At 35.7% G+C, this 71,565-nt stretch overlaps 6 protein-coding genes, 2 non-coding genes and 2 pseudogenes across 9 annotated transcripts; 8 read left to right on the plus strand and 2 right to left on the minus strand.

The window, feature by feature from the left end:
- The first annotated feature begins 1,406 nt into the window (after positions 1-1,406).
- Positions 1,407-3,660, plus strand: LOC111465086 (F-box protein PP2-A12-like). Its single transcript, XM_023109371.1, has 3 exons — positions 1,407-2,047; positions 2,130-2,248; positions 3,030-3,660. Exons 1-3 carry the CDS (start codon positions 1,721-1,723, stop codon positions 3,448-3,450), a joined length of 867 nt encoding a protein of 288 aa, XP_022965139.1. The 5' UTR covers positions 1,407-1,720; the 3' UTR covers positions 3,451-3,660.
- A 3,355-nt stretch (positions 3,661-7,015) lies between these two features.
- On the plus strand, positions 7,016-12,224 carry LOC111465025 (lysophospholipid acyltransferase 1-like). Its single transcript, XM_023109277.1, has 8 exons — positions 7,016-7,445; positions 9,839-9,894; positions 9,988-10,205; positions 10,300-10,708; positions 11,370-11,455; positions 11,568-11,631; positions 11,726-11,844; positions 11,917-12,224. The coding sequence occupies exons 1-8, from the start codon at positions 7,144-7,146 to the stop codon at positions 12,052-12,054; spliced, it is 1,392 nt and encodes a 463-aa protein (XP_022965045.1). The 5' UTR covers positions 7,016-7,143; the 3' UTR covers positions 12,055-12,224.
- A 2,857-nt stretch (positions 12,225-15,081) lies between these two features.
- Positions 15,082-20,077, plus strand: LOC111500178 (annotated as a pseudogene).
- Positions 20,078-24,565: 4,488 nt separating this feature from the next.
- Positions 24,566-25,298, plus strand: LOC111465128 (ethylene-responsive transcription factor ERF027-like). The gene has a single exon (XM_023109433.1). It carries the CDS (start codon positions 24,780-24,782, stop codon positions 25,281-25,283), a length of 504 nt encoding a protein of 167 aa, XP_022965201.1. The 5' UTR covers positions 24,566-24,779; the 3' UTR covers positions 25,284-25,298.
- Positions 25,299-34,065: 8,767 nt separating this feature from the next.
- LOC111500179 lies at positions 34,066-38,715 on the minus strand (annotated as a pseudogene).
- Positions 38,716-45,696: 6,981 nt separating this feature from the next.
- Positions 45,697-45,768, plus strand: TRNAG-UCC. The gene has a single exon. It is a non-coding gene; the product is annotated as a tRNA-Gly (tRNA).
- A 168-nt stretch (positions 45,769-45,936) lies between these two features.
- Positions 45,937-46,008, plus strand: TRNAG-UCC. Its single transcript has one exon. It is a non-coding gene; the product is annotated as a tRNA-Gly (tRNA).
- A 964-nt stretch (positions 46,009-46,972) lies between these two features.
- LOC111465028 lies at positions 46,973-50,270 on the minus strand. Of its 2 annotated transcripts, XM_023109281.1 has the most exons (5): positions 49,999-50,270; positions 49,101-49,914; positions 48,622-48,788; positions 48,366-48,368; positions 46,973-47,541 (listed from the first exon to the last, which is right to left on the minus strand). In XM_023109281.1, the coding sequence occupies exons 1-5, from the start codon at positions 50,178-50,180 to the stop codon at positions 47,334-47,336; spliced, it is 1,374 nt and encodes a 457-aa protein (XP_022965049.1). In that variant the 5' UTR covers positions 50,181-50,270; the 3' UTR covers positions 46,973-47,333. The 2 variants fall into 2 exon arrangements, with proteins under 2 accessions (XP_022965049.1, XP_022965050.1); XM_023109282.1 differs by lacking the exon at positions 48,366-48,368 and having other exon boundaries at positions 49,999-50,268.
- Positions 50,271-53,613: 3,343 nt separating this feature from the next.
- Positions 53,614-60,253, plus strand: LOC111500289 (probable protein phosphatase 2C 6). The gene is made up of 5 exons (XM_023152013.1): positions 53,614-54,058; positions 55,808-56,194; positions 58,437-58,554; positions 58,681-58,904; positions 59,569-60,253. The coding sequence occupies exons 1-5, from the start codon at positions 53,741-53,743 to the stop codon at positions 60,064-60,066; spliced, it is 1,545 nt and encodes a 514-aa protein (XP_023007781.1). The 5' UTR covers positions 53,614-53,740; the 3' UTR covers positions 60,067-60,253.
- A 7,548-nt stretch (positions 60,254-67,801) lies between these two features.
- LOC111500180 (scarecrow-like protein 18) lies at positions 67,802-70,037 on the plus strand. The gene is made up of 2 exons (XM_023151835.1): positions 67,802-68,418; positions 69,027-70,037. The coding sequence occupies exons 1-2, from the start codon at positions 67,802-67,804 to the stop codon at positions 69,499-69,501; spliced, it is 1,092 nt and encodes a 363-aa protein (XP_023007603.1). The 3' UTR covers positions 69,502-70,037.
- Positions 70,038-71,565: the final 1,528 nt, after the last annotated feature.

A 71,565-nucleotide genomic window follows, 5' to 3' on the forward strand; every position in this document is an offset into this window, starting at 1 on the left:
TATGACGTGTCGATATATGCATATGTGGCTGTAGTAGGTGGGTATAAACAAGCACACACGTGTACATTTTTCAAACATTCCATAATCGACTGGCCTTGTTGTCAATTCCAGAATTTAATTAATTAATTAATTAATTTATTTATTTATTTATTTTTGACGGTGCAAACCAAGAATGTTATAATAAATGGTCCTAGATGGGCCTTATTGAAAAGTGCTGTTGACGACGACATGTCGTAAGTGGCCTCCTTTTGTCGTATCCGCATGTCTGTCAAGTGTATTATGTTGGACTAATTCTATCTCCCATCAATTATAAAATATTCAATTTATCATTAATTTCGGATTTTTTTTCTTATTTTAATTTATTTAAATAACAAGATGAAATCTAAATTAACGGTAGTTGTCGGCCGTGGATCTCTAACATGATGACATCACAATCATTGTCACGATCGAAAATGAAATCTATTTTTGCAATAAATATGGAAATTAATTCTAAATTCTTCTAAGAATTAATTTTTTTAATTAATTTAGAATATGAATAATATTTTAATTTCTAATAATGTTATTTAGTTAGAGTTATTAAAAAAAAAAGAAATAATAATAATAATAATTGATTCTCGTTATTGAAAATATATTTTACATTGACCGAATATTGAAATGGAAAAATATGTTTGATAATATAAAATAAAATAAAATAACCAAAAGAATGCTCCATTAATGAATGGCTTTATCTTTGGGAATATTTATAAATATGATTTTTTTAAAAAAATTAATTACAAATATAATATTCTCTTTTTATATATATTTCTTGATAAATTTAGAAAATATTTCACCGTTACTGAAAAATAGAACGACCAAAATTAAAATTAATCTTTTATGCACAGTTACCTTATAATTAACTTTTTATTAAAAATTATATTATAATATTAAAATTAAAATTTTTAGAAATAATATTTATAAAACATTATATTATTTTACATGTTTTTAATAAAAACTATATTAAAAATTAGATTATTTTTTTAAAAAAATAAAAACTCGTGAGAAATTATTCAATAATAGTAATAGTAAGGAAACTGAGGAATGAATTTTGTAGTATTCTCGAGAAATTCTTCAATTTTTTTTCGAAGTGAATGAAGTTCAGATATTAAGAAATATCGAGAAAAGTATATGGATCTTGTTCTATCTCTGTTGGTTGAGTTAAAAAAAAAAAAAAAAAAAAAAGGAAAAAGAGGAGTTTGAAGAATCGATCCTTCCCTTAGTTATAAAAAAGGGGTTGGGGGTTGGGGCGGGAGATGGATCCACGTCATAGATTTTGGAGCAAATTGTTTGTAATTAGAGATTATAGAAATGGAAAATAAGATGAGAGTGAATAATAAGGATCCTTATCCTGATTAAAGCGGAACCAATGGACGCAAATAGCGGCAAGGAGAAGCAGCCATGGATTTTAGATATATAAATATTTGAGGTTTTGGAGCAAAAAAGATTCGATTCCGCCTTCAAATTCCTCCGCCCACTTCGATTTTTAATCCCCAAACCCCAAATATCTACAATAATCATCATTCCTCGCTGTTTTCCTTCACTTTCTCACTAAACAAACACCCGCTTGATTCTTGTTTTCTCAAAAAACCGACGAATCCAAGCAACCCATCTCCTTAATTCTCTCTTTTTTTCGTATTCAATCAACCCCTTTTGATTTTTCTCTCATGATCTTCTTCCTTCTCTAATGGGTCTTAATTTCTCTTCGTTTTTTTGCCTCCGTAATGGCTCTCACCCACCGTCGCCACCGCCGTATCCCGGCCTCGGGGACTTGCCGGAGAACTGCGTGGCGGATGTTTTGGGGCATTTGAGTCCGGTGGAGATTTGTAGACTTGCGAGGTTGAATCGGGCCTTTCGTGGGGCTTCCTGGGCTGATTTCGTTTGGGATTCCAAATTGCCGTCTAATTATAGGGTTCTTGTTCAACGATTGTTTGGTGATTTTGTTCAGATTATGAGTAAAAGAGAGATTTATACGAAGCTTTGTCAACAGAATCCATTGGATGGTGGAAATAAGGTAAACTTAATTTCGAAATTAGGGCTTTGATTTCGTTGGTTTCTCTTCTGCATTGTTGATTTTGTTTTCGCTCTCGTTTCAGAAAGTTTGGCTGGATAAACATTCTGGTGGTGTTTGTTTATCGATTTCTTCCATGGATTTGAGGATTACTGGGATTGATGATCGGAGGTATTGGAATCGCATCTCCACTGAAGAATCGAGGTCAGTCAGATTCATTGGAATGAATATTTTGAATCAATCTATGCTTGTTCTTATCATTATTGTTTGAGTTTTTGCTTGCTGAATTCATGGAACATGGTTGAATGGATCTTGTTGTTCTATATTAACAGAATTATTCCAAGTTTGGTAAGAACAATGATTTGTTTTGGATATAAGTTCTTCCCTGGATTCATGTGGGAAATATGTCTGCCTCCAAAACGTATAGTTGGGGAGGAGAACCAAACATTCATTATAAGGGTGTAGAAACCTCTCCGTAGTAGTAGCGTTTTAAAAACCTTGAAGGGAAAGCCCGAAAAGGACAATATCTGCTAGCGATGCGATGGGCTTGGGCAAGCTGAGCCTTGAAGGAGGGTGGACACGAGGTAGTGTGCCAGCGATGACGTTGGGGCCCGAAGGAGGGTGGATTGTGAGAACCCATATCGGTTGGGGAGGAGAATAAAACATTATTTATAAAAGCGGGGAAACCTCTCCCTAATAGACGCGTTTTAAAAACGTTGTGGGCAAGCTTATCAAAGCGCTATAGTTATGGAATGCTTATCAAAGCGTTTTGCACATAAATTGTGTCGAAAAACAATCTTTTATGCGTATTGGTATCGGTTTCAGTTGTGTTCTTGATCAACTCATTGATATTTGAAGATCTTTTGAGGCTGATGGAACTGAAAGGATGTATATAAGTTAGTGTAATCAGTGAACTCTGTGATTTTGTCGTCTGCATCGTTGAGAGGGAACGAACTGATATCGATTTTTTCATTTTCTTGCTTAGATTCCACACTGTTGCATATCTTCAGCAAGTATGGTGGTTTGAAGTTGGTGGAGAGGTCGACTTTCCGTTTCCACCGGGAAGTTACAGTCTATACTTCAGGTTACAATTGGGTCGGACATCGAAGAGGTTTGGGCGTCGAATCTGTAACCTCGAGCACGTTCATGGTTGGAACATAAAGCCTGTGCAATTCCAGCTTTGGACTTCAGATGGTCAGCATGCTAAAACTCGATGCTATTTAGTGGAATCTGGGAAATGGACTCTGTATCGTGCAGGTAACTTCAATGTCGATGCTCGAAATGAATCGACAAGGGTCAAATTCTCTATGACTCAGATCGACTGCACGCACACGAAAGGCGGGCTGTGTTTAGATGCAGTGATGATCTGCCCGGTCGAGTACGAACAGATATCCCAGTGTCGTTGACTCGTTCGGTCTGCATTTTGTTGTAGTTAGAAAATGTGTAAAAAAACATAGGTGAGTAAGAGAGAAGAAGATTATATTTTTGATGATAGCTTCTCAAATGATGATTGGCTTTGTTTTTTGGTAAGCCTATAGTAGTTTGGGTTGGAAACGAGGGAATATTTATCGTTTTTGTTCGATAATTGTTTGATATTTTAATTTTAGATTCGATGATGATTTCACTTCATTTTCATTCTTTCGATTTATCACTGTCAGTTTGCTTATGGTTTTGACTTTAACGATTGGCTTAGACATGAGGTTTGTGCTCGTTACGAGATTTAACCCAATACCTTGTGGTACGAGCTATCGATAGCTATGTACCAATTTTGTCATTTTACTTTGTCACTGATAGTTTGTTTAGAGTTCTAATTTCAACGGTTGGTAATTAAACACGAGGTTTGTGTTCGTCACGAGATTTAACCTAACATCTTATGGTACGAGCTGACATCGGTCCTGTACCAGTTTTGTCACTTTGTCTAAAATCAAAGTGGAATGTCATTTCAGACATTTTTGTAGATGTGAATTGGATGGCAATAGATATGTGCATAACTAGTAGCGATGTTGCATGGTACTAAAGTTTCTAGCTACATTTTGTTCTTTTTTTTATTTTTACCTTTAACTTTAATTATTTTATTAAAAGAAATATCGTACACAGACCTCTATTTGTGATTCATAATCTTGAAAATTTAACACATTCCAATAATAATCATAACCACATCCAAATGAGAGCGCTTTGAGGATAGTAACATGTTACCATGTCATACGAGAATGTCATAACCATAATATCAGTGTGTATGACCCATATAACTAGATATTTAAGAACATGTGGTTGATGATGACGTTACCTTTTTTTTATTTGTTTATTTATTTATTTTAAAGAAATTGATTCTTTATTGTGTGGCTTTCATTGTAATGAATGTGGAATATCAGTCCACTCTAAAACATCTCAACATCCAAAATTGTTTATTTATATTCAAACCTTTTTAAAAGTTTCTATTTTATCGAAATTTATGATTCACATGAGATCATATCATATAGATGCTCATATTGTCCGAGAGAGAATTGAACCATCTCCAACTTCTCAACCCAAATAAGAAACGTTTGGTTGAATTATACTTTTATGGTTGGGATTGGGTTAACCCAACCAACCCGAAAATAGGGTTTCAACTTAACCCTATACTACCCTACTTTTAACGATTATTATGGAGATTAAAAATATTTAACCTGATCTTCGTTATTTAAAATATACTACTAACAAAATCCTAAAAAAACAGAATGGATTACCGCTCTATAAAATATATTCTATAACTAACTTTATATCTTAATTCAAATTTCATATACTCTGTCGGAAAGTTGAAGAGTGTATATAATTTCATAATAGTAACTAATGTTAGTAATGCAGTGTGACTTGTTAATATTTCATATTTGAGATAGATTATTTAGATTTTTTAAATAATTTAAAAAAACAACTCGACAACCCGACCTAATCCAAAAATAGAGTGTTGGGTTGCTCGAGTTACCAATCTGATGAATCAAAATTTTGGATTGATCTAACCCAACCCAACCCAATCCAATCCACGTTGCTGTTAAATTTAAATTCATTGAGGAATAAGTTACATCATCAATGGTTTGGTTCAGCAAGTTGCTGTTGGTTAGCAAGAGGTTGAAGAACCAACGAACCATTTCCGGTTCGGTTTGGTTTGGTTGGGGTTCAATGGTTCGGTTTACATGGTTTGGTTAATTTCAATTTAAAATAAACTACCAAAAAATACAACCCCAAGAACTTTATTAGCTCAGCAGACCTATTTACCAGAAAGAAGGCCCAATCCTAAGCCCAATAACTTACAAGACCTAATCAGTGTGAGGGTTGACTCGGTCTAAAGTCAACAATTTTGGTCAACTTTTGGACCAACCTATAATTTCCGATTGATTGGATTGATGACCTGATAAACCCGAAGAGAGTTCAAGCCCAACCCAACCCAATCCTCTATTTTCAGGTTGGGTTGGATGGGTTGTCTAGTTCTTGTTTTAAAAATTATTTTAAAAAAATCATACCCGTAAAAAAATGACAACTCATGAACTAATCCAAAATTTTCAATTTCAAAAAAATCAGCTCAATCCAAATCGAAAAAAAAAAAATCTTTATGGTTTAGATTGATTAGTCTGAGATGATCGGACTATCAAACTATATAAATACCTCTAATTTAGAGAGAATACTTCTGAATATATTATTTGATATTAAATTGGCTACCAACATTAATTAATATATATATTTTTTTTTTTGAGTAAATAATAGACTAATATTATTAATAATGGTCTTTGATCGTTATCCCCTAGACCAAAATTTTCATTATTAAATAATGTATTCTATTCATATTAAAATATCGTTATTGATATATTAATGTAGTTCTTCCTTCCAAGTTTTCATTATTATTATAAATCATGAATAAATTTAATATGTATTAGTTAATTTATCGTTTATTACTTTTAATAAGCTCTATGCGAGATTAGATATACATAATAATAACTATAAATATCGAGAAATCAAGAAATCTATAGATCGTGCTAAACCGACAAGTTCGAGATCTTCATGCACGCATATGAATGGTTGCTACAAGCTCATATCACGAACATGTGGTAAAATCCGTATACTCTTAGGACATATTGTTAAACTTAGTTTAGCTGAACATATTGATTACTACTAAATTTTATCTAAAAAATATTTAGTTTAAGTAAAAGTCTTGTTGACCTTAAATGGCTTCAATAAGGTTAAAAATAGCTTCGAGAGAATGTAAGAAACGATACAAAAGATGTATATCAAGTTGTATAAGTAGACAAGTCGAACTGTTAAGCCGTCAAGCTAAGGTGCTATCTGAGAGTACTGGACCAAGTCGACAACTGAGTCGCGGCTTGAGAATTGGCTTTCATATACTCCACACGTGTGCGGAGTGCAACTGACCGACTCGGGTTGGCACGTGGGTTTTGGAGCGCACACATTTTCTTTGGGTCGTGGGCCATGCACGATGACACATTTTGGGCCGTTCGTTTTTGGATTGCTGGATCCAACATTGGTGTGGGGCCATATGACCTGAATTTCAAGCTCATGGATTCATCTTCTCAACCTGACTTTCTAAACTACGAATCTAGTGTTATAGTGAGGCTCTATTATTCAAGTTCCTAAATCAACACTTAATGAACTACTCATCTAATTATTATATATGGAAAAGAGTGAATTCAAGAGAGTAAGAAATCAACTTAAAATGATAAGGAATCAACTCAAGAGAATAAGACTCAAAATTTGCCTCGATTTTGAAGGCGTAGAATCAAGCAACTAGTTCTTAAACAGAAGATTCAAATGGCTACATAAAATGGGATGATCAAGACAAACTGCAAATCTAAATATAGTAAATACACGCGATAGGATTGCATATGTTTACAAAAATATTATATTTGTTGTAATTTCGCAAAAAGAAAAAAAAAAAAAAAACGAGTTAATTTTTGAAAAGTGGAAACTAAATGGGCACAAAATTCACGGTGATGGAGCCATATGATCGGAAGGCACGTACAAGAAGGCGGCGTAGTTGAGATTTTGCACTGTAAATCAAAGAAAACACTTCGTTAACTCCGAAACAGACCAAATCCAGAGCAACGCCTTCGATGGGCCTGGAGATGGAATCCTTAGCCGCCTCAATCGGCGTCTCGGTCCCAGTTCTCCGGTTCCTTCTCTGTTTCGTCGCCACCATTCCGGTCAGCTTTCTATGGCGGCTTATTCCAGGTCGTTCCACCAAGCACCTCTATTCCGCCCTCTCCGGTGTGCTTCTCTCTTGTCTCTCATTTGGGTTCTCTTCCAACCTCCATTTATTGGTCCCCATGTTCCTGGGTTATGCTTCGATGCTCCTCTTCCGTCGCCATTGCGGCTTAATTACCTTCTTGCTCGGCTTTGGTTATCTCATTGGATGGTAAGCGATTATTGGGCGTTTCTTTTGTTATTCGATTCAATTGGGTTTGTTATTCGACTTATTGATAGGGTTCTTGAATTCAACAATCTGATTGTAATTTCTATTGTTTTTCATTCTTCGAATTATTGTTGTCTCACTTTAATTTGTGTTGAATCTGGTGGAAATTGAACTTGGGATAATGTTCTGTTCTTGTAATTCTGTCATGCAGCTCAGATTGTGTTTGTCTTCTGGGCTTTGGTTGACTATGATTTTGACTTGTAGGAAGATGTAACATAAGTTTGAGCTCGGTACTCGGTTTTTTATCGAACGGGTTGTTCGATGTAAGCAGGAAAATTATAGTCCTTGTAGAATTAATTGTTTGGAAATTAAGAACGTTTGTGCTGGAGATGACTTGTAACAGCCCAAGCCTACCGCTGACAGATATTGTCCTTTTTAGGCTTTCCCTTTTGGGTTTTCCCTCATGGTTTTTAGAATGCGTCTACTAGGGAGAGGTTTCCACACTCTTATAAAGGAGTTCTCCTCCCCGACCGATATGGGATCTCACGTTGCTACAACTGTGCTAAGTTCCTTTAGTCTTTTAGTTTTCGTGAGCTTAAATTTTAGGTAGGAATTCGTTTGGTCTTTTTGTGTTGGTATAGTTATGGCACTGATAAAGCTAAATTCTTGGCCCTGAATTTGCTTTTCATGTTTGCTGGGGATAATCTGATAGCTAGAATGGTAAGTCGATGCTTATTAAGATAAAGTCGTTACGACGGATTAGGATTGTTGACTCTTCGAAGAGATTTGTAAGCATGGAAAGGATTACAAGCAGAAATAGAGTTTATGACTTTGTTGAAAGTCATAGTTAAAACACAATTTTGAAACAATTATAATGTTTCCTTAGCTGAAAAGCTCCTCCTCTTTTCGAAAGTCTGGCTACATTATATGTTTTCGGGATCGATAGAGGCATCGCTACTCAATTTCCTTTGAGGGGATGAAATGGACTTCCACCGTTGTTTCTTTGGACGAGGCCTTTGAGGAGGAACCGTGCTTAGAAATGTCTATGTTGTCAAACTTCTTGGAACTATGATACAACATTTTCTTCCTTGATTATTGTGTACATAAATTTCGGCCATCGAGTTTTCAATGCTTGAAGTGTTTATACCCAAAGCATCATCCTTTTTGAGTATTCTAAAAATGATATTGCTTCTAGGGAGGAAAACGAAATATTCTTTATAAGGGTGTGGTAACTTCTTCTTAGCAGACGTGTTTTAAAAATCTTAAAGGGAAGGCCCAAAGAGAACAATATCTGCTAGCGGTGAGCTTGGGCCGTTACTAATAGTATCAGAGACAGACACCGAGCAATGTGCCAGTAAAGACGCTGGGCCCCAAAGGGGGGTGGATTGGGGGGTCCCACATCAATTGGGGAAGGGAACGAGTGCCGGTGAAGACACTGGGCTCCGAAGTGGGGTAGATTGTGAGATCCCATATCGGTTGGGGAGGAGAATGAAACATTCTTTATAAGGATATGGAAACCTCTCTCTAGTAAACGCGTTTTAAAAACCTCGAGGTGAAGCTCGAAAGGGAAGACCCAAATAGTACAATATTTACTAGTGGTGGGCTTAGACCGTTACTAATGTATCAGAGCTAGACACCGAGCAATGTGCCAGTAAGGACGCTGGCCCCAAAGGGGGTGGATTGTGGGGTCCCACATCAATTGAAGAAGGCAACGAGTGCCAACAAGGACACTGGGCTCCGAAGTGGGGTGGATTGTGAGATCCTACATCGGTTGGGGAGGAGAACGAAACATTCTTTATAAGGATGTGGAGACCTCTCCCTAGTAGGATGTGTTTTAAAAACCTTGAGGGGAAGCCCGAAAGGGAAAACCCAAAGAAGACAATATCTGCTAGTGGTGGGCTTGGGCCGTTACAATCAGATTCTTACGAATGTTGCTAATCCATTTAGCATAGCCCTTATCTCCAAATGAAACTTGAACACAACTGAAATGAGGAGGAGTTGAACTTAAAAGCTAGTTACAGGGGAAGAAGTCCATAGGAGGTTAGAGAAAGCAGCGAGAGCCGAATGATCGGCCACGACAGTTGCCGGGCGAGCAGCAGAACATGCACAAAATGCAGGATTGTTGGTTTTTTTATTTGATATACTTATAATCTAATTTTACCATCACCATTCTGCAAATTTTTTTGAAGATTTGTCTCGGAATCTGTTAGCGTGTTTTGTAAAGAAAATGATCCTAGATATCATATCTAATGTTGAGTTATCTCCCTTGAGGCACTAAAAATCTAGCATTTGATTATTGATTGTGTTTCAAATCCATTTGCATCATAAAGATCTTTCAGATTCTTGAGATTGTGCTTTTGATTCCAGAATTCTTGACTATTTGTAAACATGTGTAGCCATGTATATTACATGAGTGGGGACGCTTGGAAGGAAGGAGGTATTGATGCAACTGGTAAGATCACTCGATCGACTCCACGTCTTCTTTTTTTTTCATTACAATTCAAGCGTGTCGTTACTGTGACATTCTTTCCACTATATTGTTCAGGGGCCTTGATGGTGTTGACACTGAAAGTCATTTCATGTTCGATAAACTATAATGATGGGTTGTTAAAAGAAGGTTTAAGTGAGGCTCAAAAGAAAAATCGATTGATTAAGTTACCATCGTTAATCGAGTACGTTGGTTACTGCCTCTGCTGTGGCAGCCACTTTGCTGGTCCTGTTTTTGAAATGAAGGATTATCTTGAGTGGACTGATGGAAATGGGGTATGTCCTTTCTTCTTCTGCTTTGATCGTTTTACCCCCGAACTTCCGGAACGATGTTCTTATGTCGAATTTTGTCATCTTGGTTCTTTTTCAGATTTGGAAGCATGATGAACAAAACCCATCTCCATCACCATATTGTGCAACAATTAGAGCTCTTTTCCAAGCTGCTTTTTGTATGGGCTTGTATTTATACCTCGTACCGCAGTTTCCATTGTCCCGTTTTATCGATCCTGTCTACCATGATTGGCCATTCTGGAAGCGTCTCGGGTACCAATATATGGCAGGCTTCACGGCACGCTGGAAATATTACTTCATCTGGTCAATTTCAGAGGCCTCCATCATTATTTCTGGCTTAGGTTTCAGTGGTTGGACGAAATCTTCTCCGCCTAAACCGCGCTGGGACCGTGCAAAGAACGTTGACATTCTTGGTCTCGAGTTTGTGAAGAGTGCAGTTGAAATTCCTCTTAAATGGAATATTCAAATCAGCACGTGGCTTCGTCATTGTGAGTTTGTTTCCAGCTCGAGGTTTACACATCTACACTGTTTCGTTAGCTTTAATCTGAGATTCCACATCGGTTGGGGAGGAAAACGAAACACCCTTTATAAGGGTGTGGAAACCTCTCTTTAGTAGACGCGTTTTAAAAACCTTGAGGGGAAACTCGAAAGAGAAAATCCAAATAACACAATATCTGCTAGCGGTGGGCTTGGGGCGTTATAAATAGTATTAGAGCCAGACACTGGGCGATGTGCCAGCGAGGAGGCTGAACCCCGAAGAAGGGTGGACACGAGGCAGTGTGCTAGCAAGGACGTTGGGCCCCGAAGGGGGGTGGACTGGGTGGTCCCACATCGATTGGAGAAGGGTACGAGTGCTAGCGAGGATGTTGGGCCCTGAAGGGGGTGGATCATGAGGTCCCACATCTATTGGAGAAAGAAATGAGTGCCAGCGAGGACGCTGGGGCTCGAAGGGGGTGAATTGTGAGACCTCACATCGGTTGGGGAGGAGAACGAAACATTCTTTACAAGGGTGTAAAAACCTTTCCCTAGGAGATGTGTTTTCCCAGGGAAAGCCTAAAGAGGATAATATCTATTAGCGGTGGGCTTGAGCCGTTACATTTAAGCATTTCACTTGTAAAATGATCTCATTGCTGTTTCTTGCTGGTGTAGATGTTTATGAAAGGCTTGTTCAAAAGGGGAGGAAACCTGGGTTCTTTCAGCTGCTGGCTACGCAAACAGTCAGTGCTGTTTGGCATGTGAGTATCATGAAAGACATTACTGCTTTTAATCTTGTACTCATTCAAAATCTCTGGTTATTTTTGTGTTCCGACATCGACTTGCTTTTCTGATCACCCGAAAAAAATATAGGGTCTGTATCCTGGATACATCATCTTCTTTGTCCAGTCCGCTGTGATGATTGCTGGTTCGAGAGGTATGCAATGGCCAAACTGTTAATATACTGTCCCGTCTTCAATTATGTAACTCTTTTCGTTGTTTCCTTGACCTCGGTACGACCGATCGAGCAGTTATCTACAGATGGCAACAAGCTATTCCTCCATCCATGGCTTTCCTCAAAAGTATACTCGGATTTCTGAACTTTACTTACACAGTTTTGGTTCTGAACTACTCCTGTGTTGGGTTCATGGTACGTCTCTTTCGCTTGTTTGCTCGCTCTCGTCGTGCTTATAAGCTTCTGATGCTATAATGTTTTGGGCAGGTCTTGAGCTTGCACGAGACACTTGCCTCGTATGGAAGCGTGTACTACATTGGAACCGTCATTCCCATCACGCTCATCGTACTTGGTTCGATTATTAAACCCGCACCAGCTAGATCGAAAGCTAGAAAAGATCAGTAAGGTAAGACAGCTTGATCCTTTTCATGGGTTTCTGAATAACTTTAGAATGAGTGTGGGAGAACATTTGTTGAATGATTGTGTGATGGATTCTTTTGAGTTGAAGCCATTGAGAAGGATAATTTTGAGTTGTTTGTTGAGTTATTGTGGAAAATGCTTGCCTTGATGCTTAATTCATTAGTAAGGTAAAAAATACATTTAGTCTCTTAGACGACTTCAACTTTAGTTTGGCACGACTTAGACTCGTTCGTTAAAGGAATGATGTTACGTACGAAATGGGTATGTGTTTCAAGGGATCATAAATGAATCAACTAATTAAGATTCGTTCACAAGAAATAAGACATAAGAAATAGATAAAAATATCTTCATCCCTACTAATTTGGTAATCTGCAATGTTTCGTTCCTTAAAATTATAACCAAAATTTTCAACGTATCATTAGCGTATTAACTCATCATTTACGTATCATTATGTTTATTCGGTTTGGTTGATCTTCAGGTTATGAGCTCTCCAAGTTGTTAATAATGGTAATGAATCAATATTTATTTTCTTTTTATTTAAAAACCAGCATGATAAACAACCTTAATATCTCCAAATATACTTTATTAACCACCACAATATTTGTTAAATAAGGTAAGGTCGTTGATTATGTTTTAGTTACTAATAGCGGTTTGTATGAAATTTTCTTTTGTTTTTATGGACATTTTTTTTATGACAAAGTAATAAAGAAACAACTAAATGGATTACATCGAAAATAACAAAATGGTGCGCGTGTCAAATTTTTAGAAAGCAGATTTTGTATTGGTTCAAGATTTACATTTATTTTTGTCGAGTCAACTGGAATTGTTGAAAAATAGGGATACAATCTAACCCAATCCTACTTTAAAGGTTATTACAAAAATCAAGAATATTTGACGTTTTTAACTATGTTGGTGATGATTGTGACCCGTGAATATTTGATATTTGAATTTTATGACATTTTAGTTATTAAGGTTACATAAATAAATAAGATTTTTTATAAAAATAATCTTAGCTTAAACCATCTAACCTAACCCAACTTGAAAATAGAGAGTTGGGTTTTGTGAAATATATTCATATTTCTCGAGTTACAAACTTAATAAACTCAAAATTTCGGGTTAATCCAAAAGATATTTTTAATTCAACGAGTGTACATCAAGGTATTTTCAATTTTTACTTTAAAATTGTAAAAAATAAAAAATAAAAAAAATCTATTTTTTTCCTTTTATTATTTTATTTTTTATTTTTTTATATTTTTATTGGTGATTACTAGTATCTAAACTACATTTTTAGGGATTGATGTAGTTCTTTAATATTTATATATTTTTTTTTAAAAGCCAAGACACCCTTGTATCCTTGATGACAATATCACAGATCATGACACATGTATATGATAGTTGTATTTAATTTCATAAATTTTACGTTAACCTTGATATTTTTTATATTTACTTTGGTTTATTTTATATTTCTTTTGTATTGTTTTAATTTTTTTTAAACGGATTAGTCTATGACATTATTTTATAATGTTTTAAATGATTATTTTGTATAAAAAAAATATTATAACAAACCATGTTTGGATGGTATGATCAAAGCAGTATGAAATAATATTGATATATATATTTTAATTTATGTTTTACTATCAAACACAATTTAGAAACAATGTGTAACGATAATGTGTGTGTATGTATATATATATCGCGTTGTTGCTGGCGACTCGCAAAAATTCTGACGAGCACCGAAATTCTTGCACCTCACTCAGACACACGCCCTCCCAACCCCCATGGAATGCCATACGCCCTCAGCCACGCTCTCACAAATTACATGCAAGAGAGAAATACAAAGAGAAAATGAGAGAGAAAGAACTGGAAGTTTCAGGCGAGACCAAACCCACGAACCTGACGCCAAGAACGAACGAACCATGCTGCAAAAGTGACGATGGACGACATAATGCAAACATAAGGTGAGTGTTTTGCGCTTCTTGCTTCCGGTAATGTTGCTCCCTCTTCACTCACAAGATCTGAAATTTGGGAGTTTAGAAACTAAAAAGGTGTTAAAATATATCACTATCGTAGGTCAAGGATTTAAGATTTTAGAAATAAATTTAGAAAAATGATATAGAGATTTTAGGAATGAATTTAGAAAAATGATTTAGATATTTTAGGAAAAGGTTGAATTTTTATTTTATTATTAATAGAGTGTGAGAGTGTTTCCCACAAATAGTTGTGTTCAACCATTTGGTATCAGAGCGAGGTTAGTGTAGGTTATCTAATCTCTTGGAATTCTTAGTATGCTCTGTGGTTGCAGCTTTGTCTAATCTTCCACATCAGAAACGATTTCTTGAGATTAATAGTGGGTGAGTTTCTTTTGTGTCTTGAGTAGTCTGTGACTCTGCAAGTCTTGTGTCAAAAGAGCTTGTTTGGTATTACTGAGGTATAGCCAACACGATGGGTGATTTCCAAATTGTTGGAGGAATCAAGAAACTCAACAACAACAACTACAACACGTGGGCAACATGCATGATGTCCTATTTACAAGGACATGATCTTTGGGAGATCGTTGGTGGGTGCGAAACTACGCCGCTAGAAGATGATTCTAACGGCACATTACGCAAATGGAGAATCAAAGCAGGAAAAGCAATGTTTGCCTTGAAGACCACAATCGGAGAAGAGATGTTAGAGCATATTTGGGATGACAGGACACCGAAAGAAGCATAGGACATGTTCATGATATTGTTCTCAAAGAAGAATGATACGAGGTTACAACTGCTGGAGAATGAGTTGTTGTCAATTTCACAACGTGACATGACAATTGCTCAGTACTTCCACAAGGTCAAGTTAATCTGTTGAGAGATTACTCAACTATACCCGAAGTCTGCCATTATAGAATCTCGAATGAAGAGGATTATAATCCACGGATTGCGACCAAAATATAGAAGCTTTATTATTGCTGTACAAAGATGGCCCACTCAACCATCACTTGTAGAGTTCAAAAATTTGTTAGTCAGCCAAGAAGCCATGGCTAAACAAATAGGAGGCATTACATCGAAGGGTGAAGAAGAAGTACTCTACACAAGTGAAAGCCGGAGCAATAATAGGCCGTCTACAAAACGCGGATACAATGGTGACAAAACAAGAAGTCACCAAGGAATTGTACAACTAGGGAGAGCTTATAAGAACGGTAACAATAACTCTCAAGGGAAAAGATTTGAGGGCATTTACTACAATTGCGGGAAGAAGGGCCACATGTCCAAAGATTGTTGGTCTAAGAAAAAATCTGTCGAAAGCAATGTGACATCCTCCAACATGGAGATGGAGGAGGAATGGGATGCAGAGGTACTCTATGCTATAGAAGAAGATGAGCTAGCACTCATGGTGATGATGGGAGACCATATCGATTATGAGAATGATTGGATCATTGATTTAGGATACTCAAACCACATGATTGATGATCAAAGTGGTGCAGTGGAAGAGGGGTGGCCCTTAGAGAAGAGTATTACCAAGCCTTGAGCAAATTGAAGAAATTCTTTTGACGGAAGAGCAAACTGAAGAGATTCTTCCACAGAAGACGGGGAGGAAACTGTACACATTTGCTTCAGTGCTAATGTGGCTGAAGATTCAAGTGACACTAGTCTTGGTGAGTAATTGGTGAGTAAGAAGTGACTCAACCAAGCGAACCTAGTAAGAAATAATGAGCACCTCAACCACTAAGACAATTAGAAATGATCCAAAAGCCAAGTCTAGAGTATGTCAACACAACTATTGTAGAAGATGAAGTTAATATAAGCTAGAGATATATGAGGATGTATCACAAAACTCGGTTTGGCAGAAAGCGATTGAGGAAGAAATTATAGCCGTGGAGCAAAATCAAACTTGAGAACTAGTGCCAAGATCAAGAGATGTTAAATCTATCTTTTGCAAGTGGATTTACAAAATAAACTGTACCCCGAATGGATCAATTGTGAGATACAAAACTCAGACTGTAGATCCAGGGTTCTCTCAACAATATGAACTAGACTATGATGAAACGTTTAGTCTAGTGGCAAAGATCATTATCGTACAAGTTTCTCCAGTACTTACGGTAAATAAAGATTGAAAATTATGGTAGATGGATATGAATAATGCTTTATTGCATGGAGAGTTAAACAGAGAGTTCTACATGGACTAACTGGAGAAATTCGAAAATGAAGTTGGAGTCATTGATCAATATATGTAAAATCCGAAGAAGCCTCATTTGGATGCGGCTCGACGAACCTTGAGATATGTCAAAGGTACAATCAATTACGATCGTTTATACAAAAGAAGCGAAGACTAGAAGCTAGCTGGATATAGTGATGTCGACTATGCAGGAGACCACGATACCCGAAGATCAATCACTGGGTATGTGTTCAAGCTTGGTTTGAGAACAATTTTTTGGTGTAACAAAAGACAACTAACAATATCATTGTCAACTAGAGAAGCAGAGTATAGAGCAGCAGCTGGAGCAGCTCAGGAAAATACATGGTTAAAACTTTTGATGGAAGATTGGCACCAGAAAATTGAGTATCTAATACTTCATTACAACAATCAATCTGTGATTCGCCTAGCAGAAAATTCGGTGTTTCATGCTAGAACAAAACATGTAGAGGTACACTATCATTTCATTAGAGAGAAAGTCTTGAAGGAACAAATGGAGATGCAGCAGATCAAGACAGATGATCAAGTGACAGACTTGTTTACAAAAGGGCTGAATACTGCTAAACATGAGAGTTTTCGCTGTCAGCTCAACATGGTGCAACGAATGAGGACTAGTGCTGAGGGGAGTCTTAAAATATCATCACTAACCCAATAGGGTTAAGCCTAACCATTGTATGAGTAATTATATTTATGGTTTAGGATTTTAGAAAAATAATTTAGGGATTTTAGAATAAATTTAGGAAAATGATTTAGGTATTTTAGGAAAAGGTTGAGAAATTTTAAGAATAGATTGCCCTCTAGTATAAATACCCCTCCATCCTACTTAGTTTATCATCCCAAGAAATCACAATCATTACAAAGTAGTAGTTTCTACCGAGTGTCTTGTAAATCTCTTCTCGATTGGTCTTAATAAAGTGTGCGAGTGTTTCCCATAGAGAGTTGTGTTCAACAAATGGATCTATATGTATAAGTACTCACGAGTACTTGGGACGTTGTGAGAGTGGAAGTTGCACCAGAACAAAGTCATAGCTGTTGATATATCAAAGAGGAAGACGTCGGGTTATCGCAAGCGAAGGAGAGAGAAAATAGAAAAAGAATCACAAAAGTCGGGTTAGGAAGATGAGATCTGATGCATCCAGATCCGCTAGAAGCCCACAAGAAAATTTAGAGCTAGAAAGAATTAGGGTTGTTACACAATGAAAACATGAACTTTAATTTTTACCGAGGCAACTAAGTGAATATTCAAAATAATTGAGAATAAATTCAAAGGACGAAAGCAAGAAAATTTGGAGCTAGGTAGAACTTTGGTTAAGATCAACCTACTAAGAGGCCTTACTATCAGCTTCGTCGGAAAACTTGTCTTATGTATAATGACACATGTCTAGTAGCCCTTGCATGTGTTATCTTTGTTTATATGATATTATGATGTTATGATAATGCGATTCGATATGATATTATGATGATGTGATTCGATATGATATTATGATGTATTATGATGACACTATGATGCTATGATGATGTGAGTTGATATGTCATTATGATGTATTATGATGATGTTATGTGCTATATGTATATGTTCTATGTAATGACATATGATGCTATGATATGTATGTATGTGATATCCATTACACTATTTTGTAAATGAAATGAATTACTATGTACGTCATATTATGTATTGCCATGAAAAGTTATGTGATGGATCATAGGATGGCTGCCATGTATACATGATGCATATATGTACGATGTCATGGATGAAAGGAAAAATGGATGATGTTAATGTTATTGTATGAATGAAAATCATGGAGACCTCATGCATATATGTATGTCATCTGTATCGGGATACTTCCCCGTTATGTTCGCCATGATATCACGCGGGCATTTCTTTTTCTGCGATGTTTGGTGACACGTTAATGCGTTGTGTCCGACCAAGTCTAGCCCAAAGGGTACGTATATGAGCCTACTTGATGGGTCCATGTGCATGTACATGGCGTGTGTTGGGAAGTACTGCACATCCAACCCTGCCCGAAACTGGAAAGAGCCTAAGTTCATATTACGATTTTAAAGGGTAGGTTCCAATCATGTTATGTGCGTGATTATATAAATAGATAAGATATGCATTTTGATGTATGGTATAAAATGATGTAAAATTAGGTAGAATATGACGTGGACAAGAAACAACTTCATGACGGAAAGAAGAAGTGAGAATCTAGATAAGATATGCATTTTGATCATGTTTGCCATGGTGAAAAATCTTGAGAAAAACTAAGTTTAATTGATTCAATCCATCATCTAGGTCTATTTCACCACTTTGAGGATGAAATGAATAAAATTCTAGAGGACATGCAAAAGCCTCACAATCTTGACGACGATGATCTTTATGTTACTGCTCTTAGATTTCAAGTGCTTAGATAACAAGGTTATTATATTTCATGTGGTAAGTATCTCAATTAAAATTTTTAAAGAATTATATTGTTTAAAAAAACGAACTTTAATTTTACTTTTCATACATTTTAAACAGAGATATTCAACAAGTTTACGAATGAAAAGGGAGATTTCAAAGAATCAACCGTGAAGGACGAAAGTGGAATATTAAGCTTGTATGAAGCGTCACATTTGAGAATGAACCTTCATAATTACTAAGCTTGAAGCAAGACCATGAGTTCTACCTCTTGGTTTGGAGAAGAAGCTAAGTATGCTTTGAAGTGGCCGATCTATAAAGCTATGCCAAGGTTCATGATTAGGAACCATATATCTCTCTATCAAACAATCCATTCAAAAACAATACTTTCCTTACGTTTGTAAAGTTGGATTACAACTCTCTCCAAAAACTTTACCAGAAAAAAAAATATCTTTCGAAATGGAATATATACATAGGTGGTGGAAAAATTTGAAGTTGGTGGAGGAATTATGTTTTTCTCGAGATAGAGTGGTAGAGTGCTTTATTTGGGCATTGGGATTACATTATGCACCAAATTACTCCAACATGAGAAGATATGTAGCCAAAATTATTGGTTTGATATTCATGGTTGATGATATGTATGATGCGTATGCTACCTTGGATGAGCTTGAGCTATTCACCAATGCAATCCAAAGGTTTAGCCCTTCCCCTCTTTGTTTAAACTAATCTAATAATGCCTTTTAAATCAATTGCATTGTGTTTTAGGTGGGATGTCAATTGCATTGAGAATCTCCCAAATTACATGAAAGACTTCCCACCTAAAACACAATGCAATTGAATATGCAAAACAAGGATACCATCTTTTTACTTCAATTGCCTTCCTTGCTTTGGGAAATGTTGCTTCAAAACAGGCTGCTCTATGGGATCAACCTGAACCTACGCTTCTTATAGCTTCGGGGGTCATTGGAAGGCTCATGAATGACATAGCTTCCCACAAGATACTCACACACAAATAACAATGAATTTCTAATGCCAAATGGTTGAACAACATTAGTCAAATATCACTAAATTTGATACTCAGTTCGAACAAGAGAGAGGTCATGTGGCATCTGCATGAATGAATATGAAGCATCAGAAGAAGAGGCCGTAGCTGAACAAGAAAAGCAAGTTGTAAAAGCATGGAAAGATATCATAGAAGACTACACCGAACCCGCAAAGCTTATTCCTAATGTAATCCTCGACTGCGTGTTGAATTTTGCTCGACTTTCGGACCTCTTTTATAAGGAGGAAGATGGTTACACATTTGCTGATGGAGTGACCAAACAGTTTATTATCATGATGCTTATCAACCCGTGCCAATATGATCAATCTACCGTTCTTCGATGTTTTTATCTCAAATATATTTATAGTTGTGTGATGCATGTAGCAATGGTATTGTAGAAGTGCATTTGAAAGTATTTTACACCATAGTGCTTCTACATACTCTTGTTGGATGTATTTTTATAAACTCTGGTGTTAGTTTTAATTTTTGTATTTGGTTAAATTATAAATTTTTTCGCGATATTTGAGATAACGGTGTTTGTTCATTTTTATTGTACATATTCAAGCCTACAAAAAAAAGTAATGTTATCATTTTGAGCTATTTCCGTAAGTCTATTTCCAAAAGGATAACATATCGATCTATATGTTATAGAAAATCAAAGTACATTTATAATCTTAGATTTTAGTTTTCTTTTATTCTAATTTCATTGTAATTATTTAAATTTTAATTAGAAATTAAATACCGAGAACAATTTACCTATAATTATAAGTCATGTCATGATCCATAGCCATTTTTAAAAAATCTATTAAAACCGGCTAAAAGTATAGATGAACAAAATTAAAAAAAATAAAAGAAAGAAATATTGAAATGAATAAATTAAAAAAAAAAGAGAGAGAGAGAGAGGAGGAAATACATACAGAAATAAAAAGAATGATCTAAAATTGTTACGCAAAATTTTAATGTCACATAAAGTCTAATACTCGACTATGGTAAAATTTAGGGAAATAATTTTGAAAAAGTTTTAATTTAAAATTGATATTATTAGCTCACTTGGATTTCAAATGACAAATCAAACTTTCATTAAAGATAAATGAGTAACATCAACGTAACCCAATAAATTAAGTGACCTCACTATCGGTATAGTTAGAAGTTTGTGTTATGTATGATGACACGTGTCTAGTTGCTTCATACATGTCGTTTGTCTGTTGTTATGTGTGGGGAATAGGAGAGATTGGGATGTCAATATTACTTGTAGCAATGCCTCAGTTTTGTAAACAGTTGAGATTTCAAGTTAGATCTGGTGGAAATCGTTTACAGCCACATGTATTAGACAACTATTGGTGTGATACTATTTGAAACTTGATATTGAAACAATGAAGAGCTCGGTGTACTCGGACGAGGTAGGAAAACATGAACTATTGGAACAAGAGTTAGTCCAAGTCACCAACGAGATCCAAAAGATCAAGACAAGAATGTGCACGACTTAGAGTAGATAGAAGATTTACACAAATGCAAGGCGTAGAAACTTGGAGTTTGAGGTAGGTAATAAGATATTTTTTAATGTATTCCTAATGAAAAATGTTTTAAGGATCGAACAAAAGTGGAAGCTGAGCCCATGCTTCATCAAACCCTTCGACATTCTAGACCAGATCGATAGCTGACATACAAATTAGGCCTCTTATAATAAACTTTCGACTCTTTTTTTTTTTTTTATGAAAGATTCGTAATGTATGTCCTAGAACACTAACATATAACATTTCAATATTTATTTTCTAACCTGTTTCCAGAGATTTATAACGAAATTGATGAAATTTTGACGAAAAGAGAATTTTGAAATTGACTTATCCGAAAGATCTCTTTCCGACAACGATTCTTCTTCTACCAACTAGATCTATGTGACGTTGAGATCGGGAGGTATTTTGTAATTGATTGCCTCCACATTTGGAGGGAAAAAAATTCTTATACTAAAGGAACTTTACCCTTAAAAAAAGAAAAGACTATTTTGGTTTCATATTTTGAGATTTGTATCGGTACAAACTCACTATTAGTAGATATTGTGGTGTTTGAGCTTTTAAAACACATTTGCTAGAGAGAGGTTGTTCTGATACCAACTATAACACAAGTCCACCAGTAGCCGACATTGTCCTCTTTGGATTTTTCTCTTTTGGACTTCCCCTCAAGATTTTTAAAATGCATGTGCCAAAGACAAGTTTCTACATCCGAGGGTTTCGTTCTCCCCTATCCAATGTGGGATCTCACATTTTTTTGTCGATTAAATTTAGTCCCTGTACTTTTACAAATCTTAAATTTAATCGTTATACTAAAAAAAAAAATTTAATGATAGCCACGAGAAAGACGCGTTCAGAACTCGAGTAGAGCATAGTAAGAAAATAGAAGCTAATTAACCCAGAATACCTTTGCTTGTCTAGAAGATGAAGCAAGTACATAGATGTGGAAGAACAATGGCCATTACTTAGTTTCTATTTTAATCTAATACTCGGGTTCTAGAGAGTTAAGTTGGATTGGGTTGGTTTGAATTATTCAGGTGGTTTATTCAATAAAAGTAAAAAGTTTCTGAAATGTCAAGTTTTATGTTCGTGTGAAAAATCTTAAAAGTTTTGTAATGTCAAAATGTCGAGTAATTAAATGACGTGATAATAGACAAGTAAGATAGTATGACTTGGTCCCAAGGAAGAGAGAAAAATGTTTGTAGCTATAAGATATCAAAAATAATATAGGTTTTGAATCCTAGCTTGAATTCTTAGTCTGAAGCGTTACATGCTCTCGGTCTCACCTCCATTGATTTTGGGCTCTGTGTCAATTTGTCCCTTGTCTCTTTGAATTATCATACTTTGAAACTCATACTTCATCGATGTTAAAGATTGTTGAAACTCATACCTCATCGATGTTAAGGATTGTTGAGAATGAGTCCCCACATTGGCTAGTTTAAAGAATGATCGTCGGTTTATAAGTAAAGAAAATATCTCTAATGGTATGTGACTTTTTGGAGAAACCCAAAGCAAAACCATTAGAGTTTATGTTCAAAGTGGATAATATCAAATGATTTTGGAGAGTCGTGATTCCTAACATGGTATCAGAGTCATGCCCTTGACTTAGCCATGTCGATAGCGTTCTCAAATGTTCAACAAAGAAGTTGTAGCTTCGAAAGAGTAGTCAATAGTGACTTATGTGTCGAACAAATGGTATACTTTGATTTGTATACTTTGTTCGAGGACTCCACTATAGGCCTTCGGAGAGACTCAAAGTCGACAATATCATACTATTGTAAAGAGCCATGATTTCTAACCGTCGACTATTCCTTTTCCTCGTCTCTTCCATTTGAACGGATCTCTAGCCAGGGTTACTACCATTTTGCTCTAGATCTACCCTCTTCATAGATCAAAATTAGGGTATCCGATGAAGATTCAGCTGTTCGAAGGTTGTCATAAATGTGAGTCGAAGCTCGCTAGGGAGATTAATGTCTGTATAGATCTGATCGTGTGGGCAGCAAACCTGGGCGGTGTTTGGGCATCAAAGAGAAAGAAAGATTGGCCCTGCTGTGAAGTGACTTATCGTGTCGCTAACCAGGCCCTCACCATGCGCCAAACCAAACCCTGAACATCAATCTACCGTACAAAACACTTTGTAGAGAAGCTCCTGGTCTTGACCGAAGTTGACAGTCGTGGTAGCCCTGATTAAAATAATAATAAAAAAATTAAAATTATGAATTGGACACTTCCAACTTTTAAAAAGTTTAATTTTCTAGAAACAATATTAAAAAAATACTCGTATAAACTTTTAAAAGTTTTATCGATACTCTTAAACATTTTTAAAAAGTTCGTAAATACTCTTATCATTAGTACATGAACGAAATCTTTACATGGATGTCTTGCCTTTATTTGAAAAAATGATGTGGCACACTATTTTGAAAAATACTCAATAAGTGACCCCACTATAAGGGTCATAGTATATGCAATCTCATGCAAATATGCTCTAAAGACCTATCTCTATCTCATTTCATAATATGAGTGGCCTACCGTCAAGACTACTATGGATGTGTAGTACTTCCCTACACATGTTCTACTCGTGCGAGTGCTAATCTCCAGGCAGCTCGCACACCCCTTGGACCATCTCTGGTCAAGATAGCTGTCTATAGCAACGTTCGGAGGTTAACGGACCCCTAATGTCATGCTCATCATGAAAACTCTTATCATCATATTGTGCACGTCCACACCCATTATCTCTCTGTGGCGATACTCGCATATTGTGCGAGTCGCTAGAATTTTCGCCAGTAGGTCTGTGTAGATTTTTTTTTTCTCGAATCCTTACAATATTAGCCCTCAAAACACATGAATAGATTGACAACATGTAAATTGATTGGGTTAAGGTTAATTGTAAATAAAGTTTGGCTTGTTTTAAAAGCTTGGATCCATTAAATATGGTACCTCTCTTTATCCTACACAAATAGGACATGCCACCTTGTGTAATTGTTGTGGTTTTCCTTTTTGGTAGTGTTTTTAAGAAATGAAAAGCATGTGTGATATTATTAGTAAGCTCACTTATGACTGTCATTGGAATTAATTGGGTGATTGCGTTGGGTGAAGCGTGTGATCTTATGAGGACAAACCCTAAATCCAACTGGTTCATTCCAATCTCCTTGTTTCTTTCCCCCCACGAACTCCCCACGCTTTCACTTTTCCTCTTTGTATCACATTCATATAAATTCTCTCTTTTTCTCTTTATTCCCAACTTCACTTCTCTCCCTCTCCCTCTTTAAAGTTCTACAAGAAAAAAAAACAAACCCTTTGATCCTCTCTCTCTCTCTCTCTTAGTCTCTCTCTCTCCCATAAACCTCTCTCTAGCTCTCTCTTAGTCTCTCTCTCTCTCTCTCTATCTCTCTCTCTCTCTCTCAATCTATAAGTCTATAGGAGGCTGACCCAAATATGCCTATACAAAGTGTAGGCCAATAGACCCAACCCCTTTACCCATCAGTATCTACTACTGCCCACTTAACTCCTACAATCATAGACACCTATCTGGTGCCGGTGCTTTCCTTAATTTTGACCAAATATCATACCTTTTCTTTATTTGACATCTTTCATGGCCTCTACCTCCTCCAATAGACATGGAAACTACAAGGGAGTCCGCTGCCGGAGTGGCAAATGGGTGTCGGAGATTCGTGAGCCACGTAAGACTACTCGAATATGGCTCGGCACGTATCCGACGTCGGAGATGGCAGCTGCTGCCTACGACGTGGCTGCGCTGGCTCTCAAGGGTAGCAATGCTGTTCTCAACTTCCCGGACTCGATTCGCTCCTACCCAATTCCGGCTTCCAAATCCCCAGCTGATATTCGTCTCGCTGCTGCCGCTGCAGCCGCGACAAAAAAGGTTGATCAAGGAGAAAGTAATAACCATAGCTGCCACCAGTCTCCACCTTCCGATGAGTTCGTTGATGAAGAGGCACTGTTCGGAATGCCCAATTTGCTGCATGACATGGCGGTGGGAATGCTGTTGCCGCCGCCGCGAATGAGTGGCTCGCCGTCATCACATGACTGCTACTCATGGAACTCCACCGGAGATGAAAATCTTTGGAGCTACCATTAGAGGAAAAACGAAACAAAAATTAACCCTTAAAAAGTTTTCTATAAATTCGAACATATTTAATCACATCATAATTTCACAAAATTTTGCTCATCAAACGACAAAACCTTAAAAGTTAGAATAATATTGAACATGTTTTTGCTTCATCCAGAAGTTGTTTGGAACAATAGACAGTAAACCTTAAATGAGCTGAGTTGGAAAAGAGAGAGATTTTAAGTAAGATTCTCCATTTTTTTCTGTCTCTTTATGATGAGATAAGAGTAAGAGAGTGTGTGTGGCAATGGAGATTTTGATTGGTAGACAAGTTTTTGTGTTAAAATATGTTTTTGTTTGTACTATGGATCTATGAACTGTCAGTTGTCGGTAATAATTTGGTTAGTTGATATGTCAGAGACCTTTTGATGTTCTTTATTATTAGAATTCAGTGTTGTGTTCCTCATTACCATTTCTTATTCATCAAAGTTTCTTTTTTTATTTTTTCTTTTTCTTTTTCCATTTTTTTCTAATAAATGGGTCAACTAGTACTAAACTTATACTTACCGTTGATATATGAACGAGAATTATTTCAAAATTTACATTAATACCCTTACAAAATGCCATTCTCATTAGTTTATGAATGATCAAACCGTTATATACACTTCATCATTTTTTTCGTCTATTTTTTTCTCTTTATTGTGCTTCAATCTATGATATAATACTTCTTTTTTTTTTTTTTATCTGGTTCAATATTCTCTCGAATCACTAAACTACCGCATTTAGTCAAATTATATAGTCTATATCAAGATAGTTGAGTGCGAGTTACTATGTTGATTGAATTTAATATACAAAAAAAAAATTCATCATAGTTTTGAGGACCACACATAGAAGGGAAAAGAAAGAAGCTAGGTTCATGAGTATTAATATAATTTTTTTAGGGTTTACCAATTGTAAAAATATTTAGAAAAAGAATTAGTTCAAGCAATGAATGAAGTTTGTTTAAAATTCATGAGCATTTTTTTAAAAAAGTACTCATTATTTCGATAGAAAAATTACCATTTCTATTATTTACCATTTCTGTTTAGAGAGCGTTGTATCTTAAAATATGACATGACCCATTGAAAAACGTGCAATACACTTTATAAGAAGAAATGATGCAACCTTTTTGAAGCAAAGTTTGAAATTGAAGGCACCTGAGCTTAGAAAATCTGTTCTTTCTGTTTCTATAGAGTATTGAATTAAGGAGACACCGAAGGCCCAAAAATGTGTAAGGTTATATTTTCAAATATATATCTATAACCTTAAAGGTCGAAATCATATAGTTTAAATAAACATAAAAAAGCAAACCAAATACACAAAATTAATTGTGCTCTTAGATTTTCATCAAAATTAAATTTACACTCCATCATTATCTCTAGATAAAACTCACGAATAGTATAATTGAACTAAAAACTCATCCTGTTAACAAATTTTCACTACGAGCTTAACAATATAAGGATGATGAATCAAACTTCTGACCTTTGATCGAAGACAGAAAATGTGATCAGTTGGTCTGTGTTCAAATTAGCTTATACCAATTATTCTCTCGACTTTGAAGTGAGACATTTCAATTGTGTCCTTGAATTTAAAAAGTATTTCTTTTTTCCATTCTTAGATTTTTCAAATCGGTTTAAACAAAAAATACTTAATGTGATTTGAAAATTTTGATAACGTAAATTGACGTGGTAGCTGATATATAAAATTTGATTATATAAATAATTTTAACCTAAAAAAGAATAAAAAATATATATATATATTTTTAATATGGGTAACAATTGAAACCTACCCAAACTTGTGACGTAGGTTATATTATATAGTTCAACTTTGAAAAAATCTATAAATGTATTGACATTGATTAGCTGTGGTCCTTCGACTTATTGCCCGCAATATTTGACTTTTATCTCGAAAGAAATATTTAATATTTTTATGACAGGTTATTATATAAAAATATAACAACGATATCATAGAATTTAATCTACGTGTAAGTCTATAAATCATAGCTAACTTGAATATAATTCATTAATGAGGATATCCGAATTTATTTGGTTTTAGTTATTAATGTAATATAGAGGGTGGAAAAATAATTTTTTTTTTTTTTGTAAAATAATTAAAAAATGAATAGTTTAATAATTTGAGTTTGGTCGAGTGGTTCGGATCCCCAATCAACCAACTCGAATTTTCAAATTGGTCCGAAAGATTTATCAGTCTAACCCAACCTAATTAATTAATATTTAATATGAGTTATGATTTATATAATACCTAATCCAATAACATAAGACGAGATATAGACTTAGCTTCTCAATTTTGGTTCATACAACAATCTAAGCCGAACCGCTCACCGTTATTTTTAACTTTTGAAAATAAGAAAAGTAAAACGAGTCGTTAAAGAACAACGAGTTGAGTTGTCAGCAACGAGGACGAACTCGAGACCATAGTAGGTTGAAGATTTGGAAAAATGTGGAATTGTGAAAGAGATTTGTGGTGAGACAAATGTATAAAAGGGTCGGCCATGGAAATGAAAGTTAAGTAAAGAAATGAAATGGAAAGGGATGATGGTGGTCTATTGTGGGTTAGGTGAGGCCGCCGCAATAATATCTTTTCGGACTTTTTGAAGCTCCAAAAAGTTGAGCTTTGACCAAAACCATGAGGATAATAACTCAACCAATGGCCGACATTGTCTACTATTCATTTTCATCCTCACAATCTCTCGTTTTCTTTCCTTTATTTCCCTAAATGCAATGGTGATATAAGTCTTCAAGCACGTGTATAATTTTGTAGCCGACTAGATTTTTCAGTACGATAGTGGTGTTCGGATGTTTTGAATGAAACTGGAAGTAAAATTTTGTCGGGTTAAGTTCGAATCGGATGGAGATTTTAACATTTCGAGAATATAATGAGTTTTTTTTGCTTGAACAAAGAGTATTAAGATTACGTTTCATATGCCAAACTTATGTGACGGTAAAATCTTTAGACGTTATAAATAGTAGTGTTTATCTTTTGTAGATAGTCATTGTAGATTACCAAGTTTATTTAAAAGCAAGTTTATGAAAATATTGTTGAATGAAGTTATGTTATTGAATGATTATTGAGAGGAATTTAATGGATATCGACGAAGGATTGTTAAAGCTACGACCAAACGATCCGTCTTTCGTTCATTGATAATAAGAAAGAATTGTCCAATTTTGTTTGGTAAGAAATGATGTGTTAAGCGAAAAGAATTGGTCGAGAGGAAACTTTCAATGTTGATGGATGACTATTTGAGAGGATTGATCAACTTTGATTACACAAAAGAGAGGTCGGAAATGTGAATAGAGTTTTGTTAAAAAGACTAAATAAATAAAAATACCGGTAAACTTTATATTTTAAAAATACTCTTGCAACTATGTCCTTGGTATCTCCTCTCTCAAGGTTGGTGGATCTTATCTCTTAATATGCCAACTTATCCAAGACTTCACATGGATAATGGTCCGGTAGGTTTCGAGCAATTGGTTTAAATTAGAGTAAATAGATAAAATAATGTACACCCGAGTCCCAACGAGGAATAAATACCTAATTTTTTCTTTTAAGCTCAAACTTCAACAATTTTAGAGATATGCTTTAAAATAAATTTTAAGATTAAAGTTTTACAATTTTGGTGAATGAACCATGTTGATTTAAGTTGAATGGAGAAAGTTATGAGAATTCAAAGAACAAATAGATAAGAATTTAAACGGATTTGGAATTCTAGAAAAAATTCCGGAATCGCACGAGGGCATTTGTCATTCAAGTAAGTAGTCATGTGGACTTCAGCAAGTAATGCTTGTAGGGATCACTACGACGTGTTATCATGCAAGCATTCCTGACTTTAGGTGTTTAGAAAATGCATGTTAAGGACTGTGGAAAGGCGTTGTTGGATGAGTATGTATGGTACGTTTGGTTATGGAAAAATAATTACTGTCATGCTTGTGGTTTAGATTTTTGAGAAGTATGTTGTTTTATATTCTATGCAAAGTTTGAAGTAGAATATGTATGTCTAAAATACGAGTTTTTTTCCAAGTCGAACTTCTAAAATTTTATTGAGCATCTTAGAGAATTTATAGACGAGGTTGAAGAAAAAAAATTTTAGAAAAATTTTAGGAATTCAAAAATAATATAAAAATAAATGGATTGTTTTAAACTTCATTCCTAATTAGGGGTCTGCATTAGCCCTAATTAGATGGCCAATGATGAAGGAAAAGAAAGAAAAAGAGAGGAAAAGAAGATGGGGTTTATGGTGCTAGAGGGAGAGAGTCGAAAACTGCTCCAAACGGCCCTTTGAAGTTTTATTGAGCCATAGTTGACTTTTGAATCACTCAATTCCGTTAAGAATTGAAGAAGAGTAGAAGGTATGATATTGGGTTTCTTAATTTTAGTTTTCCTTTGAATTCGAGAGTTTTTCTTGGAATTAAGTTAGTATGTTGATACTGGAAGAATTTTGAATAAGTTTTATGAAGAAAGTCAGAGTTTATTTGGACCGAAAAGTTGAATTCCGCCAAACGTCAAGAAGCTGATTTTTTTTTGTAAGTTTTAGTTTTTGTGATCTTTGGACTCGATTATTTCTTCCTGTGATTGATTAATAATTATGAGAAAAATATCTTAGTAAAGATGGATTAAAAGTCTACAATTGTGGTGAAGAAACTAAGTTAATTTGAGTTGTGTAGAGAAAGTTATGAAAATTCAAAGAAAATAGAAAAGAATCGAAAACTTGTTTGAAAATCTAGAAATTTTGACGAAGGAGTCGAATGCGCAGGTGATAGCACGTGAGAGAAAGGTTGAAGAAATTTTAGAGCTTTTAACACGAGTAAAGCTACCTTAGGAAGGCACTCGTCATCCATGTAAGTAACCACACTGACTTTAGGCAAGTAATACTTGTAGGGATCACTAGGACGTGTTAGCATGCAATCATTCCTTACCTTAGGTCATTAGATAATACATGTTAAGACTTCAAGGGCATTTTTGGATGAGCATATACGGTATGTGTGTCATGGTAAAATTATCATTAAGCCCTGAAGTTGAAATTTTTGATAACCATGTTGTTTTATGTATTAGTCAAGGCTAAAAAGAAAATGTGCATGACTAGAATATGAGTTGGGCAATATGGATGAGTGTGGTATGCATGGTGTAAGAGATTACAAAAATGCTCCTATGATGAGATTTGTGATAAATGGTGTTTTATACGTCTTCTGTTGTGGTATGATGGAGGAAGGGACATTCTGATCTTGTGCTCCGGGTGATTGATTAATGTTATCTCCCGTTGAGCTTGTTTGATTGCAGTAAGGGTTGGTAGGAATATTTTCGTATAAAATTTGTTAGTGGGAAGACACGGTGTTAAAGACGGTCGATATATATATTGTATTCCTAGTAGAGTACCATCAAGAACTCAATTAAAATTAGGGCGCTATATAACTAATGCAGTTTCCATTAGAAGTAGAGATTAGACCTATGTGCACCCAGGGATTGGTCAAGCCAAAGGGCTTAACTCATAACGTCCTGGAATTGAAAAATGGAGTTTAAACTACCTCGACACTCTAAGAACCTAGTAGACCTCCATGATGTCTTAATATGATTTAAGTAGTTTACAGAATCACGTAACTAGTTGAGTTACTATGGAGTGTAGAGTCGGATTAGGGTAGACGCTTTAATCCCATTAAACTTATTCTGGAGAGGAACTAGAGACTACATGGGTATTTAGCTCGAGATATGGACATTATATAAACTTTTGAGATTTGATCTAGAAATCTTGTTAAAGAACGAGATCTCTATATCTACATTATCCAAGAACTCCAAAAACGATAAGGAATCAACCCAAGAGAAAGTTTTGGAACAAATTACCTTGATGATCAAGATCAAGAGTAAAGAGAACTCATTTCTAAACTCGTGATTCGAATCACTCCACAAGATAGCTTGATCAAGAATACTTAAATTACTCTAGCATGCAAATATAAATACAAGAAATACAAAGCAACAAACTCATGGCTTAAGAAGCATGATATGCAATTATCATTATAATATCCAAAGTCTTCGTACTAAAACAATAACCTAAATGGTTATTATAACCTTAAAAATAAACGTTATTGAGAAAGTATGCCCGTGGAAAAGTTCTGATACCAAATCATATGAAACTCTAAGAAGTTAATCCAATGGAATATAAGGAATCAACCCAATGGAAAACTCTGATACCAAATGATAAGGAATCATTACAAGGGAAGTAAGATTCAGATTACCTTGTTGATCGAATATCTCAAGGCAAGAACACTTGTTTGAGATTCAAATCACTCCACGAGCAAGATCGAACATGTCTAGCTTGAATGTTTCTAAACATACCATCTAATCTACAGAGAACTGCAAAGGAAAAGTAAGAACACTTAGCCGTAATGATAAAGAATCACTCCAAGGGAAGTAAAATTTAGATTACCTTGTTGATCAAATATCTGGAATACTTGTTTGAGATTTAAATTACTCCGCAATCAAGATTGATCATGTCAAGTTTGAATGATTCTACGAGCAACCTAAACTACATAGAATGGTAAAAAAACTTAACTATTAACTAAAAGAAAGCACAAATGCCCTTTTTATTACATTTTCCAAATCTCCTTCTAAATACAACATACATGAATTTATATAGCCTCACAATGAAACTCTTGACCTTTTATTAGACATTCCAAGAGTTTTAACATTCATACTTTATAGTCATAATTAACCACGGTGTAAATGTAACCTAAAGTAAATAAAAAGTCCAAAATACATTAATGAAACATCATAACTCTTAACTCTAAATTATGATCTACCCAAAATTTATAATAATGAAACTTGATTCTTCTTCAATGTGGCATGAATTGATATATCTTTTGATAATTTTAAAAACATTTTCTTCACATCTTCCTTGAAGTTTATCTTGCATGATTGATGTCTTTGTTCATATTATTTATAGTAACCTATGATTAATTGAAAGTTCATAACTTTCACGGCTATCAATATCATAATGGTCACTAGGTTTGTTTGGTTAAGTTAATTCTATCTCACCAACATAGTATCACTTAGATTTTCAAGCACATTTAACACTTAAGCAAATGTGTACAATTTGCTCCCCCATTTTTTGTGGTAGAATTTCTGCAATGTTGTCCAAGTCTAATAATACACTCTCATCTGAGGGTCAGCCAAGTAAGTAGTCTTACTATCGACTCGATCGAGAGACTTGTTTGATGTATGATAGCACGTTCCTAAAGGCCCTTGCACGTGTCATTAATGCTTTATATTATATGATGATGTGACTATATTATATAATGATAAGACTATGATATATGATGACGTGACTATGTTATTATGATGTTTTATGATGTTATACAATGATATTATATGATGACGTCATATGATGATGGTATGATGATGATGATGCATGATTAATGATGATGTAAGATGTATGATGATGAGAAGACTTAATATGGCGTCATTCTGTATTAAGATGATGTGCATGCATTAAATGTCATGATGTATTATGACGATGATTTTTCTAAGACACAATCCTAGTTAATGTTAAAGACGATGTACGTATGAAAGCCAATGCATCTATGATACTTAGAGTAATATGTGAACGGTGTATAGGGTTGTGTTATAAAGATGATTTAAACATGAAAGACTATAGGGACCTCATGCATGTATGTGTACATATACATCGGGTTTCTTTTCCATTTATGATAATGAGTACGGACGTGTATACTATGATGATGATCATCATCATCATGCCTCGCATGACACTCATGGTTTGCTGACCTTTAGACATCGCTACGGACAGCTATCTCGACTATGATGGGTTTGGGTGAAGCGAACCACCTAGAGATCCACACTTGCACATGCGGGTCATGTGTAGGGAATACTACACATCCAATTTTGTCCGAACTGAAGGCCCCCCAAATGATGGTTTTAATGATAGGTTCCTAACCATGAGTTACATTTGTGTTGCAATCCCTAACCCCAATAGTGGGGTCACTTATATTTCTTAAAATACTCTAACCACGTGCTACTTCTATTTCAGGTAAAGGAAAGACATCACTATACAATTTACGACGACATTGCAACTAGAGACCATGACACGTGCATACGACAGTGGTATTTCATTTTCTTAGACTAGGGTTATTATATAATGTTTTTACTTTTAATATTTTATTTGTGTTATTTGATATTTCCTTATGTTGTTTTAAAGATGTTTTTAAATATGCAAGTCCATAACAGTGTTTTATGATAAAACTTTAAATGTCAATTCAGCATAAGAGCATAGGTTATGATGATGGTAACGACTTTAAGTTAGGGTCGTTACAGATGAAATGAACAATGAATCCTTTCATTTTAAACAATTTTACGTTCAAGTTGTGTTAGAGGCTTAACAAGAGATGCATTATTGGACGTATGTAAAGTGATAAAGTAATCATATAAAGTTGATAGTGATTCCGGGACCCTTATTTGTTTTTGTCCTATCTTTTTCATCATGGTGGGAGATTAAAACCTTGAAAATCACACGTTGTAAGTGTCAAATAAGAACTAAATTTGGTTGTGCATTCATTTCCTTAAAGAGAGTACTAAGTAGAACAACAAAGAGAGTGAACGAACACCATTATCTCAAATTAAGCCACAAAATTTATAATTCAACCAAACACAAAAATTATAGAAATACATCCAACAAAGAGTACATAAAATCACTATGCTATGAAATACTTTCAAATGCATTACTACATTACCATTACTATTACTATATGCATCATACGACAATAAATATATTTGAGATAAAAACATCGAAAAACGATAGATCGATCATATTGGCACAGGACTTTTTGGTTTCTCCATCAGCAAATGTGTAACCATCTATCTCCTTATAAATAGGTCCGAAATTAGAGCAAAATTCAACACGCAGTCGAGGATTTCATTTGGAATTAGCTTTGCGGTTTCGATGTAGTCTTTTATGATATCTTTCCATACTTTTACCACTTGCTTTTCTTGCTCAGCTACGGCCTCTTCTTCTGATGCTTCATATTCGTTCATGTAACATTCAATTGCTGAAGCCACATGACCTCTCTCTTGTTCAAACTGAGTATCAAATTTAGTAATATTTCAAATGTGTTCTTCAAAATATACCATTTGGCATTAGAAATTCATACCTTGTGGGAAGCTATGTCATTCATGAGCCTTCCAATGACCCCCGAAGCTATAAGAAGCGTAGGTTCAGGTTGAGCCCATAGAGCAGCCTGTTTTGAAGCAACATTTCCCACAGCAAGGAAGGCAATTGAAGTAAAAAGATGGTATCCGGCAGAAGGGGTGGCAACCTCCATGTATTCTTCTATCCTTGGTATATGCCTTTTCATCTGTAGTACCCCAAATAAATAAATAAAAATAGTTAAGAAAGGATTACGTTAAAAAAAACAACCACATTTACTTGAATAGATACCTCGTAAGTTTGCTAAGGTTGACTTGGATAAAAAAGACAAAATTGAACTTTCATTAAAGATAAATCGAAAACACGAATCTAAACTATTTTAGGTTAAAGACAAGACATCATCACAACTCGACACCATAGCACATGCATAGAGTAGTTGCATTTATTTTTGTTAGACTTAGGCTAGAGTATGATGTTTTCAATTTAATCATTTAGTCATTTGTAGTGTCGTTTAAAGATATTTTCGAACACGTAAGTCAATTACTGTGTTTTAAGACGAATGTTTATGTTTTATGAAAGTTTAAATGAAGTATTTCTCATCTAATGTTCATAATATTATATTAGTAACAACCTTAAATTAAGTAAAAAAATTCAGTTCGTTACGGTATGTATGCCCAAGAACTCAAAAGGTCAAATGAGGAAGACAGGCTTTCTTTCCATGAAATATATATATATATATATATATATATATATATATATATATATATGAAACTCACCGCTTGTTTTGCATATTCAAATGCAAATGGAACATCATTATCCCTTCAAATTTCTTGTAAATTTCTTGTTGAATGTCTCCATGCAATTCAAGTATAGCTTTTGCAAAGTCCTTTCATGTAATTTGGGAGATTCTCAATGCAATTGACATCCCACCTAAAACACAATGCAATTGATTTTAAAGGCATTATTAGATTAGTTTAAACAAAGAGGGGAAGGGCTAAACCTTTAGATTGCATTGGTGAATAGCTCAAGCTCATCCAAAGTAGCATACGCATCATATATATCATCAACAATGAATATCAAACCAATAATTTTGGCTACATATCTTCTAATGTTGGAGTAATTTGGTGTATAATGTACTCCCAATACCCAAATAAAGCACTCTACCACTCTATCTCGAGCAAAAGATAATTCCTCCACCAACTCTAAATCCTTCAACCACCTATATATATATATTTCATTTCTTTACTTAAATCCTTTCAAAGATATATAATTTTTTCATTGAAAAAAATTTACCTCGAAAATTCAACCAATTCTTTTTGGTAAAATTTTTGGAGAGCGTTGTAATCCAACTTTGCAAACGTAAGCAAAGTATTGTTTTTGAATGGATTGTTTTGATAAACAGAGATATGGTTCTTAGTCATGAACTTTGGCATAGCTTTATAGATCAGCCCCTTCAAAGCATATTTAGCTTCTTCTATGAAGCGAGACATAGAATTCATGACCATTGCTTGAAGCTTAGTAGTTGTAAAGGTTAGAGCCTTATCCAATATATTCTCCCCGTTCATTCTCAAATGTGTTGCTTCATACAAGTTTAATATTCCACTCTCGTCCTTCACGATTGATCCTTCGAAATCTCCCTTTTCGTTCATAAACTTGTTGAATATCTCTGTTTAAAATGTATGAAATGTAAAATTATAAATTTGTTTTTAAAACAATATAATTCTTTGAAAATTTGAATCGAGAGACTTACCACATGAAACATAGTAACCTTGTTGTCTAAGCAATCGAAATCTAAGAGAAGTTACATAAAGATTCTCATCGTCGTCAAGATTGTGAGGCTTTTGCATGTTCTCTAGAATTTTTTTCATTTCATCTTCAAAGTGGTAAGATAGGCTTAGGTGATGGATTGAATCAATTAAACGTAGTTTTTCTGAAGATCTTTCAACAACGCTAAACATGATTCTCACTTCTTCTTTCAGTTCATGAAGTTGTTTCTCGACCATGTCGTCTTGTACCTGGTTTTACATAATATTTGTATCAAACATGAAGAAGCATATTTGATTCCATTTGATCTAATATAACTTCAAATGATATTTCTCTCTATAAGAAGAGCCTATGATGTGAGGAATGAATAACTTAAGGCTTTTTATAAACAAATTCACATGTTGAAAATGTATGATTAAACTTAGGTAAGATTAAGTAGTAACCGTAAAATGAATTAAACCTGATAAATAAGTGTTGAAAGAGATGTGATCGTTCATCTTTATTATTATTTTTGTAGCAACCCATATTCATTGCTTATAGATATTGTCTTTTTTTAATATATTTTTTTTTTTTTGGGTTCCCACTAAGCTTTTTAAAATGCATACGCGAGTGAAAGGTTTCACACTCTTATAAAAAATGTTTCGGTTCTCTCTCCAACCAGTACGGGATCTCACAATCTACACTTTCTGAGGACAGGAGAGGAGAACAAAACATTCTTTATAAGGGCATGAAAATCTCTCTCTAATATAAGCATTTTAAAACCTAAAATGGAAAACTCGAAATGGAAAGTCCAAAAAAGATAATATCTGCTAACGATGACTTGGGTTGTTATAGTTTTCGTCAAATGATAAGAAGTTAATGGGATATAATCTAAAGGAATTATTCATGCTCATTCAACGCATACAGTACCTCTATGTAACGGTTCAAATTCATCGCTAGCATATATTATATTTTTTGGGTTTTTCTTTTCAGGCTTCTTTTCAAGGTATTTTGTTCTCCCCCAACTGACATAGGATTTTAAAATCCACCCCCTTTAGGGCCTAGAGCTTCGTTAGCACTTATTCTTTCTCCAATCGATGTGAGACCCTCACCAAATCCATCCCCTTCAGGCCCAACATCCTCGTTGGCACTCATGTCTTTCTCCAATCAATGAGAGACCCTCACCAAATCCACCCTCCTTTGGGGCCAGCGTTCTTACTGGCATCGCCTCGTGTCTAACCCTTTGGGGAGCAACCTTCTCGTTGACACATTGCTCGGTGTCTGGCTCTAATACCATTTATAACGATCCAAGCCCATCACTAGCAAATATTGCTTTCATTGAGCTTTCCCTTTTCGACTTCATTTCAAAAATTTTAAAACGCTGCTAGGGATTCTCATTAATTAACCCTAAAAACACGTGCCCCTAGTGGTTCAATTTGTAGCATCTAGTTGCGACCATTTTCTTCCTCATTAGTTAATGAAATGATAGAAGTAATGTAAATATCGTTGGAAGTCAACTTGAAATGGCCCATTATATTTTTCAAGATAAACCCATAAAAAAATAATAAAAAATAAAAATAAAAATAAAAAAAGTTTTTTTTTTTTTAATAGAAAATCGTGCTTCTAGGGATTTGAAAAGCATTTACATTTATTTCTCATTTATTTTATTTTTTGAATTTTTTTTTCATTACTCTCGTTTTCTCTCTCCCTTTCTATCACATGTATGACGTAATACCTTCTGTGAAAATATTAATTTAAAACGTCTTTATAAAACAATGTCATGAACTTGCATATAAAACAACAAGATCTTGTGTTAACTTAAGGTCTACGAAATTACATGCAACTATTCTATACATATATCATGATCTTTAAATTTGTGAGGTCGGTGTCAATCGTACAGGAGTGTTTTGCCTTTATCTAAAATATAGAAGTAACATGTGACTTGAATATTTTAATAAATACTAAGTAATTGACCCCACTATTGAGGTTAAATGTAAGCACATGCAATCACAAACGAGATTTATCATTTAAAACCATATTCCCTTATGTGACTATACTAAACATGTCATTGGATGTATATTTACAGTTCTACACACATCTCATACGTACTATTGTCGAGGTAGAATTTTTTGGTACTATTAAGGATATTTAGTAATAAATTATAGTTTACCATATATATCATATTTGATATTTTATTATAAGGCAAATATCCTTCTTACCATAGTTATCTTTCCTTTATCGTTATTTTCTTGTAATTTATTTGATTATAAATAAGATAACTTTCACACACCTAAGTGCTAGATTAATCAAACATTCTTATGATATTAGAGCCATTTTAGTTTAGCAAACCAAATCTTTTCTTTTCAATGGCTTTTAAAATCTTCTATTGTTCTTCTTCTCCACCACCACTGCTGGCTTTGACGCCGCAGGGGCAGTTGTCATGGCTGCCACATGCAGAGCCGATTGATTACTCTTCGGCTCCACCCTTTTGACTTCTAAATCATCCTTCGCCATACTCTATACATACAACCTCACATTTTCCAAACATAGTCTCTTTCATTTTCTTCTCAATTTTCCCTTCATCCTTCATCCTTCATAGAAACCCTAATCTTAGGATCTTCATCAGCGTTCTCTTCGGAAATATACAAAATCTCGATAAGCCCATCGACCTTACACAGAGATTTACTTTTGGAATCTGGCGCCGCACTGGTCTCTTCGCCAACCAAGTTGTAGCCACCCTTCTCGCCAAAATTGGCTCCTTCACCCAATGTGGCGACTCTTCCGGCTTCAACATTGTCTTTGTCCCTTGCTCTAGGTTTCTCCTTCTACTTCTTGGGGTTAGACATATTCTCACCAGAGCTAAGGCAGCATCGTCGCTAAGCGACAATCCCTCTTCATGGGTTGTACATATTCTCGTCGAAACCAAGGAAGCATCGCCTTTTCAGATTCAAGCTTCACATTCGTTTCAATCTGACGCTTAGCTTGCGCTGGGGTGTTAAGGATATTTAATGATAAATTATAGTTTACCATATATATCATATTTGATATTTTATTATAAGGCAAATATCCTTCTTACCATAGTTATCTTTTCATTTATTGTTATTTCCATTTATTACTATCTTCATATCCTTGTAATTTATTTGATTATAAATAAGATAACTTTCACACTTAAGTGGTGGATTAATCAAACATTCTTAAGTACTATTGTCGGACACCCTGTATGAGTAGTGACCGTCGTAGTATCATGTTAAATATGACAATCGTTTTCCTTTTCATAACGTACGCATCGATTCATACTCATCATAAAGGAAAAAAATATCCCGATGCATGTGACATACAATAATGCATGAGGTCTCAACATTATCTCATTTAATTAAATCATGTTAGACAACCTCTTCCCTTTTCCTACATATCATATCATTTTACGACATAGCCTTTAAAACATATTTTGGGTTTGTGTATTGTGTCAAAAAAAAATTATTGTCCATCATTCATGACTGCATCGTGTTATATCATATCATGCAAGTAACATATTTTTCAACATATTATATATGTCATGCACGTATCATAAATCATATCATAACATGTATCATATCATCGTTAACATATCATATCATAACATATATCATATCATCAACATATCACATTAGTCATATCATATCACAATCATGTCATTTTATAAACATCTCATACATATCAAACATATGACACGTGTAGAGACACGAGGCACATGTCTGTTGCCTTTTTGGATCTTAATCTCAAATTAATTAATTAATTAATTGATGTTTTGAGGATAACAGACCTATATTCAATTATTAACAATGCTCCGTATTTTGTCCACAGTGTAAGGTTGAGAATAATGATTTCAACGTCTTTTTTGGTTCACTCAAATTAGAGCTAAAACAAAGAAGTTTCAGTCAAAACAAGATACCCGACGTGATGATGTGGTGGCAAAATTGACATCATAAACCGACAACAAAATTGATATCATGGATCAATCAAAATATGACATTTATAACTTTAGTAGAGTAACAAATGGAGAAATTTTGAAATAAACTTATTTGAATTATAAAATAATTTAATTACATTTATAAAAGTTTCCAATACTTTCAAGAAAAAATATTTGAATTATAAAATTATTTTAATTACATAAATAAAAGTTTAAAAAAGGAAAGAAAAATTATTTGAATTATAAAATTATTTCATTATAAAATTTTCAATTACTTTCAACGGTCATAAATATTTTTTTTATTATATTATTACATTTAAAAATAATATATACAATAAAAATGAAATTTAAAATTAAAATGTTTTTAATATTTATTTTAAATATATATATATATATAGATATATATAATTAAATAAATGAAACATGTGTTCCACTATTTTTTACGATAAATTTAAAAAATATATATTATTTTTCGTGGTACACGATTTTAGTGGTGTCTATCAATTCTTATTTTTACTAACTTGTTCACTATTTAAACTCTCACTCCTCATTATTTTAGAACAAAATACACAACTTCTATAGTTTATTCAATCTAAACTTTTTTTATAAGTTCCAATTTTATTTCTTGTTTATCTTATTCTTGACAGAGAACGTTTATTGTATTATGAGAAAATAGTTGTAAGGTGAGCGATCAAATTGTAAATATATTCTTTTAGAGAGTTGTGGTGTGTTTCTACAAATTCAGACAATTGTACCGATTTGATCTTGAGCCATGAAAAAGATTGAGTTTACTCTTGAACTCGTAAAAAGAGCAGTGTAGCAGTGGGCTCTGATCCAAAGAAACAGTCCAGAAAAGTTTATTCAAATTTTCAAGAGGCACTTGGGTGTGGAGTAGGTCGAGTTTAACCGAACCACTGTAAAACTATTGTGTTATATTTTCTAACCCTATCCTATTTAAATTCTAAATTGTTATTAAGTTTTATGGCATGTTATTAGGTTTTATTGTTATTAGAAAAATTAAATCAGGTTTAAATTATTATAGGGTTGAAACCCTATTCACCCATCTGGGGTTGCCATATCGATCTAAGTGTCATCATACAAAACACAAACTTCTAGTCACCATGTAGATAGTAAAATTATTTACTTGGTTGACTTAGGTCAAAGTTACTAATTATTCTTTGTAGCAGCGCGAATAACATCTCATTCAACCTCATATCAATCTTCTTGATGATATAAATTAAAATAAAATGACTGCAAAAATCATTCGATAGTTCAATTATTGAGACAACACGACACCAAAAACCATTCACCTTGTAGTCCAATTATTGAGAACAAATAAATACCTTGACATATCTATTTTATCTTTTTTCTTTCTTCCCAAAGTACATATTTATAATTAGTCTAATAATTCATTCCTAAATTTTATTAAATATTAATAAATTTTAATTTTTCCATTTATATTTACTATTTCTTGGAATATAAATGAGTAGATTAGAATTTTTTTTTTCTTTCTTCTCTTTTTTTACTGGTTGTTACAAAAAGTCTTCATATATACTCGTCTTAAAATTGTGAGGCTGATGGTGATACATAACCAACCAAAGTGGGCAATATCTGTTAACAGTGGGTATGGGTTGCTTATCAATGGTATCAGAGCCGGTCATCGAGCAGTGTGCCAGCGAGGACGATGACCCCCAAATGGATGGATTGTGAAGTCCCATACTAGAGTGACAAGGGAACAAAACATTCTCCTTATAAGAGTGGAAACTTAAAACCATGAGGGTAATGGAGATACGTAACGGGTCAAGACAAACAATATCTACTAGCAGTGAGCTCAGTTGTTACAACATTGTGAGATTTTTTCATGTGCTCGAGAATTTAGTTCATTTCGTCTTCAAAGTTGTAAGATACACCTTAACGCTAGATTAAATCAACTAAACTTCGTTTTTTTGAATTTTGCAACAATAAACTCATTTGATATAACTTCCCTTAACGTTAAGGTTAAGTTGTAAGATATACCTTAACGCTAGAGGTTCATTCCGTCTTCAAAGTTGTAAGATGTCATCTCATTTGACATAACTTAAAATGACATCTTTCTCTACAACGAAAGTCGTTGATAAAAAGAAATGAAGGTCAAAAAAGTAACGCTATAAAGTTGACAGCTTTCAAGAGTGATGTTTTATGTACGTAATAGTAATAATTGTATCTATGAATATATGAAATGGGTAATGAATGAAAAAGTCAATAACTTTGAAAAGAAATAGAACCTTTCATTCAAGATTGATATTCTGTCCCTACCTGATTATTGAATCAAGATTATTGATATAGATTATATGTTTAATTTTTAGGTTTCAGTTACGGTACAACATGTTCACAACTCAGACTATATCACTTGGAACTTATAAAGCCTTGGATTTAGGATTTTAAATAGTTACACCACTTGGAACGTATGAAGTTTTGGGCGTAAATATTCAAACTATGCCGCTATGAACGTATGAAACCTTGGACATAGATTTCTGGACTGTGTCGTTTGGAACATAAGAAGCCTAGGACGAAGGTTTCAAACTACATCACTTGGAACGTAAGAAGCCTTAGGTGTAGGTTTCAGATTGTATGGCAGGGAACGTAAGAAGACCTAGATGCAATTCAAACTACATCGCTTGAAATGTATGAAGCCTTGGATGTTGGTTAATACTATATCACTTGAAACACATGAAACCTTGAACACAGGTTGTCAGGTTCATGATTGGTACCATAAATTAGGGGGAGTGTCTCAGGGAGTAGAATGAAAAATAAGAACAAGAACGGAAGGAAAGAACAACGAATAAGAATTTAGAACATGGATCAAGATCAAAGTTCTCCGGACTAAAAACTCATAACCTTAGAACTAATGTCCTTAGAACAGAACCAAAGTTAAGACCTCAGAACCCATAACAAAGGTTCTTGGGCTAGACCATGACAAGAACTTGAAACTCAAGAACAAAACCTAAGTGCCTAAGTTCTCATGTCAAGAACAAGTTAAGAAACAGTGTGGTACCGATTAAGAGCCTACAAGTAAGTTACTTAAGTTTTTCTAATAACAAGAAATGTGTTAAGGGTGGAAGCGAATCCGTAGTTCAACTATTCAAATTTATTTGATTTATCAACTTCAATGTATTCAAACATTCATTTGTATTTGTATTTTTCTTTATGGTTTTACAAGTTTTTCACAATTCGACCTTGAAAAAAATGGGGTAATGATAGATGGGAATAAATCAAAAGTCCATAATGGTTCTCCTAAAGCCATTGAACATTTCTTATGAACGAACCCGATGAAATTCTAACTCCGAACTACGGTTTGTAGCAGATTTTCATTTTCTTTCTATCTCTTCCAAGATCCTAAATTCCTCTCTTCCTTCCCTTCATACTCTTAATTAAGAATAGATCAAAATCTACGAATATAAATATTACGATGATTAAATACTAAGTTACAATATCGTACCAAGTTTATGTTGTAGTGAAAGCAAAAATATGATCGACTGCACTCACACATCTATGAGCATAAATGAACAAAGAAACACAACGATTTACATGATTCAGAAAGAAGAACTTCTCCTTCATCCACGGTGTTAATCTATAACGACCCTAATTTCCAAAAAGAATTAGAGTTGATACCATGTACATGATATAATATTTTTGTGCGAAAACATTCATTTAAAAGTATCTTAAAACAATGTCATGGACTTATACATTTAAATAAGAGTCTTAAAGTAAAACAATCTACCCTATGCAGGTTTTATTGTCTTTAATGCAATGTCGTCGTCAACCACATCAGAGTGTCTTGGTTTTACCTGAAATATAAAAGTAGAGAGTATATGAGTCTTTTAAGAAATAGTAAGTGAACACACTATTGAGGTTAAGGAATTCAAACACATGCAACATGAATGAGACCTATCATTTAAAACCGTATTATCTTAGGCAGCTTTCCAGTTCGGGTCATCGGATGTGTATTTACTACTCTACACACAACCCATACGTGCGAATATGAACCTATCAGGAGATTCGTGAACCTCTTGCCATGCTGGTCAGACTAGCATATCTCATATTATTGTCGGACACTCGAAAGGAATAGCGAATTTGGTAGCATCAATTTCGAACTTAATGTTAAACAAGTCTACATTTTTGTCAATGTATGAATTAATTTAATATTAAAGAGAAATGCTAGAATTAAATGGATGAGGACGATTTTTTATTAATATGTGTGCTTTTTATTTTCATTTTTGTCCATTGTTCTCTACTTATTTGAAAGAATATATATTATAATTTTTCTTCTATTATTTTAGAAAATTTTCTTAGAAGAATAATTGAAATTTATTTAAAGAAAGTATATGGAAAGTGACAAATTTGTACCCAACAAGTGTTTGTAATCCAACCGTCGGGATAATTGTCTTCCAAGTAATAGACCCAACCATTTAAAAAGTCATACTAATCTTAAACGTTTTTGAATAGTTGAATTAGTAGGAATTGGTTCAAGCATATCAGGCTCAAATCAATCGAACCAGCTGAAATATCGGTTTGAAGCTGCAGAAAGTGTATTCTCCGACTTGCTTCGAACCGTTCGAGTGGGATGATAAGTTATTTTAAACTTGTTATTTTTTAATTAAATTGTAAGTCATGGTTTCATTTTAAAATGTTTATTACGAACTTCCACATATGTATTTAAGGTATGTCGGGAGTGATGTCACTAATTTAAGGCAAGAAAATAAAGGGCATTACATTCACACTTAGTATTTTCCCACGAGCCTATTAGCAAATCATTAATTGAAAAGAATTGGTCCATGTGACTATATCTTGAATATCAAGAACTGATCAAGGAAGTCATGAAGAAGATAGGTTCCCTCGGTTGAGAAGGAAAATGTTTCAAAGATTTTATTCATATTTATAATGCCTCGGGATTTCTTTAATGAATAAAACTCTATTTTAAATAATAAAGTTTTGATAGGCAGGAATGAAATACTACAAATATGCATGTACGTCTTATACCGAATTTATTTCATGATAAATGAGGGAGTATTATTTGCAACATCTCATTGCACCATGATTCTTAATGTGAGATCTCAGACATATTGTATGTTACACGTGCATGGATTAATCAACAATTCTGAATTTCATGTTAAACAACTCTACGACCCACTTAAAGATTTTATAAACTCGTATTAAATAACTTTGCACTATAAGCACAGATCACACGAACTAAACAACTAAGTACCCTAGACATAAAATATTAACTTTATAGATTAAATGACTTTAGACTTAATAATAACTCGACTTCGTGTCCTAAATGTATACTTTTCATACGTTTATTAGATTTTTTTTGAATGTATAGATTAATGTAATATTAAAAAGAAATGCTAGAATCAAATGGATAATGCCATTTTTCATTATTAACATGTGCGTTTTTTTCATTATCTGATAAATTTTTTATTATTATTTTAGAAGATTTATTTTAATTTTTTAAGATGATTTTTAATCATTTTACTTTTTAATAAAAGTGATATTCTGAACAAAAAGCGTTTGTAGTCCAACGGTTAGGATAATTGCCTTCCAAGCAATAGACCCGGGTTCGACTCCCGGCAAACGCATGGTTTTTCTCCAATTATTGATTTCAGTTAAAATTTTGTACAAAAGAATTACCGGATAAATTTATTATTATTATTTTAATTTTTTTTAATAATTTTCAATATGAGTCGGAAAAACGAATATTTTAATATTTTTATTTTATAATAAAAGTGATAAAATTCCCACAAAGAGCGTTTGTAGTCCAACGGTTAGGATAATTGCCTTCCAAGCAATAGACCCGGGTTCGACTCCCGGCAAACGCATGTTTTCTCTCCAATTATTGATTGCACTGTAATTTTGTACTTCCTATCTAACCTGTCTGGACAACTTTTTCTATCCTACTTTAATTTATAACCTGTCAAAAAGAAAATTAATTTATGATAATTTTTTAAAAAAAAATTCCCATTTCCACGAACCTTTTTAAATTATTGTTTTAAATTTCCATGGTATTTATAGTTTTTTTTTTCCTCCATTTTCTTTTCAAAAATTAAATCAAATTTTAGAAACTAAAAAAGAGTTTTTTTAAACTTTATTTGATTAAGGATTTAAACATTTCTAAAAAACCATATAAATGAATTTCCTCTCAGCCTAAATTTTAAAAAGAAAAAACTAATATAGCATTCTCTTGGATCCTACTTTGTTCTCATGGACATACTCATGGACATATGAACTGTGAATGAGTGTAAGTTTCGAGACCTGAACACGATTGGTGTTGACCACACTAAAAACTATCATGGTAGTAAGAGAGGCCACGTGGTGACAATTGAGAGATTGTCATTAAGCGTTCCTAGTCACATGGAAGGAGAGGTCAAATGACAAGGTTATATATATCTGTTTGACTCCTTGTGAAAGTATAATTCACATCCAAGCATCTAATTAAGGAACAGGGCAACACCCATAAAGCTCAGGAGGAAAGGGACGGTATGACAGGATGTATACCCATGAATGCAAGATTCTTCGAAAAAGTTCGGGCTAACTCAGAGACCTGGAACCTTGTCTTAGCAATGAAGGAAGCAGATACTTTTATAGGAAAATTTCTATTTTAGGCAAACCCCACAATAATAAGAATAACCTCCAATATTGAAATGACAAACAACCCAAGAAAGTTTGAAAGATTTCCTTGGAAAGATGGTCAATTATGAAGAAGAAAGAAGAAAGAAGAAAGAAGAACGTATTTCCCATCTTCAACCAACAACCTTTCAAGCCCATACATGAATCCTTCATACATGCAAGTACATAAATAAAGAGATACATAATGTATTGAAGATGCAAATGAATCTCGATTTTTAGGTTCATTTTGTCTCATAGATGAATAGGTGCCTTTCAACTCTTCACCTTTGCTAGAAACCTTAGTTTTCTTCTACACGATCATGGAACATTGAACAATTTCATTTGAAGATGTGTAAAAGCTAAAAGTTCCAGAAAGAGTTCCAAAATAACTGTCCAACAACTTAGTGACAGAATTTTGGAAGCGACGAGATATTATATTCCCGACCAAAAGGATAAAGATCTAAATCTCCTTTCTCATATATTGTTGAACTCACCTACTGTCATCAGAGATCGCGTTTTAAACACAAGTGTTTATCAACTAATCGCCAGTTAAAGCTCGCGGCCTATGCTCCAAGGTAAGAAGAGACATCCCAGTCTGCGATACTGCTCGAACGAATGACATGTTAGCAGTCAATGTTGGGGCATTCCAGTAGTCACCAGTACCAAACACAATCTTGTTCTTCAAAGCTAGCTTTCTCGTGGTCGGGAGACACATCATACGTTTTGATGCCATGTCTGGCACAACCCTGTTTCATTTTCCAGACCAATCAGTGCACTAAAGTGTAATCGAGGACGGAAATATTTGTAAATTGGATGGTTAAACATCAATATTAAAGATTAATCGATATCCTTGACATCACTTATAAATACTCATAAAACATAGAAAAATCTCAATAATTTATGAATAGGAATACTATCAACAAAATTTATAACCAAGTTTTGGGAGTGTCCAAGCTATAGCTTGTACACACACTTCAATTATTCTCACACAACAATTACCTGATCCCACTACATTCTAGTAGAAAGCCACCATAACTTGAATTCATTTCTTCTCTGTAGCGGTCCAAGCCCAACGCACGAATATTGTCCTCTTTGGACTATCCCTTTCGGACTTCCCCTCAAAGTTTTTAGAACACGTCTACTAGGGAGAGATTTCCACACCCTTAAAAACCGTGTTTCGTTCTCCTCCCCAACTGATGTGTGGGATTTCACATTCTCGGTCTTTTATTGTTTACAAGACCCTTATAGATATGATGTTTAGCCACCAAGTCATTTCTACCTACTTTATGTTTCACTTTCAAATGCATATCAGAATGGCCAAGATTCATGAGAAAGAAATGCAAAAATTCTATTGGGTGTTGAAGGTATTAAGGTGGCAGCACTTAGGTGGGACGAGATCATGGTAGCATGCTATGTGATGTCTCACATTGGTTGGGGAGGAGAACAAAACACCCTTTATAAGGGTGTGGAAACCTTCCCCTAGCAGACGCGTTTTAAAGCCTTGAGGGGAAGCCCGAAAGGAAAAGTCCAAAAAGAACAATATCTGCTAGCGGTGGATCTAGGTTGTTACATGCTAGGAGTGGGCAATTGGCATCTAGAGTATTAAAGGAAAACCTATTCTCTTTGCAAACATTGGGAGATTTCCAATTAACTTCATCTATCAAAATACATATTCACTTTCAGCATATAGCAATCCTGGACAGACCCAGAATATTGTCTCCAGTTTTAGATTTATGAAACTAAAAGTGATAAATCCAAATTATCTACGTATCTCAAATGAATGAAGAAGATTAAGGAACGAAAAAACATCATTCGAATGGACTCACATGATGTGCTTTAGTAGGTAGTTTGCTCTGGACTTCTCGTATGGCCCTCCACACATTGTAACTAGTTCCTTGAACTCAGAGTGAACACTTTGGCATATTATACCTCTTTTTCCAGATAAAAAAGAACTCAGCTCCACAAGAATCGGCTTCTGAATTTCGGACATAACCTAGCAGGGGATCGAGAGAAAAAATTACATTGGCTACAACCAAAAATAATAATAATACTAGTAAGAACAAGTTCAGATCATTTAACACTAGCAAAGAAATCAACCAACTAATTGATTGGTAAATCAACCTTAATTTTCAGCTCTAACAATTCAAAAACATGGGAAGATTATAGTGAAAATAAGATCTACTGATTCTTTAAATCAATATTCGATGGTTACGAATTTCAGCCACACTAGGTGGCGAGTAAAATAGTAGCTAAAAATGAACAGAAAGATAGTACAGGGTAATGCTCATCTGGAAACAAAACTCACCTGATCAATAACAAAATCATAGTTACTCTTGTACTTCTGTTTCAATTCATCCTCTGGAGTAGCCAATAATTTAGCAACACAACCATTACTAATGCCTGATACTAATGCAATCAATGCAGTGGTATCAAAATTTATTAGATCAGTATCATCCAACAAATGTTCCAAACTCGTGGATTCGAGATCTTCGATCCCGATCATAGGATTAGGTTTCATTGCCTTAACAACAGAGCAGAAAGGAACCCCAAGATCTCTCTCAACATACTTGTCCAAAATCTCTAGTTCATCCACACCAGTAGAACATAATTTACTGTTGAAATTCGAACTCGTAATCCCGCAATTCCTATCATTAACTTTTATTTCAAGAACACAGGCTTCTTTATATCTTCTTGGAAGCACATTAACCCAATCATCATCAATCTCAGAGAAATCAAAATCCATGTCCGAGAAATTGAAATTAAACTCCGTAGCCCTAAATTCATCTCGGAGTCTTTCGAGAATGAACTGATCAAGTCCATGCGAAAAAAACAAGATGATCGAGCAAGGTTCCAAGGCCTGCAAAGAGCGAGCCGCATCGACCACTTCCTCAAGCCGAGATTTCAATCCCTTACTCCTATGGCCCCTGTGCCAAGAAATATACCTAGGTTTTCTATCGGATACAATAATCCACACAGGATTCCTGTTCAAAGTGCAGATTATATCAACATAAACAGCTTTCAAACAGGAAGATGGAATCGGCTTACAGACACGTGAAATTCCAGCGACGGAAGGATGTTGAAGAATGTGAACAATGGCCTCGAGGTGCCCAATGTTCAAGCTGTATGGAAATCACGATCAATATCAGGAAAGATACGTAAGATTCGAAACTGTAAACGGTTCGATTTGAGAAAAATGGCGGAACCTGAGCGGGGTGGATGACGAAGAGGAGCAGCGAGAGAGGAAATTGAGCTCGCGAAGAGCCAATTTGTGGAGAGTTCGGCTACTTGAAACGGTGATGTTGGTGGAAGTAGGTAGCGCTTCGATCATGTCCATAACCGCTCTGCATCTTTGCTTGGCCAATTCTACTGCATCTGGTTCTGCCATTGTTGGGGTTCATTGGCGATAACGCATCTTCGTTGCAAGAAATATCAATGTCCCAAATTTCATAAAAAAATGCCCTAAAGCCTTGGAAAGAATTGATAAGGAAAGTTCACATCTTTTTTCAGCTTCCAATCTAAATATTTAGCACCAATTTTGAAATTTTAAAACCTAGGGGATAAAAATGTTAAATGAGATTTTGTTAATGGAAGTTCAAGTTAATGGAAGTCGTGGTCAAGGACTATGGCCTGTATGAGCCTACGTCTCACTCTCTCAGGTTCTGATTCAAGCATAATACTACCTAATTGCACGTGCATCCTATCATTAATTTAACATTTAACAGGTACGTCATGAGAGCTAGGTTGGATAAGGCAGTTGTAAGTCAAAATCAGAATAATTTTGAGGGTTGAACTAGACTTCTTAAGTGGGAAGAGTCTTACCCATCAATCGAGCAAGAAGATGAAAAATGGTTATGAGAAGACTGATCATGAGAGAGGCAAGCGAGCCCATAGAACTACTTCAAGAAGTGAGTACATATGTATTTCTTGAGTCATCGCTCACGAAAAATGTGAAGAATGAAGTTGCAGCAAAACAAGAGGAGTGTTAGTGCAACAGTTGTCACATGAAGGTGCCCAAGTAAAGACGTTGAAGAGACTATGTTAAAAGCTTCTATACTTTTCTCTAGAAAGGGATGTGGCCACGACGAGAAAATATTATAGTTAATTTATACAACTCAGAGAATATGCATGTTGAGGCCAAGATGACCACGTTTTTAGGTGTACTCCTCCTAGCTCAGACGATGATATATCAATGCTTGTTTTGCACTAGTTTGTCTAGCGAGTCGCGGACAAAGTCTGAGGTAAGTGTGAGGTAGGTCCCTAATGTGATAGCCCACAATCGTAGGATGCTTGTTGTGCTTATGTTGTTAGTCTCAAAGACCAAGAGAAGTGCGAGGTAGGTCCCTGATTTTTAGACATTTATTTTCAGCTACTCAATTAGCAGTTAGTTCGACGTTTTGATCCTCATTGGGATGATGCCGAGGTTAAGTGGGAGAGAATGTCATAATCCATGGTATGATTGTGTCCTTAGAAAGTCATTGAGAATGATGACTAGTTTAAGTGAGATATAGTATCACAAACATACTATATATGCACTAGGTTGTGATCCCTATATATAGACAGACAAGATGACAACATAGAAGTGGCGGTCAACCAATCAAGTAGTCTTAGACAAGAAAAGTGTCATATAGTTGGTGAAGAAATCGATTTATTATTGAACGACAAAAACACATCAAAAGATGATATGATTTCACTTGCAAGTAAGTGGAAAAGGTGATGTATTTTAAGATGATAGAGGTTGCATTCAACAAAATAGTCATATCGATCGTGAAAGCCAAAATTAGAGGAAGTGAGTTCAATATGAGGGTGAACACCCTCATCACGATAACAAATGGGTAAGGAGACAAAATGATATGAACCAAAAGACATCAATCATACAATATACTTCAATGAAGATGTGAAGAAAAGGTTGTCAAAATTATCAAAAGATGTTTCAATTCATGCCACATTGAAGAAGAATGAAGTTTGATTGTTATAAATTTTGGGTGGGTTACCATTTAGAGTTATTGTATTTCATTTATGTATTTTAAGACTTTATTTACTATAGGTTACAATTACATAATGGTTAATTATGGTCATTAAGTATGAATGTTACAACTCTTGAATGACTTTAGTAGTTTCATTTTGAGGCTATATAAAGCCATGTATGTTGTATGTGTAAGAGACTTGAAAAATATAGTAAAAAGAAGCATTTGTGCTCTTCTTTAGCCAATGGCTAAGTTTCTTTGCAATTCTATGTAGTTTAGGTTGCATGTAGAATCATTCAAGCTCGACATGATCAATCTTGCTTGTGGAGTGATTCGAATCTCATGGAAGTGTTCTTGCCTTGAGATATTTGATCAACAAGAATCATTCAAGCTAGACATGATCGATCTTGCTTGTGGAGTGATTCGAATCTCAAACAATGTTCTTGCCTTGAGATATTTGATCAACAAGGTAATCCGAATCTTACTCCCCTTGTAGTGGTTCCTTTCCTTATCACAAAAGATCCATTTGTCTCGAGCCTCGCTTGGGAAATAACCTTTCAAGGAGCTATATGTAGAGATTGAGATCATCGAGGATGTAATACAAGCCTAAACCCTATCAACAAATTAACAAGTTATGCCAATTGCTAGGAGAATCTCAATGAGAAAGAAGTCAATCTTTAATACACGTATTAAGATTTCCTCTTATACAGATGATACCTCTTATCGTTCCTACCAAAATATGATATTGTTCACCATACTTCTTTCCCATATAAAATTTGATTGACTAATATTGATAAATCACGAGAGCCACTCTCTTAGCCTATTAGCAAGAAGTTCACAATGTAATTATATATGACAATAACACAAAACTAGTCGAAAGTCACCTAGGCCAAACATTCGACTCCTTTAGAACTAATGTGAAGGCTTTTGTAACGGTCCAACCCCACCGCTAACAAATATTGTCACTCTTTGAGTTTTTCTTTTGAGCTTCCCCTCAAGGTTTTTAAAACGCATGTGCTAAAAGAATACTCGATGTTCTCCCTAACCGATGTGAGATCTCACAATCCACTGCAAGAGAGGTTTCCAAACCCTTATAAAACATGTTTCGTTCTCTTTCTCAACCGAGATGGAATCTCACAGCTTTAGTGCCTCCCACTCTTCGATTTGTAAGGAATACTAGATTTAATGAATTTATTACGCAAATTTCTAAACACCTACCTAATTAAATATTAGAAGCTCTTATTTTAAAACGAATAAATATAAAAATGTAGTATAAATTGTTTAAAAGTTGAAGATGGACTCTTGCCTCACCTTTGACCTAAAAAAAAGAAAAACATGTCTTTGACTATCTAGAGCTGAACTTTCCTAAGTCAAAAGTCATCGATATATGAACAGCTCAAGTCATGATCTTTCACTATAAAGGTAACAAACAATCATTCCTAAAGAAGATCATACCTATCTCCTAAAAAAGCCCAACTTTTTTTAGATTCTAATTCTTATAATAAAGATTCCAATCCACTCATCTTTTACACGACAAAATGCACCACCATTGTCACTCAGTACATGTGTCGCATCCTGTCCTGTCCTGTCGTGTCGCTCCGACAGCTCTTTGACTGTCCATTCCCGAGGTTTCAACTCTAACGAGTGGTAAATCCCGGCGGCCCACAAGGCTTGCCGGCCGGAGATAAACAAATGAACAACGGGTACAAAAATTCCACTGAAATGAAAAAAATTAATTGTTCTTTTTTTTTTTCCCCCAATAAAATTTAAGATCCACACACCCGGATAACGATGTTTCATCAACTTCGATTTATTTACCATCTTGTCCTCCATTCCCTTACGGATTCCAACACAATAATTTAATTCCAACCCCAACTGCAATCGGTAGAGAAATTCCGCCCAAACCCCCCAAAAAGGGGCAGAGGAAGCTCTTTTTGGGGTTGATTTTGATCGATTTTGATCGATTTAGCCGATTTTGTTGATGGGTTCTTGCCATTCGTCTCTAAAAGGGCGGCAGAGCAGAGGCGGCGCTGATTCTGCCGCGGCGGCGGAATCCCCAATAGCTTCTACAATCAACTCATTTTCTTCTGCTTCTTCGTTTTTGTACTCTAAGACCAGTAAGTCGCGTTGGTGGAAGAACAATTCCACTAAAACTTTCGGCGTTGGGGTTTGTTCAGAGAAGGTTCATGAATTTGAGGTTCCAGGGCGGATTTGTTCAAATGGGTCATCGAGAATCGCTTGTTTGTATACGCAACAGGGGAAGAAAGGGGTTAATCAAGATGCCATGGTTGTGCATGAGGTTAGTACCCATTGTTCATACTGTTATATCACTTTTTTCTTCGTTTTGAGCTGATTGATAATGTCCTTTCAGCACTTGATGCCACTTTATGTATGAGCTTTGGAGATCCAACTGATTTTTTTGGATGTGCTAGAACTTCTGTTTCCATATGATATTCATTTAACATATAATCTAGAAGGTTTTGTGAATTTGATTACAAATTAGGTACTGTTTCTAGTGGCTACTAAGTTCATTGATTCTTGTCTTTATGACATAGCTTAAGCAACCCAACTAGCAGTCTCAGAGGTAATTTAGGATTACTTAGAATGATCCATAAAAGGTTGTATGTCAGTAATATTAGTCGTTTTGAATATCGTGTTAGATCGTTCATGTTCTTGGCAGGACATTAAACAAGTTGTTAGATTTCCATGTTACCCATGAATGCTCCTTCGAGGAGCTTATGAAAATTGCTACTATATTGAAGTTGAGATGTACAAATCAGTTCATCAGGTGTTGAGTTTCACGATTGGAATGTCAGGAAACTTAAGGGGTCGTTTGTTGAGGATTGTTGGGAGAGGAGTCCCACGTCGGCTAATTAAGGGGTTGATTATAGGTTTATAAGTAAGGAATACATCTCCATTGGTATGAGGTCTTTCGGAGAAACCAAAAGCAAAGCCATGAGAGCTTATGCTCAAAGTAGACAATAGCATACCATTGTGGAGGATTGTGGTTCCTAACATGGTATTAGAGCCATGCCCGTAATTTAGTCATGTCAATGGAATCCTCAAATGTCGAATAAAAAAGTTGTGAGTCTCGAAGGTGTAGTCAAAAGTGACTCAAGTGTCAAACAAAAGGTGTACTTTGTTCAAGGGCTCTAGAAAAGGAGTCGAACCTCGATTAAGGGGAGGCTGTTTGAGGGCTCCATAGGCCTCAGGGGAGGCTCTATAGTGTACTTTGTTCTAGGGCTCTAGAGAAGGAGTCGAACCTCGATTAAGGGGAGGCTGTTTGAGGGCTCCATAGGCCTCAGGGGAGGCTCTATAGTGTACTTTGTTCTAGGGCTCTAAAGAAGGAGTCAAACCTCGATTAAGGGGAGACTGTTCGAGGGTCCATAGGCCTCAAGAGAGGTTCTATAGTGTACTTTGTTCGAGGGGAGGATTGTTGAGGAATGTTGGGAGAGGAGTCCCACATCGTCTAATTAAGGGGTTTATCATGGATTTATAAGTAAGGAATACATCTCCATTGACATGAGGCATTTTGGGGAAACCAAAAGCAAAGCCACGAGAGCTTATGCTCAAGGTAGACAATATCATACTATTGTGGAGGGTCGTGGTTCCTAACACTGTTGGGCAACTTGTTTTACCAAATATTCCTAAAAATCTATTTTAAGAAACCGTGATTGGTTGAGTTTTACAAACTAACTACACTTGTTTCATGCTTTACTAGATAAGGTACTCTAAGAGAAAAACCCGTTTGACAACGTTGATGAATTAGATCATTTCTTTTTTAAAATAGTTAACCAAACATATCCTCTCATTATTATCCGAACATACCCAAACCGTTCCTACGAGCTGCCAATGTAGTTATTACTTCTTTAGATAATATGGGTTTTTCCTTCTCTGCTTGGAGCAAACGAGCACTGAGGAACCCGTAAATCAGTTCCTTATGTTTCAGTACCAGAATGTTATTTGCTTTTGACAGTCATTAGTGGCACGGGTCTTTTACTTTTCACTTCCCTTTGGATTAACTTGGTTCGAACATTTTTTCTTATAGGCTTTCGGTTCGAAAAGAGATACAATATTTTGTGGGGTATTTGATGGACATGGTCCTTTTGGACATATGGTTGCGAAAAAGGTTCGCGATACCCTTCCTCTAATCCTATGTACACAATGGACATCTAAATCAAACGAAGATCAAAGCAGCGTCGTTAAGACGAACCATTCCAGAAGTTTAAATTCTGAAAATTCCGTTGCTCTGGACGGCGATGAAGATTCATACAAGTCACTGGAGGCCGAGGAAAATGAAAAATTCCCCAAGATGTTTCTGCCACTCAAAGTATCTTTACTGAAGTCCTTCAAATTAATGGATAAAGAGTTGAAACTGCATCCGAAAATTGATTGTTTTTGCAGTGGATCGACGGCTGTGACTCTAATAAAGCAGGTAATATTGCATCGTACAATGGTTTGTTTTTGGGTGTGTTTGTTTGCATAAATGTTGATCTGTTGGAAGCGTTTTATTAAAACGATAAGATATCGTTCAGTTATGTTTTCGAAATTGACTAAATGTGTGTTCTTTAGGAATAGGAAATAAGGATGAATAGATCGGTGGAAGTTGCTTTGTAAAATAGGTAAGAGAGACAGTCACATCGGTTGCACGTGTAGATATGTACTTAGGAGCTAAATGAGGTGAAGGCGCCTTGCCTCGGTTAAGTCTAAGTGCCCTCATTAAGGCATGCATTGTGTCATACCTCACTTATTTTTTGATTGGAAGATGAAACAATACTTTCATTAAAGGAGGGTACGAGGGATGGAGATGAGATATTGCCTTCCAAACCTTGGTGATTACTAAAAAACTTCCCGGTGGCATAGATGAAAGAAAGTTGTAACGGCCCAAGCCCACCGCTAGCAGATATTGTCCTCTTTAGGCTTCCCCTCAAGGTTTTTAAAAAGCGTCTTGGTAGGGAAAAGTTTCCATACCCTTATAAAGAATGCTTCATTCTTCTCCCCAATCAATGTGGGATCTCATAATTCATACCTCTTTGGGGCCCAGTGTCCTCGCTGGCACTCGTTCACTTCTCCAATTGATGTGGGACCCTCCAATCCACCTCCTTCGAGGCCCAACGCCCTTGTTGTCACACTACCTCATGTCCACCCCCCTTCGGAGCTCAGCCTTCTCGTTGGCACATCATTCGGTGTCTGGCTTTGATATCATTTGTAACGACTCAAGTTCATCGCTAACAGATATTGTTCTCTTTCGACTTTCCCTTTTGGACTTTCCCTCAAAGTTTTTAAAACGCGTCTGCTAGGAAAAAGTTTTCACTCCCTTATAAAAATGCTTCGTTCTCCTCATTCTCCTCCCCAACCGATGTGGGATCTCACAAAAATACAATTAAAAATGTCTTTTGAGATGGAACACTTGGGCAAAACTAGACCCAAAAAGCCTTGCATGTAGTCTCCTCCCATTGGAAGGTCCTCTTGTTTCTTTTGAACGAAAATCTCCAAAGAAGAGTCGTCACCATCTAGGGACTAAATAACATCTGAAGCCTAGGGACTAAATGGAAATTATATTCAAATCGAAGCGATCAAAAAAGATGTTTTCTTTTCCAAAAATGAAGGAATATGTAGCGGGCTTTAGGAACTTCGTGCAAAAAAGATCGAGATTTGTGGTGGTGTATGTTTTTTAGCTTCAATTTTGGTAGGATCATTGGTGGAGTCCCCACCATTTTGAGTTTTCTTTTCCTAGTTCATCTGAATTGTGCCTTTACAAGGATGCTCGTGTTGCTGATTGCTAGAATTGCCAGTCCCTTTCCTCGGTGCTTGTCGAGAAAACGAATTAACCAATCACACACTGAATGGATCTCTCTGAAGGATAGTTCGTCCTACTGAAATAAGTTACTCTAAATTATGAACTATTGGTGCTTTAGCTCACCCGTTAAATATCTGTAAAATGGCTCGTCAATTTTAGCGTTTGGAGGTTTAAGTACTCTTGACAAGGTGCAACTCTAACCGAGTTCGTAGGGCTTCAAGCCCACGATAACTGAAGTTATTTATGAAATTCTAATGAAAAACACGAATGATCATTTGTTTCTCGAGTCCTTTCTCTTGTATCAGGCATTAGCTCTTGGATGTTTTTAACTAGAACGTGGTCTTCCATTACTTCGTCTCCAATTTTCTTGTCACTATGAGTCTCTTTATCTGAGATCCCACGTTTGTTGGGGAGGAGAACGAAACATTCTTTATAAGGATGTGGAAACCTCTCCCTAGCATACGTGTTTTAAAACCTTAAGCTGCTAACGGTGGGCTTAGGCTGTTACAAATGGTATCAGAGCCAGACATCGGGCGATGTGCCAGTAAGGAGGCGGTCCCCTGAAGTGGGGTGGATTAGGAAGTTCCACATCAATTGGAGAAGGGAACGAGTGCTAGCAAGGATGCTAGTCCCCGAAAGGGGGTTTGATTGTGAGATCCCACATTGATTGGGGAAGAGAACGAAGCATTCTTTATAAGGGTGTGTAAACCTCTCCCTAGTAGACGTATTTTGGTTTAGCTCCTTGTCTTGCATAAGCTTTTGCCTGTCATGAGCTTTTGCCTGTCATGTATGGTTTGAACTGTTATCAATCTCTCTCCGGATGAAATTTTATCTCATTATATGTGGCTAAACAAAAGTGGAAAGTGATGTTTTATAGGGTCAGAACCTTATACTTGGAAATGTTGGTGACTCGAGAGCGGTGCTGGCTACAATCGACGAAGATAACTCTTTGATTCCCGTTCAGCTAACGGTGGACTTGAAACCCGACCTTCCTGGTAAATTTATCTACAAATAGGAAATATACACGAGTTTAAAAGTTCCGTTTTAGTTCTTGGGTTCTTCATAAGTTTTAAATTTAGTCTTTACCTGGATATTACTCCACTTTTCTTTTTGTTATCTAGCTGAAGCTGCTAGGATCCAGCAATGCAAAGGACGGGTCTTCGCTTTACAGGATGAGCCCGAAGTTGCACGAGTGTGGTTGCCTAATAACGATTCACCTGGTTTGGCAATGGCGAGAGCTTTCGGGGACTTTTGTCTGAAGGATTTTGGTCTAATTTCTGTTCCCGATGTTTATTATCGTCACCTTACGGCGAGAGATCAGTTCGTAATTCTTGCCACTGATGGGGTATCTTTTTCTCCTTTCATCATATATCTGATCAAGCTTTAAAGTGTATTTGTAGTGCTCTAAAAGGTGTATTTCTTAGATCCCATATCGGTTGGAGAACGAAACACCTTTTATAAGGGTGTGGAAACCTCTCCCTAGTAGATGTGTTTTAAAAACCTTGATGGGAATCCCGAAAAGGAAAGCCCAACGAGGAAAATATCTGCTAGCGGTGGGCTTGGGCCGTTACAAATGATATTAGAGCCAAACACTAGGCGATGTGTCAACGAGGAGGCTGTTCCCCAAAGGGAGTAGCACGAGGCGGTGTGCTAGTAAGGATGCTGGGCCTCGAAGAGGGGGTGGATTTTGGTGGGGGTCCCACATCGATTGGAAAAAGGAACGAGTGCCAGCGAGGACGCGTGGTCTTGAAGGGGGTGGATTTTGAGATCCCACATTGGTTGGAGAGGAGAACGAAACACCCTTTATAAGGGTGTGGAAATCTCTCCCTAGCAGACGCGTTTTAAAAACCTTGAGGGAAAGCCTAAAGAGGACAATATCTGCTAGCGGTGGGCTTGAGCCGTTACAATTCCCTTGGATATTGATTTCCTTGGCGTCGAGCTAATAGATGTTCCGTCATGGTTCCTTGTGAAGAACATGTGTTTTGATCAAATTAGCTTACATGGCACAGGTTTGGGACGTCCTTTCAAATAAAGAAGCTATTGAAATTGTTGCTTCAGCCCCATCTCGCGAAACATCAGCCAGGGCTCTTGTTGACTGTGCCGTTCGTGCATGGAGGTTGAAATATCCGACATCCAAGAACGATGATTGTGCTGTTGTATGTCTCTTTCTCGAGTACGAGCCTGAAATAGAAGAAAACACAGCCACTAAACCAGTGGAAGAAGTTCTGGCCCCGCCGAGCGAGGACACTAAAGATATTGAAGTTGATTATGATGATCATGGCACGATTGGAAGCTCTAATGAGATTGTACCTGTCGCAGACACAACAGACGAGAAGGTTGGAGGTGGTGGTCGAAACCCGTCGAAGAGAAGCTTAGCGGAGTGCATTTCGAATGAAGAGGAGGAATGGTCAGCATTGGAGGGTGTTACCAGAGTGAATAGTCTCCTAAGCCTTCCTAGGTTCTTGTCTGGTGACAAAAGGTCAGGCAGCTGGAGGAAGTGGCTATGAGGTTTGTCTTTTTCAAGTCATTTTTATTGGACATATTTCTTGTGGATATAAAATTTTCATTGTCAGTGCTCTCTTGCAAATAAAAGAAAATTTGTATTTGGTAATTAACTTCCCTTATATTTGTTTCAAAAGATCTGTAGTATTGTTTACAATCTCAATTTGGAGGCAGAAAGGTTTGTTTTTCAAATCTAATTTATAATCAATCGTATCTTTTTCGAAACAATTTTAGCCAAATAACCACTCGTTTTATACATTTTTTTACGTTCCTTCCGAGCAAAAATTTAAAGGATATCGACTTTCAATGCCCTAAAAAGTATAAACAATCTAAATCTAAATTTTGAGAGGTCATGATTTTGAGTTTTTTTCATTTCTTTTCTTCTTTTAGTGTTTTGATGTACGTCGTAGTCGATTTACGAGGAGAAAAAAATATTGTAGATCGAAGTTTTGAAGAAAAATGTTCATATGAGACCGGGAAAAAAGAAAGGTAGATACCATAGAGGAGAGAAATTTTGCCCCTACCCATGTGTTAGAGGTTGGTATATGCATCTGCTATCTAGTGCAGAGTCCGTAAATGATATGACATAGAGATGGGAGAATCCAATACCTTGATAGAACTCAGATGGATGGATGTTCGGAATGTCTCGATGATATGAACGACACATGGATCCGTTCTGGATGAACATATCTGAGTGAGTTATGATGCCTAATGCCATCCCAGGACTTGGGATGACATCAATACATGTGGGTTGTGTTAATTTGGAACAAAGATGAGAATACGAGATGCAATTTGAGATACCTGGCCTCGTAGTAGGGGCAAGATGGAGCCGGATGACTTGGATGAAATTTCTATGATGTATGTTATTTTAATGTTTTTCGTTGTGCTGTGCTTGAAAGGAAGATGAGATATTGTAATTTATGCTCCAATTGAACGATGGATGCTATCTCCCCATTGAGTTTGCTTGAATATTTAGATAGTGTATTCCATTGATGGATAGAATTATCTCCCTAGTCAAGCATATATGAGAACGTAGGATAGCTTTAGGTGGTTGATTGAGTGTTCTCCTATAGAACATAATTACCTACATGAGTAAAGATTAAGGCTCTAGAGTCAGACCAGTTACATGATGACCTAGGTCAAGATGTCTCCAGTAGACCCAACACCTAAGGATTGTGAGTGATGATCAAGCATCTAGACCATAGTGCTCCCAAACCAAGAAAATTGAGGAGTTAGTATACAAAGACCTAGAGTAGACCGTTCGCGTTTTAGGAACCTAGTAGACCTCCATGACACCCCATGAATGAATAAGGCTCTCCAAACCGTAGGTGTGAATGATGTCATTAGAGTCTCTGCCACCTTACCCTTCGTTACTTCGATGACGTTATCAACCTAGGTTGAATTTAATAGCACTCCCTACCAAGTAGTAGGTCCACAAGAGTAGTACCATCGAGCTATGCCTAGGACAGTTAGGATAGTGCATCAAAGCGACTAGGTGCTCTGGTTATGTGTTGAAATGACCAAGAGTCTCTTGAATAAGACATCAGTGTTGTAAACTCGTCTTGAGAGGAGGTGAAGGCACATAGAAGGTAGCTCCCCCCAAATTCAAAATGACTCTATAGCCCTTTGGACGGTCGCCAGCTAACCTTTCAGAGATGGTGTTTAGACCGTATTGTCTTACCAAATTTTATTGAGGTATCTCCTCAGCCCAAGATGCCGATCATGTTAGGATTTATGCTCTAAAGTCTCAAATTATTTATTTAATTTTAATAATAATTTTTATTATTTTATTTACATTGGTATAAAAATCCAAGGTTATTAATATAATCTTAAATAGTATGATCATGTTCATGTAATAACCTAAAGGGTCTATAGTAGATGGATAATTGATACGATTCACTTGTTATAAATGATTTGATTCGAATCATTATATAGAGACTTGTGAGTGAGGGTATCCTATACAAAGAGTTTGTATAAGACTGGATCAAGAAATATTTAATCTCTTCTTATAAATTTGTTAATTGGGAAGATGAATATTACACGTCACATGCGACTTAATCTTAATCTTGAGTGAGTTATGAACTTTTGCTCGTAAAGTTTTGTCCTTTGATTTGCATGGTGAGAATGACTATTGAAGCCTCAACTTTTGCTTGTAAAGGTTTGTCCTTTGATTTGTATGGTGAATAACTCTTGTAGTCGATTCCATATGTCTACCATTTTGGAAACTTTACAAAATAGGGAGCTAAGAACATAATAGATAGAATTCACTTCTTTCCATATATGGAAAATAGATGAGTTGTTATAAGTGTTGATTTCGGGACTTCAACAATAAAACTCACACTCTCATTGATCTATAATTATAATGGTAAAATAAACTTTGGACCTAGCTGTAATTATGAACAACTTGTCAAGAATTGACTTGTCTGTAATGATTATATTAATGGAAATAACTTGTTCTATAGTAGATAAGAGTGCAACTCTAGGTATATAGTTGAGTGACCTATAATTAATGAACGAAAATTGATTAATTAATTTTGTATAACTGACGTTTATATTCTGTAGATCTATAAAGTTCATTTGTTAGCTCATAGTAACGTTAAAATTTGAATTTAATTGAAAAATTATTTAAAGTGTTGTGTTCTAGTTATAGGAAGGAATATCTTGTACAATTTGGAAGAACTTCTATGTTGTTGGAATACATTAAGGAGTCTTTGCTCTTATATTTATTGCTTTATTTTAATTCTTAACAAATCAAAATGGGTTATCAATGCTTTCGTTATATGGATATGGAGTTCATTCCCTTTAGGGTCGTTCACTGTCTAGACAATACAAGCACTTGTGTCAACTAACATGCATAGACCCCATGGGGTAAGAATTATAAGAAAGAATCACTTGGAACTTTGAGCCTCTCGAGAGGCTCAGATAACCAAAGAGATTCGACCCGAACTTCCTAGAGTCTAGAGAAAAGTCCTTGGTAATCTATTAGGATAAGGATGTGATAACCGCCTACAAGTAGGTTGCTCACTAAATATTTTTATACTCACCCTATTCTTCATTTTTTTTCAATGGACTACGGAACACTAGTTAAGGTAGGGGTGCTTAGAAGCTATTCAGCTAAGAAGGGGTCGTCTTAGAGCTTCAGCTTGCATCTTTTGAGTCTTTCTACATTTAATTGAACTTGTACCCCAACCCTATTCTCCATTTACAAGGTAAATTCTCGAGTAGTGTCGGTTTGTGTTACATTTATCCTTTAATTATGGTTTTGTTTCGTCTTAAATTGCCAATTTTTTTACACATTTAATAAGATAGAGTTGATGATGCAACTTTCTGAGGCGATGATGCAAGCAACACAAACTTCAATTTCTCCTCATCGGATTGTATGTGGCTATAGGTTGTGAGAGAAGGCGAGCGAGCTCGACTTTTATAGTTAACAACTCGAGGATTTCTTAACCAGGTGTTGCAAAAATTTAAATTTCAAACTCAAACATAAAAGTACAACATTTTAAAATTTAGTGACCAACACAATTAATGTTGATGTTAAACAGGTTCAACTTCATAACTTCCATCGATTAACAGAAAGCTGGCTACTTTCATCGCTAAAACTGTCCCTAAGCTTATAATTGCCACTAAAATTAGCATAGAAAAAGCACACACGAGCTCGCTTTCTGCATGTATGGCCATGCAAAAGCAAAACATAGGCTGTCTGATTCTCACTCTCCCACAAAGACAAGAACCTATGAAGATTCGGACAAAAATCAGCACACTTTCAGCTACTTTCAGCTTTAAAGATGAGATTAAGAGGATTAAATTTATGGTTGCCTAGCTTCTCTAGTCCTCTATCTGTCTCGACTATCTAGACAATTCTTCTTCGACTCCGAAGCACGTTACTAGTCCAATACTTTCGAGGCTCACAATTTCTTTGTTCGACACTTGAAGATATTGAAAATGACCACGATCGAAATATGTCGAAACTAATAAAATACATCTCACGAGTATTTATACGGTAGAAAACACAATCGATCTCCTAAACTTTTTCCTCAAGTTAAGCCACTATTAACAAATCTTTCTAGTTAACTAACTATTTTCCTGAACCTATTCAAACCAATAACTACTAAACAATTATTCTAACACTACTCTAGGTTAATAATTTATTTTGCTCAGTTAAGTTTACTAACTCATAGACGATTGAATTGACATGATAAAATTAAGATATAATCATGACTCTGATATCAGAAATGAGATAATGAAACGAACGTATACAATAGTATGATATTGATAGACCGAGATTATTCCCTTCCAACAAAAAAAAAAAAAAAAAAGAGAGATATATATGAGAAAATGAAAAACCCTAAGAAGCATAAAGAAGAGATACACAGAGATCGATGATGGGGATAACCCAAAATAGTGAGCAAAATGAAGTGACGAGGAAAGGCATTGGGAGGTGTCAGTGTTGAGCAAAGAATCGGGGTTAAGTTTGCTGCAAAATGTACAAAAGTACCAACTTCACATTTCCACTTTGCGTGTGCCTTTTGTACTTTGTACGTAATGAATATTTAGATACATGCTTCATACATTTTTCAACCTTCCCTTTTTCTCTCGCGCCATTTGGCTTCTCGAGATTTTAAAAGGGTGCATTCACTACAAGAAATAATAGATACGATAGCTAATACAAAACACTCATTGAACTTAATGTCAAGTTGTCGGTTTTAGCACCTCTATGTTTTAAAAATGCATCACTCCGACAATTCAAGCACGCACGCCTTTTGCTAGCCTTCCTTTTGTTGAGACGTTATGGGCAAAGTCTCAATGCTATTTTGTTTTTAAATTTTCACGTGTTTAGGGAAATTTTGAACGGTTGTCATGATACTCTTTAAATACCTTGCATTTGTATGCCATTTGAGGGGGAGACACTTTGAAATTTTTAACCTAAATACAAAATGTACATTTGAAGAGGCTTATTGGATGATTTTGAAGCTTAGGAGGTTGAAGATGGTTGGGAGAGGAGTTTCATTGGCTAATTAAGGGGAAGATCATGAATTTATAACTAAGAAATATTATCTCCACTGTAGCTACGAGAACTTATGATAAAAGTGAACAATATCATATCATGGTGGAAGGTCGTGATTTCTAATATGATATCAGAGTCATGCCTTTAACTTAGTCATGTCGATAGAATTCTCAAGTGCTGACAAAGAAATTGTGAGCCTCGAAGTCAAAAACGACTCAAGTGTCGAACAAATGGTGTACTTTGCTTGTTCGAGGGCTCTAGAGAAGGAGTTGAGCCTCAATTAAGGGGAGGCTGTTTGAGAGCTCCATAGGTCTCAGGGGAGATTCTATGGTGTCCTTTATTCGAGAGGAGGATTGTTGAGGATTGTTCGGAGAGGAGTCCTACATTGGCTAATTAAAGAAAAGATCATGGGTTTATGAGTAAGGAATATTATCTTTTCGTTGAGCTAAATCTATCATCTATTAGGGCAAACTAAGATTTTGTATCTAGCTCTAGACTCTCAACTATAGGCTAAAAAAGGAATTCTCGAGATGTCGAACAACGAAAAAATTTCAGCTCTCGAAGTTCTTTTAAGGTTTTCCCCCTCCTCACGGTTCTCCTCCTCAAATGCGGGGTGCAACTCTTCACATAGGTGTGTATATTTAAGATCGGTAAATGTTGAGGATTGTTGAAGTCCTATATAAGCTAATTAAGGGGAAGATCATGAGTATATAAGTGAGGGATACTATCTCCAATGGTATGAAACATCTAGAGAAGGAGACACTCATGTACGAACAAATGTGTACTTTGTTCAAGGGCTCTGTTTTTCATCCCAAGCAAAGTGTAGTAGTTTTAGTCTCTACACCCCATCTCTACACCAAGAACGAGTGTGAGTGTTTCCCACAAAATAGTTGTATTCAACAATTTGGTATTAGAGCGAGGTTGGTATAGGTTGTCAAGTCTCTAAAATTCTTAGTAAGCTCTATGGTTGCAACTCTGTCCGATTTCCTAGTATCAGAGCGATGTTCGTATAACTTAATATGTTTTGTGGTTGCAACTTTGTTTCTACATTTCATAAACAATTCTTGAGATTATTAGTGAGTGATAAAAAAAAAAAAAAAAAACTTATTTGGTATTACTAATGTATTGCCAAAGTGATGGGTGATAACCCAAGTTTTCGAAGAAATCAAGAAACTCAACAACAACAACTACAATATGTGGGCGGCATATATGATGTCCTATCTACAAGGACAAGACCACTGGGAGGTCGTTGATGGAAGTAAAATTATTCCGCCAGAGGAGGATTCTAATGGTGTCTTGCACAAATGAAGAATCAAAACAAACAAGACAATGTTTGCGTTGAAGACCACACTTGAGAAGAGATGTTGGAGCATATTCGGGATGATAAAACATCGAAAGAAGCATGAGACACGTTTCTAATGCTTTTCTCGAAGAAGAATGATACAAGGTTATAACTTCTGGAGAACAAACTATTATCAATCTCACAACGCGACATAACGATTGCTCAGTATTTCCATAGGTTCAATCTATTAGGAGATTAGTGAACTATATACGAAGTTCAACCTTAGAGGAGCTCAAATGAAGAGGATCATTATCCAGAGATCATAACCAGAATATAGAAGTTTCATTATTGTTATACAAGGACGGTCCGCCCAATCATCATTTGTAGAGTTCAAAAATTTGCTAGTCAGCCAAGAAGCCATGACTAAATAAATAGGAGTCGTCATAATGAAGAGTGAAGAATAAGTGCTCTACACAAGTAAAAGTCGGAGTAACAATAAGCCGCGTGGATAAGAAATTGGTAACAAAGTAAAAAGTTACCAAAGAACCACACAACTTGACTTAGAAGAACGAAAACAAGAGTTCTCAAGAGAAAAATTTGAAGGCATTTATTACAATTGCAGAAAGAAGGACCACATGTCTAAGAAAAATTAATCGAAAGTGATGCGACAACCTCCAAAATGGAGATGGAGTATGAATGAGATGCAAATGTACTATATGCCTTAGAAAAAGACAAGCTAGTAGAGGGTTAAATGTAAAAATACAAGTTAAATTCTAAGGAGCAATTAGTATGATCGGTGTCACTAGAGTCTCCATCCCCTGTCTTCTCCAGTACCCTGACAACATAATCAGTGACCTAGGTCAAACCCAATAGCGCCCCTGCCAAGTATTAGACTTACAAAAGCAGTACCATCAAACTACGCTTAAGGTCAGAGAATTCTAACTTAAAAGATTATGACTATTTGATTTTTGAAAATTATGCTTATTTCCTCACAAATTTATTTATTACGAGAGTATGTTTTGCCGTTAACTTTTAAAAAACAAAATAGTTATTAGATGAATGTGAACGTGAAAGAATTGTTCATTTTCTTACGAGCAGAATGAAGAAAAGGGAAGTAATTGACCTCTCATTTTTCCTCCGTTCTAGCTCGAACCAGCTAAACCGACCAAAAGGAGCTAGCTGGTTTTTCTCGAAAGAAGGAAGGGTTTGACTTTGAGTATCACAAATCTATGGCGTATGCCTACATTTTCACCTCCTTGTGTATAAACAATGAGTTGAAAAGTTAGTGAAGAAGAAGAAGAAGAAGAAGAGATGAAAAGAAAGAATAGAAGGATGAGGAAAGGCAACAGCGCTTCTCACTATTAATAGCTACTACAACTTTCCTATCAAAGAATCCAATGTGGGACTCATCCAACCCTTCAAAACACCATTTTTTCAGAAGATAATGCCAATGGACCCTTTCCAATTGCGTCAATTACTAATCCGTTGTGCCCATTTCATCTCTCAATCGGACTTCCTCTCAGCTCATCGTTTTCTTTCCATTATCTCTTCAAACTCTTCTCCTTATGGCGATGCCACTCAAAGATTGCTTCATTATTTCTCTTCTTCACTCTCCCATCGCCTCCCCTCTTGTTCTTCTTCTTCTTCGTCGTTCCAAGAAGATGGGCTTCAATCTTGCTATTTATCATTGAATCAAATCACACCCTTTATTAGATTTTGTCATTTGACTGCAAATCAAGCCATTTTGGAAGCTATTGAGGATTGTGGGATGGTTCATGTTGTGGATTTTGATATCATTCATGGTGTTCAATGGCCTCCTCTTATGCAAGCTTTGGCTGAGCGGTTTGCTTCTCCTATGCTTCGTATTACTGCCATTGGTCTTGATCTTACCTCTCTTCTTAAGACGGGTGATAGGCTTTCCAAATTTGCTCATTCACTTGGCTTGAGGTTTCATTTTCATCCTCTTCTTCTTCTCAATGATCATGATGTTGACCGTCTTGTCCCCGCCGCTCTCACGCTCTTCCCCGATGAAGCGCTTGCCGTCAATTGCGTTCTCTACTTGCACAGGTACTTAACCTACCATTTAAGAAAGTATTTAGCTTGTTACGAACTCACGGTTAGCAGATATTGTTCTCTTTGAGCTTTTTCTTTTACGCTTCCCCTCAAAGTTTTTAAAACGTGTCTTCTAGTAAGAGGTTTCCGTATTCTTGTAAAAATGCTTCCTTCTCCCCTAATTGATGCGAGATCTCACAATCCACCCCCTTCAGGGACTAATGTGTTAAAACGTGTCTTCTAGGGAGAAATTTTCACTCCCTTATAAAGAATGTTCCGTTTTCCTCTCCAATCGATGCGAGATCTCACAATTCACCCCTCTTTAGAGACCAGCATCCTCGCTGACACTCGTTCCCTTCCCCAATCGATGTGGACCTCCCAATCCACCCTCTTTGGAGTCGTATGTCCTTGTTAGCACATTGCGTTGTGTCCAACCCCTTTAAGGCTCAACCTTTTCGCTGGCACATAGCTTCGTGATATTGTTCTTTTTTTGCTTTCCCTTTTGAACTTCCTATCAATGTTTTTTAAAACTCATCTTATAGAAAAAAAATTTCACACCCTTATAAAAAAATGATTCATTCTCCTTCGTAAGTGATGTGGGATCTCATATGGTAAATTTACAGACTTTTGAAGGACGATCTTTGGCGATTGCTTCATAAAATAAAGGCCTTGAATCCCAAAGTGGTGACCATAGCTGAAAAGGAAGCAAATTTCAACCACCCTTTATTCATGCAAAGATTTCTAGAGGCATTGAATCATTACTCCCTAATATTTGACTCATTGGAAGCAACTATGCCTCAAAATAGCAAAGAGAGGCTAGACGTGGAGCAAGTTTGGTTTGGGAGGGAAATAGACGACGTCGTTTCTGAGGAAGGCAACAAGAGAAGGCAACGCCATGAAAGGTATGAATCATGGGAAATAATGCTTAAAAGTTTAGGGTTTTCTAATATTCCTTTGAGCCCTTTTGCCCTCTCACAAGCCAAACTCCTTCTAAGGCTTCATTACCCCTCCGAAGGCTACCATCTTCAAACCCTTCATGATTCCCTTTTTCTTGGTTGGCAAAATAGACCCCTTTTTTCAGTCTCTTCATGGCATTGAGAAACAAAACCCAATGAAATGGCTCTCATTTTCAAAACCCACCAAGAAAAATGAAGAAATTTGCAAGAACAATGGGAATTTGGGTGATTTCAAGAAACCCCACCAAGAAAAATGAAGGAATTTGCAAGAACAATGAAAAAATTTGCAAGAACAATGGGAATTTGAGTGATTTCAAGGAACCCCACCAAGAAAAATGAAGGAATTTGCAAGAACAATGAAGAAATTTGCAAGAACAATGGGAATTTGAGTGATTTCAAGGAACCCCACCAAGAAAAATGAAGGAATTTGCAAGAACAATGAAGAAATTTGCAAGAACAATGGTAATTTGAGTGATTTCAAGAAACCCCACCAACAAAATTTGAGTTTTTTACGGTTTGCATGAAAATTATTATCCTATGAAATTTTCCTATCAATTAATTGTGTAAAGCTAGAATCTTTCAGCTGTTCTTCCAAAGGGAAAGCTGAAACCGACAAATATTGAATATGTAATATTATTATTTTTTTGGGTACTAAATAAAATCTTTGTTTTTTAATTTGATTATAATTTGCATACCCATATGATAAATCAAACAAAAAACATCATTTTCATTAACATGGTCGCTTGTCTCCTTATCTTCTCCTTCTTTTAAGGTAATAACAATGACTAATTATATATAAAATTAGCTTAATTAATGGTTAATTAAGCTAATTGGGTTGATTTGTTCCCTTATATTCCATTGATTCCATCAAGATTAAGGTGAGGCTTCGAGAAGGGAATCCTTTCTTTATAGCCATTATTATATTTGTAAGTTTTGATTGCTTTTTTTGGTAGTGCACCAAATTTGAATTTTTATTTAATTTTTGAACCAGAAATTCTGCCTTATGTCCCCTCAACAAAACCATCAAAGTTCTCAAAATGGAGCTTTTCGTGCCCCCTTTGCCACCCTCTAGGTATCCCTTAACTCTCATGTCCTATGGATGTCGGAGGACCATTTTAGGACACTTGATCCCTTCTTCTTGCCCTTTAAGAGGGTATATCACCTTTGTCTCTTTTGTTTAACCATATATTAAAGTATATTCTTACGTGTTCTTTATAAGCTTTTAATATCAACCTAACCCGAATCTTTTGAATTTAGTAACGGATACTCGAGCAAAACATAAAGGGTTCAATCCCGTATCTGGTTCACTTTATAGATCTTTTGAGCTAATTGAATCTAACCCTTTACAAAGCTAAAGGATTTATGTGCTCCATTGTTTCGTGATCGTTAGTTGACTCGTTTGGTATTGACACTAATTTTCGAATCCGAATTATAACGGCCCAGACCCATCGCTAACAGATATTGTTCTCTTTGGGCTTTCCCTTTCAAAATTGAGGTTTTCACACTCTTACAAAGGGTGTTTCGTTTTCCTCCCAACCAATGTGGAATCTCACAATCCACCCCCTTCAAGGCCCAGCGTACTCACTGACACTCGTTCCTTTCTCCATTCGATGTGGGACCCTACTAAATCCACCCACTTCAGGGCTCAACGTCCTTGCTGACACACTGCCTCATGTCTACCCCCCTTTGGGGAACAGCCTCATCGTTGGTACATTTTTCGGTGTCTAGCTCTGATACCATTTGTAATGGCTCAGGCCCACCGCTAGTAGATATTGTTCTCTTTAGGCTTTCACTTTCAAGATTCCCACAAGATTTTTAAAAAGTGTTTGCTAGGGAGAAGTTTTCATACTGGTATAAATGGTGTTTCGTTCTCCTCTCCAATCGATGTGAGATCTCACACAAGAGTGATAAGATGGTGAGGGAGGCATGTGAAAGAGGCAAAATGGCAAAGGAAAAGAAGGATAAGGTTGCGTGTGGGAAGACATTATGTGATGAGGGAAGCTAAGAGTTGGTGCACGCATGGCATTTCTCACACATCCATCCATCTTTCCATCTGATTTTGACGTTACCTTTTGCACTCTTTTTCCTTTTTCCTTTTTCCTTTTTGGCTTTGTCTTTAACGATAAATATTATAATCAATCTTAGTTTAATTAGCGTTCTAATAGGCGTTTAAAAACTAATCTTGAAACCCATTTAGGTTAAGCTT

Source organism: Cucurbita maxima, unplaced genomic scaffold, assembly GCF_002738345.1.
Source record: "Cucurbita maxima cultivar Rimu unplaced genomic scaffold, Cmax_1.0 Cma_Scf00028, whole genome shotgun sequence".
In the NCBI taxonomy this organism is placed as follows: domain Eukaryota; kingdom Viridiplantae; phylum Streptophyta; class Magnoliopsida; order Cucurbitales; family Cucurbitaceae; genus Cucurbita; species Cucurbita maxima.

Coding starts and splice junctions, on each gene's coding strand:
- LOC111465086 (XM_023109371.1), top strand. CDS start 1,721: ATGGGTCTTAATTTCTCTTCGTTTTTTTGCCTCCGTAATGGCTCTCAC. Junction 2,048..2,129: donor CATTGGATGGTGGAAATAAG/GTAAACTTAATT, acceptor CTCTCGTTTCAG/AAAGTTTGGCTGGATAAACA. Junction 2,249..3,029: donor ATCTCCACTGAAGAATCGAG/GTCAGTCAGATT, acceptor TTTCTTGCTTAG/ATTCCACACTGTTGCATATC.
- LOC111465025 (XM_023109277.1), top strand. CDS start 7,144: ATGGGCCTGGAGATGGAATCCTTAGCCGCCTCAATCGGCGTCTCGGTC. Junction 7,446..9,838: donor TTTGGTTATCTCATTGGATG/GTAAGCGATTAT, acceptor AAACATGTGTAG/CCATGTATATTACATGAGTG. Junction 11,632..11,725: donor GATGATTGCTGGTTCGAGAG/GTATGCAATGGC, acceptor CCGATCGAGCAG/TTATCTACAGATGGCAACAA.
- LOC111465128 (XM_023109433.1), top strand. CDS start 24,780: ATGGCCTCTACCTCCTCCAATAGACATGGAAACTACAAGGGAGTCCGC.
- LOC111465028 (XM_023109281.1), bottom strand. CDS start 50,180: ATGGCAGAACCAGATGCAGTAGAATTGGCCAAGCAAAGATGCAGAGCG. Junction 49,915..49,998: donor TCGTCATCCACCCCGCTCAG/GTTCCGCCATTT, acceptor ATTTCCATACAG/CTTGAACATTGGGCACCTCG. Junction 48,789..49,100: donor ATGATTTTGTTATTGATCAG/GTGAGTTTTGTT, acceptor ATCCCCTGCTAG/GTTATGTCCGAAATTCAGAA.
- LOC111500289 (XM_023152013.1), top strand. CDS start 53,741: ATGGGTTCTTGCCATTCGTCTCTAAAAGGGCGGCAGAGCAGAGGCGGC. Junction 56,195..58,436: donor CTGTGACTCTAATAAAGCAG/GTAATATTGCAT, acceptor GATGTTTTATAG/GGTCAGAACCTTATACTTGG. Junction 58,905..59,568: donor TAATTCTTGCCACTGATGGG/GTATCTTTTTCT, acceptor TACATGGCACAG/GTTTGGGACGTCCTTTCAAA.
- LOC111500180 (XM_023151835.1), top strand. CDS start 67,802: ATGGACCCTTTCCAATTGCGTCAATTACTAATCCGTTGTGCCCATTTC. Junction 68,419..69,026: donor TGCGTTCTCTACTTGCACAG/GTACTTAACCTA, acceptor GTAAATTTACAG/ACTTTTGAAGGACGATCTTT.